At 40.4% G+C, this 72,089-nt stretch overlaps 1 protein-coding gene across 2 annotated transcripts; it reads right to left on the bottom strand.

Moving 5' to 3' along the window:
* Nucleotides 1-18,427: 18,427 nt before the first annotated feature.
* IRF8 (interferon regulatory factor 8) lies at nt 18,428-54,026 on the bottom strand. Of its 2 annotated transcripts, XM_036748376.1 has the most exons (9): nt 53,941-54,026; nt 42,875-43,049; nt 36,016-36,199; nt 32,057-32,145; nt 26,229-26,334; nt 25,147-25,194; nt 22,619-23,005; nt 19,867-19,982; nt 19,525-19,701 (listed from the first exon to the last, which is right to left on the bottom strand). In XM_036748376.1, exons 2-9 carry the CDS (start codon nt 43,046-43,048, stop codon nt 19,525-19,527), a joined length of 1,281 nt encoding a protein of 426 aa, XP_036604271.1. In that variant the 5' UTR covers nt 43,049; nt 53,941-54,026. The 2 variants fall into 2 exon arrangements, with proteins under 2 accessions (XP_036604272.1, XP_036604271.1); XM_036748377.1 differs by lacking the exon at nt 53,941-54,026 and having other exon boundaries at nt 18,428-19,701; nt 42,875-43,048.
* Nucleotides 54,027-72,089: the final 18,063 nt, after the last annotated feature.

The following is a 72,089-nucleotide window of genomic DNA, read 5'->3' as shown; positions in this document are numbered from 1 at the left end:
TTGTAAATGAAACTACTAAGTCCTACTGAGACTATGAGGCACCCACAACAGCTCAAAGGCCACAGGAACGTGAAGTTTGAAGATGTTACAACCACAAATGTGTGGGCCCCCTCCCCGCAAAGAGTCAGAGGTCTATACACACCGTTCATAGATCTGATCAAGGCCTTTGATAGTGTTAGTCATGAGGGCTCATGGAAAATTATGTCAAGATTTGGTTGCCCAGAGAAGTTCATCAGCACACTATGTCAATTTTATGACAACATGATTGCCTGGGTTCTAGATATGGACACTGCTCTCATGCTTCCCCAGTCACCAATGGAGTGAAGCAAGGCTGTGTGCATGCTCCCATGCTTTTTAGCATGATGTTTTCAGCCATGTTGTCAAATGCTTTCGATGAGGATGAACACGGCATCAAGGTCAGCTACAGCATTGATGGTAAATTCTTCAATTTGAAAAGGCTACAAACCAAGACCAAAGTGGAGAGCGTGCCGGTGGACGATTTTCTGTTTGCAGATGATTGTGCACTCAATGCAGCCTCTGAAGCTGAGATGCAATGAAATACGGATCAATTCTCTGCTGCTTGTGCTAATTTTGGCCTAACAATTAACACCAAGAAAACACATGTGCTCCATCAGCCACCACCACACTATCCATACGTGGAACCATTGGTTACAGCAAATGGAGAAGTTTTGAATGCTGTGGATAGGTTCACTTACCTTGGTAGTGTACTTTCCAGGGATGTACACATTGATAATGAGGTTGACACACGCATTGCTGGAGCTAGCGCAGGGTTTAGGAGGCTCCAAAGGAAAGTGTAGGAGAGAAGAGGTATTAGGCATTTCATGCCTAGCAAACTCAGGGTCTACAGAGCCATTGTGCTGACCTCATTGATGTATGCCTGTGGAACCCAGACAGTATACCAGCGCCACGCCAGGAAACTGAATTGATTCCATCTGAATTGTCTTAGGAAGATTCTGAAGATCACCTGGCAGGATTCTGAAGATCACCTGGCAGGATAAGGTACCAGACACTGCAGCCCTTTCTCAAGCGTTACAGTGATTTACTGCTTGCTCTGCCATCTTGGCTTGTAACAGCAACCACACTGGCATACCCAGGATGGCTGCTAGCACAGGTTCTTAGATCTGCTTTACTAGGAAAGATAGCTGTTTAAGGGGTCAACAATCTTTAATTACATTCACTAGTTCAGGGTAAAGTCAGCACCCTGAACTTCAGAGAAAATACAGAAAAAATATAAGCAGAGAAATAAAGACCAACAGATAGGGCTCTACTGCCTGAATTAATGCAATATTGCTATACACTTTATATATATCCCTGGATCAAGAGAACTTTTACCTATGAGCAGTTGGGGAGCTCTGAAAATACAGCTACTCAGAGTCTCAAGCAAGGAATCATAAGATCCTTCTCAGAAGCGAGTCCCCAAAGCAAAACCTCACCTCTCAGAATATATGCTCTTTTAGCTAATAGGCTCAAAGTCAGAAGACATCACAACCTTCATGACTCAGCGCCTAATTAGAAATTGGCAAAAGGTGTGAAAGCCTTCTTACAAGCAAGCTTCCCTTAATGGGCTACATGTGAGGCCCACTAATGGGCAGGGAAGATCTGATTCTCCATTAACCTTACATGGCTCCCAGAAGTCCATGGGTATGTTTTTATGCACACACACACACACACACACACACACACACACACACTTAGGGTAGAAACCAAACAGCTTCTTCTCATCTGGTTTGGAAGGGTTGCATTACATTACTACACTATGTATTTAAATCCATAAAGCCAAGGATTGTTTTTACTTGTTTATTTACTAAAACAGGGATCTAAGATAGATACTTGGGCAGGACACATTCCTTTGCCTAACACAAAGGACTGAGGACTGGGCCTATGTTCAGACTGGGTGGAGTTAGGAGTCAGAAAATCTCTGATCATACAACCTATCAGCTTTGCATGAAGTATGCACAGTCTTTCATTACAGAAATGCACTCTTTTGGAAGGCAGCCTTTACCACTCACATATTTCTTATGAAACTTGCTCTGTGAAAGCTACAATTGACCATTGTCCTCTGCAAGTTCAGAAGAGCCTTGGGAATTCTCTCCCAGGCCTATTTTCAGTGTCCTTTCCTTTTCCACCCTAAATTTATCTCCAGATTTTTAAAGAGGAAAACAATTAACATTAAAAAATATCACCATTCTCATTTCTCTATAGACATTCCAGGGACTTCACAAAATGATGCTGATAATGATGGTGATGATACATTATGATGCAGAGGTGACTTTGGCTTCCTAGGAGCTTTGCCAGGAGAGCTTAATTTATTTTTTGTTTGTTTGATGAATTAAATATTACACTTTCAAAAGACGTTCTGCCTTCTCTCCCTCCCAGCTCCTCTTCCCTCCCCCACTGACAAATCAATCTTGTAACAAACAAGCATAATCAATCAAAACAAATTCCTGTGTTGGTTATGTCTGACAAACATGTCTCATTCTGCATTCTGAGTCCTTCACCTCTCTATCAGAAGATGGTTATCGTGGTTCACCATGAGTCCTCCAGAATTGTGGTTGGTCATTATGCTAACCAGAGTTCTCAAGTCTTTCAAAGTTGCTGGTCTTTGCAATGTTGTCGTCATCATGTAAACTGCTCTCCCGGTGCTGCTCACCTCTGTATGGCTCTGCATCAGTTCATGGAAGTCTTCTAGGTTTCTGTGCCTGTTCCCTTTGTTATGTCTTACAGCACAACAGTATTCCATCACATTCATATGCTCTTCAGCCATATCTCAATTGCTGGGCATTCCCTTAATTTCTAATTCTTCACCACTGAAAACAGAGCTGCTATGAGTGTTTTTGTATATTTCTTTGATTACTTCAGGATATATACCTAGTAGTGGTATCACTGGGTAAAAGGGATGGAGAGTGTACTAGCTTACTGGGCACAGTCACATAGTCCCAAATGCTTTCCGGAATTGCTGGTTCACAGTTCCACCAACGGTATATTAATGTCCTTGTTTTCCCACATTCCCTTCAACATTTGTCATTTTCCTTTTGTTGTTGCTGTTGTTGCTAACTTTGCTTGATCTGATGGGTGTGAGGTGGAACCCCAGAGTTCCAAGGTTTGAACCTCAGAAAAGCATAATTTCTGCCAATGCCTACCAAGCTAGGAAGGCTTCCAATATGAACACAGCAAAATGCCTTTTTGCAAGGACATTAAAAGACAAATCTTGATGTATTTGGAGATGCTCTTCCCCAGGCTAGCCACACAGTGATGAAAACTCTTTTCAGTGACAAAAACTCTTGAAGACCACTCTCTAAGGAAGAGAGAAACCACACTCTCTGTCCTTGGATCAGTGAAGTGGTATAGAAGATACTGGACCTGACATAAGGAGTACCTAGATTCAAATACTAACCTCTGACACAATGGCTGTACAAGTCACTTAACCTCTGAGCCTCAGTTTCCTAATCTATAAAGTGGGAATTACGATACAAGGTTGTGAGTTTCAAGTGAAATAATCCATGCAAACCACTTTGCAAACCTTAAAGCACCATAGAAATGCCAGGTTGAAGCATATACTTTTTACATAAGCATCCTCTTTACAATGTTGTGTTATGTAATAAAATATAACACTATGATAATGGATGACATTGCCACGCCTCTTTATGGTTTCCAGTGCTCTTTATTAAGCTACCTTACTGGGGCAACTTTGTGATATTTCTAATAATACATGGATTTCATCTGAAAGCTCACACATTTCACACATGTAACACCACCTGCTCAAGCCTCTCTACTTTCTCTCTCTCCTCTCCTCCTCATACCCTTGCGGGGAGGGAAGGAAAGAAAAACAAATTTCTTGTATCAAATATGTACAGTCAAGCAAACCAAATTCCCTCCAAGGCAGTTTCTAATTATACATATACATTATGCCATATACGCGCATACACATATATATAATTTGTTTATACACATATATGTATATATTGTGTGTATGTGTGTATGTATGTACATATGTATCATTCCATACCCTAAACCCATCACCTCTCTCTTAAAAGGACAGCATGTATCAATCATCATCTGTCCTCTGGAATCTTGCAGGATCTTTGTACATTGATCAGCATTGTTACAGTTTTCAGAGTTGCACATCTTTGCCATGCCGTTGTTATAATATAAATTGTTCTTCTCAATTCATTCTTCATAAATTTATTAAAAATCCTCAAAATTGTTCATTTTTTGGAATAACATCAGCTGCTCGTGGTTAAGCCAAGTTAATATAATAAAAATGACAATTATACCTAAATTAATCTATCTATTCAGTGCCATCCCAATCGAACTACCAAAAAATTATTTTACAGAGCTGGATAAAATAATAAAAAAATTCATCTGGAAGAACAAAAAGTCCAGAATATCAAGGGAATTAATGAAAAGAAATGCTAGGGAAGGTGGCCTAGCCATACTAGATATCAAACTGTACTATAAAGCAGCAGTCATCCAAACTACCTGGTACTGGCTAAGAAATAGTGGTAGATCAGTGGAATAGGTTAGGTACACAAGAAACAGAAGTCAACAACTATAGCAATCTACTGTTTGATAAACCCAAAGAATCCAGCTTCTGGGCTAAGAATTCACTATTTCACAAAACTGCTGGGAAAACTGGGAAATGGTATGGCAGGAACTGGGCATAGACCAATATCTTACACCATATACCAAAATAAAGACAGAATGGGCTCATGATTTAGAAATAAAGGCTGATACTATAAGCAATTTGGGAGAGCAGGGAAGAGTTTACCTATCAGATCTATGGGAAAGGGAAGAATTCATGACCCAATAAGAGATAGAGAGCATTACAAAATGCAAAATGGATAATTTTGATTATGTTAAATTGAAAAGTTTTTGTATAAACAAAGCCAATGCAACAAAAACTAGGAGGGAAGCAGAAAATTGGGAGAAAATCTTTACAGTGTCTCTGATGAAGGCCTCATTTCTGAAATATACAGGGAACTGAGTCAAATTTATAGGAATAAAAGCCATTCCCCAATTGAGAAATGGTCAAAGGATATGAACAGACAGTTTTCAGAGGAAGAAATTAAAGATATCTATAGGCATATGAAAAATGCTCTAAATCACTATTGATTAGAGAAATGCAAATCAAAACAACTCTTAGGTACCACATCTCACCTATCAGATTGGCTAACATGACAAAACAGGAAAATGATAAATGCTGGAGAGGATATGGGAAAATTGGAACATTAATACATTGTTGGTGGAGTTGTAAACAGATCCATCCATTTTGGAGAGCAATTTGGAACTATGCCCAAAGGGCTATAAAAATATGCATACCCTTTGATCCAGCAATACCGCTTCTAGGGCTATATTCCAAAGAGATCACACAGGTGGGAAAGGGACCTGTATATACAAAAAATACTTATAGCAGCTCTTCTTGTGGTAACAAAGAATTGGAAATCAAGGGGATGCCCATCAACTGGGGAATGGTTGAACAAGTTGTGTTATATGAATGTAATGGAATACTATTGTGTTATAAGAAATGAGGAGCAGATGGACTTCATTATAACCTGGAAAGACCTGCATGATATGATGCTGAGTGAGAGGAGCAGGACCAGAAGAACATTGTACACAACCACAGACATATTGATTATTGATGACTAACTTTAATAGATTTGGCTCTCTTCAGCCAAGTCTCTCTTCAGCTCTCTTCAAGGCTCAAAGACAGCTCTAAAGGCCTCATGATGGAAAAAGCTAGATATATCCAGAGAAAAAACTATGGAGTATGAATGCAGATTGAGACAAACCACTTGCTCTCTTTTTTTATCCTCTTCTTTTTTGGTTTTGTTTCTTCTTTCTCATGATTAATTCCATTGGTCATAATTGTTTGCAACTTGACTATTGTGTAAATAAGTTTAATGCAAAGGTTTATATAGAATCTCTATCAGACTGCATGCTGTCTTGGGGGAGGGGGGAGGGGAAGGATGGGAAGACAATTTGAAACTCAAGAACATGTAAAACTAAGCATTGTAAACTAAAAATAAAAATCTAATTTAAAAAAATTTTTCATTTTTCTAATACCGAGGTCATCATAAATTGTTTTCTGCATCGGTTCATATAAGTCTTTCCACATTTTTTTTAAATCATCTATTTCCTCATTTCTTATAGCACAATAGCACTCTACTACATTCATATATACCACGACTTGTTCAGCTGTTCCTCAATTGATTGGCATTCTCTTAGTTTCTAGTTTTTGCCACCACAAAAAGAAGTGCTATAAATATTTTTGTACATAAAGACTTTTTCCTGTTTATTTGAGCTCTTCTGGGCATAGGTTTAGCAGTATTATAGCTAGTTCAAAGGGCATATCCTGTCTAGTAACTCTTTATGTGTAATTTCAAATTGCTTTCCAGAATAGTTACACCTATTCACAGGTCTTCCAAAAGTTCATCAATGTACCTGTTTTCCCACAGTCCTTCCAACATTTATCATTTTCATTTTTTATCATCTTTGCCCCTCTAAATGGTATCAGGTAGAATCTCAGAATTCCTTTAACTTTCAATTTTCAAATTAATAGTGGTATGAAGCATTTTTTTAACATGGCTATAAATAGCCTGGGTTTCTTACCTTGAGAATTGCTTGCTCATTAGATCATGTATCAATAGGGAAATGGCTTTGATTCTTGTATATTTTAACCTATTCTTTATTTATCTTAGAAATGATACTTTCATCAGAAAAACTTGTCACAAAGATTTTTTTTCATAATTGACTTTTGTTTCCCTTTTAATCTCAGTTTTATCAGACTTATTTTTGCAAAAACTTTTTAATGTTGTGTAATCAAAATTATCTTTTTTATCTTTTTTGACTTCTCCATTCTCCATGAGTTTGGCCATGAACTTTTCTCCTGTAAATCTGATAGATAATTTTTTCATATTTCTCTGATTTTTATGAGGTAACTTTTTTATATCTAGGTCACATATCCATTTAGAATTTATCTTTGTGTAAGGTGTGAGGTCTTCCATACAGATGTTCAATTATGCCAGTGGTTTTTGTCAAATAGTGACAAATAATTCTTATCCCACTTCTCATGTTTATCAAATACTAGGGCATTATATACATTTGTTTCTGTATGCTATGTATCTAATCTGTTCCACTAAGTGATCTATTATTTTAACCAATAATAAATTGTTTTAATAATTACTTCTTCAGAGTTTAGTTTGAGATATGGCACTGCTAGGTCTCCTTTATTCTTATTTCTTTTCCCTATTTTTCTTGAGATTCTTGACCTTTTTCTCTCCATGAGAATTTTATTATTTTCTCTAGTTTTATAAAGCAATCCTTTGATAGCTTGATTAATATGTCATCAAAATAAGTTAATTATTTTAGGTTGTATTTTTATTTTTATTCTATTGCAACTAATATATTTCCAATTATTTTTGGTCTGTATTTCAGTAAACAATTGTATCTCAGAAGGCAGATTGCCAAGTATTTTATACATTTTGTAGTCATTCTAAGTGGAATTTTTCTTAATTTGCAATTGGCCAAATCTCCTGATTTGTGCATATAAAATATAAAGTTAAATTGTGTGTGTGTGTGTGTGTGTGTGTGTGTGTGTGTGTGTATTATAGAAAGAGATAGTTCCAATTCCTAACAGCTTGAGCTAATACTGAGGATCAATCCCTCATCCTCAATCATGTGTGAATGGGCCAGTGAGTGTCAAGGCCTATAAAATATCCTCAGCCTCTAAACGGGAGTCATTAATGGGTGCATTGTTCCCCATCTATAGGGAATTCATAATCAAAGTTTCCTACCCCTCCAAAAAAAGGCTCAAATCCTAATAACTTCATCAAGTCGATCAGGCTGCCCTATGAATCAATGATTCCATCCCATAAATCCTGGTCTTCTGACTCTAAACTTAGTCCTGGCTCAGATGGCAGTAGCAGCTTCTTAGGACATTGGAGATAAATTCAGTAGAGTGTAAATTCCCTGAAGGCAGGCCCTGGTTTTCAATTCAGTCTTTGAATCTTCAGTGACTGGCGCAGTACCACTCATAGAATAATTTGTGGTGAATTAATTGAAAAGAATTAACTCTGTATCATTGGCCTGATTCATAGGATCATAGATTTAAAACTGGAAGGGACGTTGGTGGCCACCTCCTCATTTGTCATATGTGGAAACTGAAGCAGAGAGAGGTTAAGAATCATGCAGTTGGTAAGTATCTAAGGCAAGATTTGAACTAAGATTTTCCTGAGTTCAACTGAGTCCAGCAAACCATCACTGTGCCACCTAGCTACTTAAGCAGAATTCTCTTCCTTGGGCCTGTGACAGCTGTTTGAAACATTTGATGACAACAGCTTTGTGCCCCACCCTCCTCTCTAAGTCTTCTTTTCTCTGGGTTAAATACCCCAAGTTTCTTCAACATATTCTCGTAACGTGTGCTATTGAACCTCTTTATCAACTTGGTCATATTCCTCTGGGGCAGCTAGATGGGGCAAGTGGGTAGACCACTGGACCTGGAGTTAGAAGGCTCTGAGTTCAAATCTGACCCCAGACATTTGCTAGTTTGTGACCCTGGGCAAATCTCTTAAGCTCTGTCTGCCTCAGTTTCCTCAACTGCAAAATGGGGAATATAATAGCACCTACCTCCTAGGGTTGTTGTGAGGACCAAAGGAAATACTATTTGTGAGGCAATTAACACAGTGCCTGGTACCTAGAAGGTGCTTAATAAATGTTTGTTTGTTTCCTTTTTTTCTTCCATCTTTCCTTCCTTCCTTCCTTCTTTCCTTCCCTTTTTCCTTCCTTCCTTTCCTCTCTCCATCTTTCCTTCCTTCCTTCTTTCCTTCCTTCCTTCCTCTCCTCTCTCCATCTTTCTTTCCTTCCTTCTTTCCTTCCTTCCTTCCTTCCTTCCTTCCTTCCTTCCTTTCTTCTCTCCATCTTTCCTTCCTTCCTTCCTTCCTTCTTTCCTTCCTTCCTTCTTCCTTCCTTCCTTCCTTCTTTCCTTCCTTCCTTCCTTTCCTCTCTCCATCTTTCCTTCCTTCCTTCCTTCCTTCCTTCCTTCCTTCCTTCCTTCCTTCCTTCTTTCTTTCCTTCCTTCCTTCCTTCATCTAGAAATCCACATGATCACATCTTATCTCCCCTACCCTCCATGAGAGAAGGCATCAGGTTCCAGACTTCTTCATATTCCCCAGTGCCAAGTAGAGGAGACTGTATAGAGTAATTGCCTAAGGAACGCTTGTTAACGTAACCATTTGCATCGTTGGGTCATTTGTCTTATGAGCCTTCACGTTCTTTATTCTCTAGGATCCCTGGGGGAGGAAGCATTTTATCAGTTCCCAGGGTGTCTCTCTAGCTTGGGTATCCACCTGGTTAATGACATGAGACACAGTTTCCAGGCCCACTCTGAGGTTGCGGTGTTTGTCATCCAATTGCTTGCCAACACTTTTATTTTCCTGAGTTTCACTTGGCCCCATAGATGTCATCAAAGGGAAAAGAGACCAAAAATAAGGCTGAAGAGGTGTTTGCATGACAAATTCTTCATGCTAAAGAGCTATGTTTCATCAAGGGAAGTGCCGATTACTCAAAAACAGATGTTTCACTAGGTCCAAGCAGAAATACTTTTCCTTTAGGAAAATCTAATGCTTAAAGCCAAACATCTTTGTAGCTTCTTATAACATCTAATAAAATCAACATACAACTCCCCGTGGGGCCCTAAATCCAGGTCCTGAAGCCAGGGCAGTTCAGCCAAAAAAAATGTGCTTAGGGAATTGTAGCCTCCAAATTTGAAATTTACTACCTGTGTGACCTGGGACAAGTCACTTAACCCAAGCATCCATGGCTGCCACATTCCCTTCCAGGTCTAAATCTATTACGCTATGAATTGAGGCCGATGGTCTAGATTTACTTATTTTCAATTTAACAAAGATTGTTATATTCATGGCATTGTACCAGTCACTGAGGATTTCAAAACCAAAATAAAAACAAATGCCTGCCCTCAAGGAGTGATACTGTAAATGCTGAAAGATAAATAAAAAACCTAGGATTTTATGAATGAGATCCAATTCAAAATCTAGGCATTGTTTGGATTTGGCCATAGGCAAGACTTTTGCTATTACTCAGTTGTCTCAACTATAAAATGGAAATAATAGAACCATTTAATGATAGAGCTAAAAGACATCTTGAAGTTCATTAAAATCTTCATTTTCCAAATGGAGAAATTGAGGTCCAGTGAGGACAAGTGACTTACCTGAGCTCCCATAGTTAATAGGTGGCTGAGCTGGGTCTAGAACCTGTCCCCCTGACTCCTGGTCTAATCTCAGGTGTACAAGTAAATCATTCAGTATCTGCCCTAATTACATTCTGAGCAGGGCAAGAACAAATCAAATAGGGTGGATTGGTTAGAAGCTTCAAAGGGGTGATGCAGCCCTGAACAGCATGTGCCACATGGAGCTTCAGTATTTGGCACCAGTTAGCTGCTGATTGAATTATCCATAAACAGCATTGCTTGTGTCAGTGTCTGGGGCTTAACTTGGCTCACAGCAGCCACAGAAGCCTTTAGCCCCAACATACTCTGGGACAAAAACTGCCTCAACCTCTCTCCTCTCCAGCCTGGCAAATCTGGGCTTCACTTCCTCATAAGCCTCTCTGTCTCTCCAAATTCAGAAGAGAAAGGCCTATGTTATGAGTGGAACATTTTTGTAACTCAAAAAATTCTTGTTACTAGTAGTAAACTCTTATTGGTTTATCTCCCATACGGCCCATGATGGGAAATAAAATCTCACCCCTTTGAGACTGGTCTCCCTTCTCTCAATACTGCCCCAAGCATTCATAGTCAAAAAACAAGTGTTAGATGATCATCTGCATTTTCGTGTCACTCTCAAATAGCATAGAAACAAGGCAGTAGTTAAGTATATCATGAATTCAGCATGTAATTTTTGAAGCTATCATGCTTGTCAATGTTCCCTTCTGGCTTTTTTTTTCTTCTCTTGTGCACATTTTTTAAATGCCTCAATGATCTTTTTTTCTTTTAATTGCTTTTCTTTTTGACAACCCTACTATAAGGGCAGGGCAGCTAGGTGGCTCAGTGGGCTTGGAATCAGGAAGACTCATCTTCATGAGTTCAAATCCAGCCTCAGATCTTTACTCACCGTGTGACCTTGGGCAAGTCACTTCACCTGTTTACCCCATTTTCCTCATCTGTACAATAAGCTAGAGAAGGAAATGGTAAACCCCTCCAGTATCTTTGTCGAGAAAACCCTAAATGGGGTCACGAAGAATCAAATAGGTCTAATCCACCAAACCACAAGAATAATAACTCTACCATACAACAACACGATTCAAGACTCTTCTAAAAGCCAAACAGCTAACAAAGCAGCTCCCAGAAAAAAGCCACTGCAAAGTCCTCCTCTTCTCTCTACTTCTGTCGGCTTCCGTATTCTATCTTCTATACACAGATTTTCTTGGTGCCTTTCACGTCGTCTGTCTTTTCTTCCTCTTTTCTTTCTCTACTCTTCTTCTGCATCTATATAATGGTTCAAATCAAGGATTCATCATAATCGGTGACTCATCTCTAACACATGGGAAATGCAAAACAAAACACCTTTTCAGTCAAGTACATCCACAGAAGTCTTTATGTAATCTTTTCATAGTCCCCAAAGAGGTTTTTTAATTTATAATTGTAAATTATAACCTTCATTTAGTTATAATCTTTAAAATTCTGAAAACTGTCACATCGGATGAGCTGATGGACCATAATGCCCTGCAGGCATCATGACATCAGTCATGTCATGGTCCTCTCTTCAAATGGATTCCCTCAGGACCTTGATTTGAGGGACAGTTCTCTGGTCCTCAGGATAATCTGTGTCTCTCCCTAACATTTTATCTCTGTTTCTTCTTAAACTGGTTTTACCAGTTTTCCTTCTACAAATGCTCTTTTTCTGTCCCTTATAGCAGCAATTCATAGATGAAAGGGATAGTACCTTAAATACATACAGAAATTGGGACTGAGAGAGAAATGATTTGTTCATGAACCAATAAGTAGAAGAATCACGACCAGAACCTAGGTCTTCTGAGTCTTCTTTAACCTGCCTCTTCTTGAAGAAAAGGACGATCATTGTGGGTTGGTGGGATTGAGGAGAGCTTCAAGGAAAAAGTAGAAAAAGAAAAAGGTGGTGGAAATAACGTAAGACTTGCAGTCAGGAGACCTGGGTTTGAGGTCAGAATCTATCACTCAGAAGCTATGTGACCTTGAACAAATCACCTCCATTTTTGAGGCTTGGATTTCTCCAGTGATTTTCCCAAGTGAAAGGGATTGGACAAAATGGTCTCTAAAGTCTGCCTCTAATTTTGCATGATTATATGATCTGGGCCTTGAAGAATTGATAGGGACTATGTCATCTAAGAATAGCATTCTATGCAGGAGTAAACAATTTGTTATAGAGACCGTGAGGCTAGAATGAGTGTAGCCTTCACAGGGAGAGTGAGATCTCACTCTGGTAAGATTCCTGCTGATCTATCCTGTTTCTTTCAAGATGCTTCTCATAATGGCTATTGACCTGCCTATGTTGGTGATGGAGAGAGACGTTCAGGGGAGCAGGGGCCCACAAACAGAACAAAGCTACTCAGACCCCAGAGAAGGAGAATATGCGACCTTTAACTGTGCACCAATCCACTATCAACTGAGCTAAGCTAACAAGTAAGAGGCATCATTCAATGGAATTCTGAGGTGCTTAACTTGAGGTCTATGAACTTTTAAAAATGTATATTTTGAACTACCTCAATATAATTGGTTTCCTTTGTAATCATTTAATTTTATACATCTAAAAGAATTATTCTGAAAAGGGATCCATGGGCTTCGACAGACTCCCAAAGGGGCCAATAACACAAAAATAAGATAGAGAATCTCTAGAATAGAAGAATTATTCTGAAAAGCATGTGTCTCCAGCAGGAATGGGGCCTGCTGTTAGCCAGAAATACCACTTTGGCCACATCTAACTTTAACAAAACTAAGGAATGAGTCAAGCAATTGTCTAGATATTTCAAGCCCAGAGCTGTCCTTACAATGGGCCTTCCAATGGTATTAGTAGATTTTAAAAGAATAAATCCATCAGGCTGAGCTGGGATGAATCTATAATTCATTACATGTAAGTCAGCATTTGGTTCCAACCAGCTGTTTCTCCCTTTCTTTACTCTTGAGAAAATAAAAAGAGCCCCTTGGCCATTTGATTTTGAAGCCCAGACTTCAAAGAGGGTTGTGGTCACTGATTACTAGGTTATTCAAATGGTTTATACAAAACAACTGAGACTGCTTCAGAGGAAATTATTTTGACTGTCACTGCTATTTGTACCTGTGTGAGAATAGGTAAAGCAGAAAAAGGAAGTGTATTCACTCTCTTCTCTGGCCCCCCACCTTTGGAATATGGCCAGTTCTAATCATACCTTTTCTCCTCCCAATAGATTGTCAGCTACATGAGGGCGACTGTTTCTTGCCTTTCTCTGTATCTCCAGTGCTTAGCCCAATGCCTGGCACATAGTAGGTTGTTAATAAATTCTTGGTAATAAATGATTTGACTCCCTAGCTATGGAGTTTTACTCCCGTTCTGCAGAAAACAGTGTACAGGAAGGAAGAGAAGGCAGATCACATGTCCCCACAGCCCAGCATTTTCCCAGATACCAAAAGGTTAGTCTGACTCATTTCTAATGTAGGACAATGGAAGGAAAATCATGGATCTGGTTTTAGTCTACCTTTTGGGAAGTTCATCCAAAAAAATAAAATAAAATAACTAAGAAAGCAAGATTATAGTATTCTCTCTCTCTCTCTCTCTCTCTCTCTCTCTCTCTCTCTCTCTCTCTCTCTCTCTCTCTCTCTCTCTCTCATTTTGAATCAGCTCTCAGGCAGGAAAAAGCTTGGTACTTTTGGATCAGGACTCAAACTTCTGTCCTTTCTGTATCTCTGTTTACCAAAACCCAAACACTCTTCCTTCCTGCTGTAGCCACCTGTTCACAATTAAGGCAACACAGACATCTACAGCAATTCGATTAATGGGATTTATTTAGCAGGCAAAAGAAATTTAAATCATTTAAACTGAAATCATAAAAGTAGGTTTTCTAAGGAGGGCAAGGAAGGAAGAAGAGACCATACTTTATGGTCTAGTACCTGTTTTCCTAAATGGAAAGTCAGCAAACCCCTCCACCAAGATTTCTGCTGACCTCCCCAGTTCCCAAACACTTCCTCCCTATGTAAGCCCATTCTGACCTCTTAACTGAATGCAGAGACAGCTACCCCACCCAGGGCTCAGTCAGCTGACCCACAGGCTGCTGCACCTCAGCTCTCAGCTACACAGTCTCTATTCTCTGCCTCTGGCATTCCATGTCCTCACAAGAGCATATCACAACTGTGGCTGCTGCACCCAGCAATCCCTTCAGCCACCGCATGCTCCTACAGCTTCCACTCCCAATACTATACAAATATACAAATGACTATCAGACCTAATATAGCCAGCTCCAGGCTCTCCTCCGGGTTTCATTACTACATCATTGTCACCATCATCACCAAATTGACTATTGGACATTTCAACCTGAATGTCCTGAAGACATCTTAAACTCAAGAGGTCTAAAACTGGATTCATTATCTTTTGTCTCAGTCCTCCCCTCTTCCAAATTTCCTACTTGTTGAAGGTTGCTGTTGAAGGCACCAGCATCCTTCCAGTGGTCCAAGTTTATAACCCTGACATTAGACTCCACTCCTCACTCCAGGTTTCCAATCAGTTGCCACAGTTCACCATTCTAACCTTCAAAACATCTTTTGCATCCAACTCCTTCTCTCTATTCACACGGTAACCTCACTAATTCAGATCCTCCTCACCTTTCTCCTCCCCAAGATTATTGCAACAACCTCCTAATTTGTCTCCCTGCCCCAAGTCTCCCTCTAGTCCATACTCTATACTGGTGCCAAGATCATTTTCCTTAAACACGTAAGTGGCCATGGAACTCTCCTATTCAATAAACTCCAGTGGCTTCCTATTGCCTCTAGGATAAAATGTAAACTCTGGTGCTGAAACTTTAAAGCCCTACACAAGCTGACCTCAGCTGTCCTTCTAACCTCACTGAACAATGCTCTCCTTCCTGCCCTCCTAAATATAGCCAAGTGGCTTTCTCTCTGTACTTCATACCCAGCATCTCAGCCCCCAGCCCCAGCACTGTCTGTCCCACATGCTCACAATGCTTTCCCTCCTTACCCTTCTCTCAGAAAGGTCCCTCTCATCCTTTACCACACAGGTCAGGCACCACTGTCTTCCCCAATGCCCCACAACTACTAATGCCCTCCCTCCCAAGCTGGCTTATATTTAACTACTTTGTGTGTATTCATTTTACATTTTTTGTGGTGTCTATTTTTATGTTTTTTATCTTTTTATATTTTTACTTTATAATATAATATATAATATTATTTTATAATATTTTTGTATCTTTTCTCCCTCAATAGTGTATAAACTTCTTGCAGTTCAAGATTGTTTGATTCATTGTGCCTGAATCCCCCGTCCCTGGCTCCTAGTAGGTACTCCATAAATATTTAGCGATTTATTTATGGTAGTCCCAAAATTCCTGGCAGACAGATCTCTGTGCCACTGCCTGAGCCCCATTACCCTGATCAGCTCAGAGCTCAAGACACTTTCAGTCCCTCCCAAGGAGAAAAGTAAATGTCATGTGTCTGAGATAACATCTTCCAGAAAGCCCAATAGCCAGGATACAGAATGCTTCTCCCTGCCTGCAGAGATCTGCCTCAAAAGCTGGTTAAATGTAGCTATAGATGTATGTGAGTGTATATATGGAGGGAGAGGGACAGACAGACAGACAGACAGAGGGGGGAGAGAGAGAGAGAGAGAGAGAGAGAGAGAGACAGCGACAGAGAGAGAACAAAACAGAGGGAGAAAAGGAGAGAAACAAACAGAGGGAGAGAAAGGGAAACAGAGAAGGAAAAAGGAGGGACGAGGAGAGACAGGGAGAGAGAAGAGGAGAGAGAGAGAAGGGGAGGGAGAGAGAAAGGGAGAGAATTTAATCAACAACCCAGTGAGGTTGCAAATGCGAATATTATTATCCCAGTTCTATTCTACAAAGCTGGCTTTACTTCATTTCTGTTTCCTCCCCATTTTTGGTATGCAGAAGATAAATAAATGACTCAAACCCCATCCCCACAAAAAAAGAAAGTTCCACAGCTGGTAAGTAGAGGGGTTGGGGGCTTGAAGACAACTCTTCTAACTCCAGTCTTTCTCCTTTTACTCTCCCTCTGTGTGAGGAGGTGGATAGAAGGATTGTTTTTAACCCTTATTAATATGGGTTTAGAGATTGGCAGGTTTGGGGTTTTGTTTTTTAATTTAATCTACAGAGTCCCCAGAATGTGGTAGAAATTACATTTTTTTAAAATAATCAACAAAAAAAGATAAGAGACCAAACCAATACAAAACATAACATTTTATTTGCAAGGCCAGAGTGAGGGGAAGAGGGAACCAAGCTAACAAGCTACTTGTGAAATGGACATAAAAATAAATATTCATTTAGCACATTAAAGATGTACATTTTGACATTCATTTTTTTTAGCTGAAAAGAACACAGATTAGAACCTATTACTTTACATCAGACTTTTAAAATAGGCTTGATTTTTTTAATGTTAAAATCTAATTTTCAAGAGTTACAAAGCCTTTGCTAATGGTATATTCCTTTATATACATATACATACAGAAACATATGTCCTACCCTTGTTCCTTAAGCCACAGAATATTTTCCCATCACTCCCATAAAATATGCCAGTAGAAAAAAAGTGAATTATTTCTCTTTGGTTATTCAAATTGAAATCAAAGCCTCCCCACAATGCTTACCATGACCACCCAATAATAGCTTCAATTCACCTATCATCTGTGAATAACCTTGCTGATACAAGTGTGTGTTTTTATATCTATTATTTAAACACATACAAATGTTTATATACACATATGTATCCCATGGGATCTGTTCCTAGTTTTTAAAACCAGACAAGGCAATGAGAATAAAAAAGTGTTGAGAATGTCAGAGAAAGGCAGTGTGCACCTCACCAGCCCTGTCCTACCCCTTCACTCAGAACCGAAGTGAAGATGGTAGAGAAGGAGTCAGAATGAATCCCCTCTGCCCTGTTTCTAATGTAGTTAGGGCAAGGGGAGTGTGGATGATTTCGTATTGACAGAATGAAAGCACCAATCTCCCCAGTGCTGAACAATAGGATAGTAGGCCCTAGAATTACTTCTTAGAATTACAGAATTTAGAACTAGGAGGGACCCTAGAAATGAAGGAAAAGGGAAGTGATTTCTCTGAAATTACATGATAAGTACAAAGCAGGGCCAAGATTTAAACCAAGATTTCCTGACTCTAAATCTCATGTTCTTTCTGACTCATGTGTATATTTTTTTCCTTCTCTAATTAGATTATAACCTCTTCGATGAGAACTGGGATGTTGACTTCAAACTGGATTCATTAAGATGGGAGTGACCATCTTTGAATTAGGCCCCTATTTGCTACAGAATAGAATTTGTTATAAAGTGAATCTATCTTGGACTCTGGAACAAGAAGGTTTACTGACCCAGGCATACTGTGTGACCAGTGAATGCTGCTGACTGGCTGGGAAGGTCCAATCAATATGTTCTTAAAAACAGAATCCCAGGATATCAAGAGTTGAAGGGGACTTTGGAACATAGAATGTTAGGACTGGGAAGGCCTTAGACCAAAGAACAGCAGTGGAGGGTGGTGCAGGATTTGGAAGCAGAGGACAGACATCAATACTGTTGCTGCGTCATTTGATTTGTATCTGACTCTCTATGACCCCATTTGATGTGGCAGAGATACTAGAGTGGTTTGCCATTTCCTTCTCCGGCTCATTTAACAAATGAGGAAACTGAGGCAAATAAGGTTAAGTGACTTGCCCAGGGTCGCACAGCTAGTAAGTATCTGAGGCTGGATTTGAACTCAGATCTTCCTGACTTCAAGCCTGGCACTCTATCCACTATGGTGCCACCTTTACCCATGTGACCTCAGGCAAGTTATTTAACCTCCCTGGCCCTGAGTCTCTTCATCCGTGAGAAGGGAGGATTAGAACAGATGTCCAGAAAGATCCCTTTAAACTCTAAATCTATGAACAACAAGGTTAGAGAGAATCTTTTGGAGCTGGATGGGGTCCTTAGTGCACAGAATGGGAAAGTTCAAAGGATCCTTCAAATATCTTCTCACTCACCAGGGCTTTCATTTTAGAGACATAGAAATGAAGGGAAGGGTCAGCTAGGTGGTACAGTGAGTAGAGAACCGGCCCTGAAGTCAGGAGGACCTGAGTTCAGATCCAGCCTCAGACACTTGACACACTTACTGGCTGTGTGACCTTGGGCAAGTCACTTAACCCCAATTGCCCTGCCTTCCCTCTTAAAAAAAAATGAAGGGAAGTAAGTTGTCTAACGGCAGGCAGCTGGTTAAGAGCAAAGCCAAGAGCCGACATTAGAATCCATGTCACTTCATGCCGGGTCAGACCCACTTTCTACTGAAGTTCCAACAATCTTTTGTCATGGCAGGGCTAGTGTCTGAAAAATCTAAAATCCCTATAAAAATGCTTTAAAAATAATAAGGCACTTCAATCCAGAAAGCAGCGTGGGCAGCTGCGAGTCTATGGTTTTAACTAATGGAGAATGTAAACCCCTTGAAGGCAGGAGCTGTTTGGACTGTATATTAGAATGTTTTGGTATTCCCAGAGCCCAGTGCCAGTGCCTTACCCCTAAGAGGCACTTCATGAAGGCTTGTTTCTTGAATGAAACTGAAATAAAAGGATGAAGACGTGGCTGACATTCACCCAAGTGTCTTCCTCAGCTATTCACTGGTAATAATAAAGAGCTTAAACACAAGCGTCTACATAGCTCACAAACAACTTTCTACATTATCTCCTGCGAACCTCACAACACATGAGGTAGGTGCTATAGGAGCCCCATTTGACTAGGAAACAGGCTGAGGAAGGTCAAGTCCCCACCCAGGGTCACATAGTTAGTATCTGAGGCAGGGTTTTAATTCAGGTCTTCCTGACCAAGTGCTTTGCTCTGTTCATTGAACTATGTAGGCTACCGACCACGAATATTTGTACGTCAATGCCCAAACACTGGAAATACCAGTAATCTCAAGATGTGGACGGTAGAAAAAAAAATCAGTGCAAATGACAATCAAACCAAATGCAGAAAATAGTAGATTCACTTTACAATATCTATAAATCGGGACAGGCCTGTCCCAGTTACCAAAATACGTCAATGAATGGTTAGAGAGGTGACCCCACTTCTCTTTCAAACTTCACCTTTTCAAGACCCTTGGTTTATAAAGGACCTGATCAGAATAGTTCCCCCCAGATGAATTTCCCACAGAACCCTCCTGCCTCCAAAAAAGATCCCTAGAACAGTATTATTAATACTACAACAATGGAAAATGGAGTGAGAGGTTGGGCCCAGTGGGATGAGAGAAAGGCACAAGGGTTCTCTAGACAGTTATCTGCTGATTTTCCCTAAAAAAGGGCCTTTGATGGGGTCCACAGATATCCTGGAATCTGAAGACCTGATCAGGCTGGCCTATATCCTCTGGAGGCTGGAGCATGAGAGCATTGCTGCAGTTTTTTCTGGCCTCCTCCCTCAGCTGCCGTACATAGAGCTGCTCCACCTGGAGTTAGCAAGGAATTAGAGGTTAAGTTAAAAGTAACGGCCAGAATTTATGGAGCATTTTAAAGTTTGCGAAGTGCTTTACATACGTTAACTCATTTGGTCAGAACATACATTCATCATAGAAGTCCAAAGCACGCTTAGCTAAGGATGGACTGTTCCTCACCTGAACGAGGATGAGTTTGGAGCGCAATGGAGCCATGTCGGGGAACTCTTCTCCAAAGCATAGCATCACTTGGCTGTCAGGAAGCTGACTTTGGTTGTTGTAAAACTGCTGCAGTTCTGTCAAAAAAGCAAAAAGGGACATTTCAAGTCAAGGGCAAGCAGGGTGAGTCCTCCCTGCCTCCTGCCCCACCTCTGAGGTCAATACTGCGATTGATCCAAAATCTCATAAAATTCAGGTTCTTTATAAATCAAGGCCAGTCATATCGCTGGCATCCTCAGATCAGCAAGCATGAATTTAAGTCATCACTGTTGCTGCTCATGGGTCACAAAACAGGCTCTCCTTTTCAACTTCTAAGAAGGGGGAGCATAGAGTCTTAACTAGCATGGGGCACCTGGGGCGTGGCCCAGGGCACTAATATCTAAAGGGGAGGGAGACCACATCTTTCCCATGTAAGTGGTGACAGAAGATCAGGAGGTACAGATGACTTCCACAGCCACAGAAAGAAGCATATCCTCGCTCTCAATAGCCCCAGACCACAACTCCACTCTCCACAAATCTTGTTAATGGCACAATCATCACCTAGTCTCCCTCCCTCCACTTTAACTGCCACCTTGGTACAACAGCATCTGACCAGGGTAGATTCCCAGCATTTGGTCTATCCTGAGGATCTATACCATGAAGGGCACCAGAATTAGCTCTGGGACCAGCAGTGATGGTGGCACTAGCTCACCATGGGGTATCCTGGGAGGGTCTTTGTTTCCCCCTTTTCTCCCACAAACTAAATTTGTCCAGGGGCTAGAATTCCTAGTTATGGGTCTAACTGAGAAGAAAACAACAGTACAATGACCCTGAATGTTTCAAGTCATAGGGAAACCTATGGAAACCTTCCAGCCTTATCCCCAACTATTCCCCTAAAAAACTAAAAATAAAAAACCCTGTGCCTAGCATACGGTAGGCACTCAATAAATGCTTGTAGACTTGCTCCAGTAAAGCCCCCAAACAAGCCTTGAGCTCTCCCACTCAGTGATATTGAGCATTCCCTTCCCCTTCTACTCTGCCTATTTCAATCTTATCCATCCTTCAATGCCCAGCTCAAATCTCGCCTCTTCTATAGAAGCCTTCCTGAATGACCCACAGTACACATTGAATTCCTTATAATAATTCATACTTCTATGGCCCTTTATGCTTTAACAAAGCACCTTCCCCATGAACAGCCCTGTAAGGTAAGCAGTATAAGTTTCATTAGCACCATATTACAGATGGAGAGGGAGAAGAGCTAGAGACAGAGCCATGGAGTCAGAACAAGATGGGTTCAAGTGCACCTTTGACACACAGCCCCATGCCCACGGCTTCTCAGTGTCTCAGGCAGCTCTTTCATAACATAAGTTACCAAACAGTTGCAAATTTGCATTGGTAGGAAAAAGTGCTCTCAAAAGGAAGATGACCACACTGAAGAAATCACAGATCTGGAGCAGAAATATTACAGATGAGGAAACTGAGTCTAAGAGAAAAGAAGTGCTTATGACCTTACTCAAGGTTGTATAGCTGGTAAGGCTGGGAGTCAGAAAGTGAGCCCAGGGCACCTGATTCCAAGCCCAACATTCTTTCCATAACTCTCATCTGGCACTCAGCTATCTTATAGCATAGGCACTTTTTTTTCAAAGTTATGTGTATGGTCTAATATTCTCCCAAAAGACTGCAAGCTCCAAGAGGGCAAGAACCACTTTCTCATTAAATCTCTTGTATTTCTTGACATTCCTTACAGCATTCAGCATGTCAATTAAGGGCATGGTAGGTCAAAAAAGATTTACTTGGATGGAATCTTGGACACACAATGTGAAGTCTCAGCTTTCAGATCCAACCACAGGAAGGGTTCCTACTCAAAGGGCCATGATGAATGTCGCAGGAGAAAGGCATCATGTAGTGGAATGCATATCAAATTAGGAGTGGGAAAACCTAAGTGCTAGGTGGCACAGTGGATAGAGTGACAGGCCTGGAGTCAGAAGGACCAGAGTTCAAATCAGGCCTCAAACATTTACTAGCGGTATGATCTGGGCAAAGCCATTTAACCCTGTTTGCCTCAGTTTCTTCATCTGTACAATGAGCTAGAAAAGGAAATGGCAAACCACTCCACGTCTTTTCCAAAAACCCCAAATGGGGTCACAAAGAGTAGGACATGACTGAAAAGACTGAAAAACAGATCTAGGTTCAAGTCCCATCTCTGCCACTTGTGATCAGCAAGTCACTTCTCTCCTTTCTTGGCCTCCTTTTCCTCAGCCGTAAAATGGGGATTAAAAACATCTACCCCGTCTATCTCACGGGATCCTTGAGAAGGTCCAATAAGATAACAGATGTGAAAGACTGTGCGGAGCCTGGTAGTGGTTGTACCAAAAGAGAGTATAGTGTAATAGAAAGAACAGCTTACTTGTTATGTGACCCTGGGTTGGTCATATCTCCCTCTTTGAAACCCAAGCATTTAGCACAGTGGCACACAGTAGGTACTTAATAAATGCTTGTTAACTTGCTGAATGATACTTGCATTACTCACCTCATGGGGGAACTGGGAGGAAAGTGCTTTGTAAGCCCTAAGGAAATGTGTGCTGGAACCAGTTCTCCCATCTGTCTGTATCTCCCTATGACCCTACTCCATAGCTCTACACCACTCGGCACTTAAAGTTTAAACGGTACAAGATGGAGACACTATTTCAAGTTAAAGGAAGTTAAACTAAGTTAAACTAAGCCTTATACACACCCCTGAAAAACTGGTTTGTGTCAAAAATCTTGACCACTTCATCCCGTTCCAATTTGTTGGGCCTGTCCTTAAACATCATGGAGTTCCCACTGCAGAAGACTCTCCCTTGGCACAATCTCTTGATGAAGACACCATTTTTGTTGCTGTGTAAAAGGACTCCTCGCTCCAAGTGGCCAAACAGTTTCTTGGTGACCTGCTTCTGACGGTCATTTTGGATGATGTCTGCCGGTGGGAAGCGAATATGCTCCAAGCTTTCAGGGCCATACATCTTCTCTAGGTTCTGAGGCGGCAGGCTCAGGGAGATCCGGCAGCCCTCAGGGTAAGTGGTGGTGGTATGGCCCACTAGTTTGCCTCCATAATAAAAGCTTATCATCATCTGGGAGTAAGCTGTGGAAAAGGGAGAAACAAGGACCATAAGCCTATAGATAGCCTAGAGAGCTGGAGTTAGCAAGGACCGTAGAGACCCAAGGTGCTCAGCTTTATGATTAGAAGGGTCTTGAGAGGCTATCTAATCCAACCCACACCTGAACAGTACAAACTGCTAATTTGACAAATGAGGGAACTGAGGCCCAAAAAGATTGAGGAACTTGACCTAGATCAGAGAGAACAAGCATTTCAGTCTCAAGTTCTCTAATTCCAAATCCAGTTTGGGGGACTGGCTAGGGGAAGGAAGTGGTCTTTTCCCCTTATCATGCATCTCTGGAGCCCCGGCAAAATTGATAAATGGTTAAAATTTGCATGTTTGAAGATGAGTCTTCCTGATTCCAAGCCTAGTGCTCTATCCACTGCATGATCTAGCTGCCCTAGTTTGTTAATATCCTTCCTAACATAGGGAATCCAGAACTGAAAATGATATTCTAGAACTAGCACTCTGTGTATTAGGGTTCTTTTAGTGAAGCCTAGGATGACCTTAGCTCTTTTTATTGCCATGTCATACTGACTAATATTATTAATTTTACATTATTCTTAATTATTAATTAATTAATTTATTATTAATAGAATTTATGTTAATTATATTAATAATAATATAAACATTATTAATGTTCCACTCAAACCTCCAGATCTTTTTTCCACATAAATTGTCATCATTATTAATAGAATTAACAATTCTATTAATAATAATATAAACATTATTAATGTTCCACTCAAACCTCCAGATCTTTTTCCACACAAATTGTTATAATTACTAATAGAATTAATGATACTTCTATTAATAATGTAAACATTATTAATGTTCCACCCAAACCTCCAGATTTTTTTCCATACAAATTGTTGTCTAGCCATACCTCCCTAATCGTAGACATGTGTAACTGATTTTTTGAGTCCCTTTCTAGGACTATACACATACTATTTGGTTCATCTCTCTAGGCTGTGGGCAGCTTCTTAAAAAGCCACATGATACAAAGCAGTTTTCATGTCCCTGAAGAAGATAATGTCAGCTGACTGTAAGAAGGAAAATTGGGAGTCCATTAGCTTAGCTGGTTTGAACACGATGCTGATGACGTTGCACCTAATGGCACATAAACTGCCTAATAAAATGCTTTTTGACCAACTAACCATATAAATCAATTAGCTCTGCATTGATCCAACTTGATGCAACTCACAGATGGCCATCAATGATCATACAGAGGACTTGATAACAGTTTGTGCACAGTTCAATGCAAAACTACCTCCCCCCACCCCATTCCTTCAGTTTCCTCTCAAAGGAGAGAGTTGAACAAGATTGCCTTGGAAATGTCTCTGATTGGAGGGCGGAGCCATGAACTCCAAACTGGTCAAGTCACTCCACCCTTTTTGCCTCCATTTCCTCATCTATAAAATGAGCTGGAGAGGGAAATGTCAAACCACTTCAGTATCTTTGCCAAGAAAACCCCAAATGGAGTCATAAAAAGTCAGACCCAACTGAAAAGAATGAACAACTCATAGAGGCACCCAAAGCATGATCAAAGAAAACTGAGAGTAGAGAAATCAATATTAACTAGCCTCTAGTCCAGGACACCTTTTGGGTGTCATGGATCCCTTTGGAGAAGCCTCTGGACCCCTTCTCAAAAGAAGTTTTGTTGTTTGTTTTTCATCATAATTGAAGAAAATGCTCAATTTCAATTAGAGGTTATTGAAATAAAGATGTAATTTTTTGTCTATCTATATTCACAGACCCTCTTGCTCTAAGTCATTTTTCTCTAAGGAACTTAACCTGCTTTCCAGACTTTTTTTCAACATTGTTTTGTTAACTCATGGAGAGGCCCATAGGAATTAGGGACTTCCATACAACCATGTATGGGGAAAGAGGTATAAGGTTCTAGACTTTCTACTCATGGTTGATCATGGTCTAAGCAACAGTAGGCTCATACTGAAAGCCTTTTCCAGATTGAAAGGTCAAAAAAAAAAACACACACACACACATTCCTTGGGAACAGCCTTGGAGTATTTTCAGTCAATACTGGGCCAAGAAGAAGTATAAGAGAAGAGCTTTAATAGGGCACTCTGTGATATGTTAGCTAATACAATCAGCCCATCTTCTACTTTACCTGAATGTGGAGACTCATAAGCAGGGTACCCAGTCATCAAGGGTATGGCTATTAGAAGAAGAAAAAAATAAATTTAGAGCCATACAAGATAGGTTCAGGCAACACATTCTTCCCTCCCCCACAAAAAAAAACAGTTTTCTTTAAAATTTATACATAGCATGATCATTAGGCCACTGTACAGACTTCCGCTGAATTCTGAGTGTTCCTCCCAACCATGACATAGACTCATGGTTTCATAAGAGCAGAAAACCAAAGTCTCACCCAGACCAGAGTAGGGGTTTATACTTCCTCTGTCCAGTGGGGAGGGATTCTTTAGATATGCTCAAGTATCTTGGCAAATCCTTGAAGGACCTGATTGTTCAGCTGTTCTTAATCCCATCACCTGTCTATCCCCATGACCTCATCCCCTGCATTCAAGAATTCAGAAACTACCTTTTCCATTGTCCACATATTTTCCCCAATATGCAACTCAGTAGAAATTATTCTTTAAGACTGATGGAAGGATTTTCTTTATAGGTCATTATACTGAAGAGGTAGAGTGGTTCTCTACCCTTCCTCAGCCCACCCCAGACATCCACATGTCTACCTGACACCCTGTCAGCATCCTTTTGGGAATTGCATACCAAACTTTCAAACCTGGCTCTTGCCTAAAAAAATAGGGGAAGGGGGAGCTAAATATTCACTCTCACATTCAGGGGGGAAGGGCTGCCACCTGATAGCTCAAGCAGACCCATCAGCAGGGTATGAGCAGAATCTCCTTTAATGCTTTCTCCTAGTATAATAGCAAATGGTGGCAGGAAGTTAGAGAACATTCTCTGGAATGCTGTGGAGAGCAAAAGACCATCTCCTATAGCACCGGTTCCCATTTATTGGTTTATTCTGATGCTCTAAAGGATTTGCACTAAAAATTCTTCAATAGCACCTTAAGCAGTAATGATAAAGAATATTATAAGTAGTATAGTAAATTACCCTGGGGGGGTCACCAATTTTTTTTTCAATGGTTGTCGTTAAGAAGGTTTTGCAGAGCAAAAAAAGTTGAGGGCCACTATCTTGTAGCAAATACAACAAATATTATTTCTCACCTGTGCTAGATTGCTGTATCCACCAGTCTGGAATTGGTTGGCTCCTACAGGCCTCCTGGGGTGAAGGACTCCTTTTGATTATGCCAAGGTATTCATCTACCAAGGGCTGCCCAACATAGTAGAGTGGAAGTGGGGGAGAGAGGAAGGGAAGTACCACGATTTAGCTTTCAGTTTATAACTCAGTGAAGACTTTGATAATTAATGTCTTTATTCATGTTTAGCAGTTGGTTTTCGAGAGGAACATTTTTCTCCACTTCTGAGATATCAAGCAACAAGTATTTATTAAGCACCTACTATATACCAAGCACTATAACCAACACCAGAATACAAGTACAAATATGAAATAATCCCTGCTCACAAAGAACTTCAATTCTAATGGGGAAGACAACAAGTGTGCATAACAATATAGATAGCATAAAAATAAAAAGAATAAATACAAATGTATACAAAATAGTTAAAGGGTAAGGGGCAGCTAGGTGGCGCAGTGGATAGAGTGCTGGGCTTGGAATCAGGAAGACCCAAGTTCAAATCTGTCTTCAGACACTTACTAGCTGTGTGATTCCGGACAAATCACTTTACACTGTTTGCCTCAGTTTCTTCATCTGTAAAATGCGCTAGAGAAGGAAAAGGCAAACCACTCCCATATCTTTGCCAAGAAAACCCCAAAAGAGGTCACAAAGAGTCAGACACAATGGAGAATGACTGAACAATAAAAAGGCTAAAGGGTAAACAGTTGAAGGGATCAGGAAAGGCACCATACAGAAGATGGTAACTGATCTGAATCTTAAAAGAAGAGAAGAGCTCTATGAATTAGAGGTAAGGAGGGAGTATATTCCAGTGTTCCATATGGAACAGCCAGTGCAAAGGCTGAAGCATTGTATTTGAGGAACAGAAACAAGGCTGGTTTGGTTGGATCTCAGAGGGCAAGGGGATGTAATATCTAATGAGGCTGGAAAGGTAGGTTGGAGCCAGATGATGGAGGGCTTGCAAAGCTCAACAGAGTTTATATTACTTTCCTAGAGGCAATAGGAAGTCACAGAAGTTTACTGAGTAGGAGAGTCACATGGTCAAATCCATGTTTACTTTGGCAGCAGTGTGAAGGATGGACCGGAATGGAAAGGCTCTTGAGCGGGGAAAACTAATTAATAGGTTGTTGCAATAATCTAAGACAGGTAATGAAGCCTGAACCAGGGTAGTTTCTGTGCAACTGATACGAGAGCTCTTACGAAGACAGAAAAAGCCAGAACTGGCCACTGACTGTATGTGTGGGTTCAAAATCAAGGACAATGCTGAAACTACAAACCTGAGAGCCTACGATGATGGGGATGTCCTCAATAGAAATAAGTTAGTTTGGAAGAGGGCGGGGTCTGGGGGAAAAGATGAGCTCAGTTTGCAGCATGTTGAGTTTCAAATATCTCCAAGCAATTCTGTACCCTGATACAACAGATAACTCACTTTGGAAGAATTGATCAGTCGATACCATGAAACAATAGCAGATTTTCCCACGAAAGTCAATTTAATTCTACAAACATTTCATTTTAAGTACCTACTATATATACTCAAGGTGGCTCACTGGATAGAGCACTGGGGCTGGAGTCAGGAAGACCTGAGTTCAAATCCAGTCTCAGACACTTCCTAGCTGCATGACCCTGGGCAAGTGATTTAACCTCTGACTGCTTGACAAAATGGATCCATTAGATCCCCTGGAGAAGGAAACGGCAAAGCCCTCCAGTATCTTTGCCAAGAAAACCCCACATGGGCTCAAGAAGGGTCAAACACCACTGAAATGACCAAACAATACTCAAGGTGTCAAACCAGGCACTGGGGAGATAAGGACAAAAAAAATAATTTGGGGGGGGAGTTTCTGTTCCACTGGAAGATACAACATGTAAACAGATGATCAAATACACGATGGCTTGAGGATAGAGAGAACACCAAGGGGCATCAGGAGAGGTTCCATACAGTATGTGGCACCTGAATGGAGGAAGACTGAGATTCCAAGAGGTGAGGAGGGAGTGCATTCTGAGGGTGAATACAAAGGTGTGCCAGTAGGAGACAGAATGTTGAGTCATGTGGAAGAATGAACGAAGGGAACCTACCACCCTAACCTCTCCTCTTTACTGTGACTGCCCTCCCTTCCAAGCTACCTCATATTTAACTATTTTATGGATGTGTGTATACATATCCATTTACTTATAAACATTTATGTATGTATTTATTACCTTTATGCTATGTGTGTGTGTGTGTGTGTTTGTGTGTGTGCGTGTGTGTGTGTAAGTGTCATGGTTACTTGTTATCTTCCCCATCCCATCGTAAGCTCATTTCAAGTAAGTAATGCTTCCTTCTTTGTCTTTGAATCCCCAGGATCTAGCACAGTATCAGTTAATTAAAAAATTAACTGGTTACTTTGGTGTCTGTCCCACAGACGAAGCCCAAGGACCCAGAATCACAGGACCTCTGTGTTGGGAGGTCGTCCAGTCCAACAAGCACATCAGCAGGTACCATGTTCCCACCCACACAGCTTCTGACTGAAGACTAAATGATGAGGACCCCATCACTTTGGAGACAGCCCAGGCTACTTTGGGATAGCTCTAATTGTCAGGAAGTGTTTTTCTTATATATCTATATATAATATTATATTATGTTATATTATATTATATTATATTATATTATATTATATTATATTATATTATATTATATTATATTATATTATATTATATTATATTATATTATATTGTTTCATATCATATCACATTATATTATATTACATTAGTATATATTTGTATATATGTATATCATATATATAACATATATCTCATATATATTATATATTTCTTATATTGACCCATAAGCTATCTCTCTACCACTGCCACTTATTGGTCCTAGGTCTTTCATCTGAAGCTAAGGAATACCAACTTAATTAATTCCTCTTCCACATAACAAACCTTCAAACACTGCTTAGCTCATATTAAGTGCTTAATAAATACCACAGGGAGTATCGCCAGTTTATCCTGGATATATCTGATTGCACATAGTTGTTTGCATGTTATCTCCCCATTAGCCTGTGGGCTCCTTGGGAGTGGGGGCTATTTTGAGTCTGTCTGTGTATCCCCAGTGATTAGCACAGTGCCTGGCACATAGTAGGTGTTTAATAAGTGCTGACTGATTGATTTGAAGAAAACTATTACGTCATCCTTGTCTTCTCTTTTCCAGTCAAAACAACCATAGTTTTTTGTTTTGTTTTGTTTTCTCACTAGCCCTCATATGGCATGGTCTCCAATAAGTAGTAAATTGGAAGCAAAGTCCTCTATAACTTGCCAAAAAATAGATGAAAAAGCTTTATTGTGTCATATTTCTACTGGGAATACCTGCTCTAGATCTCTGCCCTGCTTCTGAAATTGAAGTCACAACTCTGATTACAAAACATTTGGTAATTTGATTTTCTTGTCTTCCCCTCTGAGATAATTCAGTGGGAAAACAGCACACACAGAAGAGGAAATTTAGGGAGAAATCTTCCACCTACGAAATAAGCAGTTAGGAATTAATACAATGGCCCTTCAAGAACTTTGAATAGCCCTTATCTACTAAAGGCTATGGTCTATTTGGACTGTTAAGATTAGTGTCATCCTGAGTGATGGTATTCATATAGATAGATAGATGATAGATGGATAGATCCAATAAAATTCATTTTATGAATAATAACTTTATGATTAAATTTTAAATAATGAAATAATTTTAGGTCTAAAAAAATTTGTGTTAGTAACTGGCAATTTCATTGACATTGGCAACTCATTTGACACAGGACTTGGTGTGTTATTTTCAGTGTACTAGTACAATGTTTATCTGAAGGACAAACTTCCAATAGCTTCAACTATGCGAAACACAGCCAAGAAGGTAGAAATCAATGAAAAGGAGCTCTGAGAAGTGAAAAGACCCAAGCATTAAAGACTATGCATGCACTTAACATGGAGGAGGATCCTACATGTGACTCTAAATCATAGCCTATTTACCTTCATTTTATACACAATTTTAATAAGCTTGGCTGTCTGGCTTCTCAGGCCACAAAAGACTAAATACAAATTAGAAGGCTTGTCACCAGAGGCAGCACACAGGCGGCCAGCTGTTATTTTTTTTATTGTTGTCTAGCAGAATGGGAAGAAAGCAGGAAAACTATAAAAAGCAGACATGAGACCTCAGAAAGAGAAGCCGTGAGGCATTCAGTGTGCAGGCAGCTAGTCTCATATACTTCAATTGCCCCTGAGGGCACAATAAGTGATATTCATAATAATAACCTTTTTGATGAGAAAAAAGATTCAATTGGGCTCAATGTCATAGATTCAAAAAGTTAAGAAAGGATATGCTCCATTTCTGAGAGAAGTCATGAGGTGGTGGAAAGCACCCTAGATTTGGGGTCAGAGAACTCAGGTTTGAATCCCAGCTCTGCCTGTTGCAACCTGTGTGACCTCAAGAAAAGCCACTTTTACATCTTGAGGCCTCCATTTCCAAATCTGGTAAAATGAGGTAATTATGATTGGACTAGGTAACCCCTTAAGGTTCCTTCCAGCTCAAAATCTCGTGAGTATTTTTATAATTTCTAAAGTTTCAGCATTTGAAAATGTGTTTATGTGAAACAGGTCCTTCCTCATAGCTGTCAAATGAAAGAGCTATTATTGTAATCTTAATGAGAAAGTCAGAGGACTAAGGGACCCGAGTATCCTAGGATTTAAAGCTAGATGGGTCCATAAACATCATCTCATTGAGACCCCTTATTTTACAGATAAAGAGCAACTCTTTCCCCGTCTCTGTCAAGTAAAGGAGCTGGGATAGCCTTTTCACGGCTCAGAGCTCCTTTTCATTGATTTCTAGTTTCTTGGTTGGACTTTGGATGGTTGAGAATACTGGAAATCTGTCCTTCAGGTAAACATTATGTTAGTACATTGAAAACAATGCACCAAGTCCCATAGCAAATGAGGTGCCAATGCCAATAAAATTGCCAGTTACCAATCAAATTAATTGGAGTCATAAAATTGGTTTATTATTTAAATTTTTTATAAAATTATTATTCACAAAATGAATTTTACTAGTGATATATAGTAAAAATATCACACAAGGACAATCTGATCCCAAAGTATATGAGAGTGGCACTAAGCCATAGGATTATAGGACCACAAGATCTTAGGATTTGGAACCAAAAGCAACCATAGATGTCATTGCGTCCAGTCCACTAATTTTATAGAAAAAGAATTGCATATGAAGTGCTTTGCAAATCTTAAAACATTACATAAATGTGGTCAAGTCTTACTGCCTGACCCAGCACAATCAACCAGCCAATGAGCTGAACAGAATAGACTTCAAGGCATCATCTTTGCAAAGGCACTACAGTTGAATACAGTTCCACATCTGGGGCTGGGGGAGGGGTGTTAGGGCCTGGCATCCCCAATCCCCCAAACCCCCCTCCACCCCACATAAAATTTTTAGTCCTCCCTTCCTGAATTATTATATTAAAAGTTAAAGTGTTGATATTATACAATTATGAAATTATATATATATATATTTGTATGTGTGTATATATATATGTATATTTTAATGAATTTCTAAGTTTCTAAACTTTTTCTTTGTTCTCTGCTAGCCTTCACATGTTGTCTGAGGCTTCCACGAAACTCCCAAAAAATTTCCATTTAATTTCTTATGCTGACCCCTGATATAGTGAAACCTCAATGGGGAAAGTTACGATGTGGAAGGGATAACTGTAGAAGCCAAACACCAGGGAGACCCCAAAGAGAAGGGACTTTCAGAGAATAAGAACTCAGGAGGCAGTTGCTACTTACCTCTTTCATCAGATCCTCTATTTCAGACCGACCGCAATTCATGTCAGGGACTTCATTCACCGTGCTGCTGTTCGCCATTCCTATTTTGCCTAAAGAAAACCAGACAAAACCATGAGAAAGAGCCCAGTCACCATAAACTTTGTCAAGATAACACCCAATGGGAAGACTTAGAAGAAGCAATGCAGACTGAAGGAAGAAGAGCCAGAAGGATCATTTTCTGGGTGACCACGGTGTAAATAAAGTCAGCATTTAAAGGCCAGACGACTCTCATCAAGCACAGTCATCAATGTTAGTACCTTCCTGACAAACTTAAAGCACACTCACAGCCCTCCCTTCTGTGAACAATCAATACATGAATTATCTCCTGCCAAAGTTATTTATGGGGGATGTGTTTGGGTTTTCATTAAGCAGTATCTGTTGTGTCGAGACGAGTTGTATCGATACTTTTTCAAAATAAATGCATTTTAAGACCCTTGATGTTAAACTTATTTGAGTTTTAAGAAGATATAATCTTAAATAAATGAACTAGCTTGTCTATTGGTTTGGGAAAGAAACATTGATTCAGCCATGATTCTGTAAGTTGACCAAAGGCAAAAAAAAATTGCATTCGGTAACAATAACCATTCACATTCATAGAGTGTTTTAACTTACAATGTGCTTTGCTTGAGGGGCGGGGTGGTGTAAATTTGGTACCATCAGATTTGTGTTCACATCCTAGCTCTGACACATGAACTACATGAAAAAAATCACTTCACTGGGCCCCAGGTTTCTCATCTGTAAAATTGGGGTAATATTTTCCCTACCTCTTTCATAGTGATGCTATGAAGTAAATATTTTACAAACCTTAGAGCATTATGGGAATGTGAGTTATTATTGGTAATGAGCCTCAGATGTAGGGCAATATAAGGATCAGGAGTTTTTTGGGGGGGGAAGGGATTTCATTGGTGCACGGAACTACCAATGGAGAAGCATCCTCCCCTTATGCATACCAGCACTCTATCTGAAACTTAGATGAGCCTTAGAAAATTGTCCAAGGTACTGAGAGGTTAAGAAAGCATCAATATCAGGTTACAGACGAGGAAACTCATCAGATAAAAACCCAGCACGTCACAAAACTAGGTGGCAGAGTCCAAACTAGAAGCCAGGTTTTCAGACAACTCCAAGGACTTTTTCTGTTCCACGTTGTCCTTTCTGTTCTCTTCAAATAACAAAGCTTTTTCACCTGGTCTTTATAAGGTCATTCTAGAAATTTCTTAAATATAATCACACAAGATTTAAGTTTATAAACTAAGCATCTTAAAGATACATAAAGATTTTCTGCCAACTGTATGTGACAATTTAAAAAATCAAATTAACAGGAAATCTCTTTTCAGTCTTTCTGGACATATGCAGGCACACACAATGCATAAAGGTTCATTCATGCAGAAAATTACACCTAATTTGCTAGAAAAGGGCCCAAATGAATGGAGATTTTTCTAGTCAAACCTATAGGACAATTCATTACATTTTCCCACCCCAGTCCCACTAATATTTCTCTCCCAGACAGTCTCAATCTCCCAGATTGTTAGGAGGCAAGGCACTATATCATAATAGAGTTGACTTGGGGTATCTTCCCTTCCAACCTGGCCAACTTACTCTTACTAACTATGTGACCATGGGATAGACTTTTAACCACTCTGAGCTCTGGGCAACTCTTTAAGATATATTTCCTAAGTGATAGTCTATTGGTGGAGGAATCTTGGATGAACTGACACACCAATACTAAGTGAGTGGTTAAATTCCAACTAACCAGGGTGATAGGAGTCCCAAAGGAAGGATCCAAAGTTATCATCTAGTCTAGTTTCTTCATTTTACAGACAAGAAAACCAAACCCCAGCAAATCAAAAGGATTCATTCATGATTAAACAGCTAGTTAGCGGCAAAGCCAAATTTGAACCCAGATCTTCTGACACTAATGCCCTTGTTCCTTCCACTACACTGTACTACCCCACCCCAAGTCATGTGTAGCAATGAGATTCTCTTATTTGTACAGAATATTTGTTAAAAATTAATTACTTATAAAAGACGATGGAAGAGTACAGAATATAGCCCGACACATATGACCAAGAAAGCCAGCCTGAATTTTGTTTAAATAACTTGTACTTTGGGTGGAATCAAAGAAATCCTCCCCACTAGATTCCATCCCCTCCCCCCACTTTCTTTCCTTGGGTATGAAATTCTGGGAAGTCTACACATGCAAGGGTAAGGCTTGCAAACTGCTTCAGGAGGGAAGAAAGTTTGGTTGTTTGGACAATATGCAAATGATTCATTTCCTTACCCCAGATAACCCAAATCTGCTTCTTTTTGTTTTTTTAAACAGAGCATTTTTTTTTTTTACATTTCCGGAGCCTGAATGTTTATACAGCCACTCCGTAGACATTTGCAAGCCCCAAAATAAAACATCAGAATAATGTTCCCCTCCTTATTAAAAATAGTTTGCATTCCTATAGCCTTTTACTGCTTACAGAGTGATTTCCTCATAACAACCCTATGAAATAGGAAGTTTAAGTCTACAGTATCCCTATTTGATGTACCAGGAAACTGGTGGTCAAGTGATTTGGCCAAAGTGACGCTGTTAATAAGCAATGAATTCAACAAACTCTAGGTTTCAATCCAGACTAGAGGTCCAGGTATTTTTTTGACTCTGCTGTCATGTCCTGTCAAAAATTTTAGAATTTGGAGCTGGAAGAGTCCTTAGAGATCATCTAACCCTGAATTTCTTAACCTTTTTTGAGTCCTAGACATCCTTGGCAACATTCTGGGAAAGCCTATAGACTCCCACTCAGAATCATGTTTTTAAATGCATAAAAAAGCAGGATTATAAAAGAAGTCAGTTATATTGAAATTAAGTTATCAAAATATTTTTTAAAATAAGTTAAAGGACACCAGGTTAAGAATCTTTCTCCTAGTCCAATCCTCCTCTTTTTTTTCTTTTTTTTTCTTTTTTTTTTTTTTTTACTGATCAGAGGAACTGAGATCCGGAGATGCTAAGTGATTTTCCCAAGATCCCACTGCTAGTAGCAGAGTCAGGATTCAAACCCAGGTCTTTTGACTCCCAAACCAGTGCTCATCCTGCTACATACTTCTAGTTAAAAAGGCAGCTTCCCAAAGTTATTCAGAAGTCCTTGCAAGTGGATACATTTAGGACTGCTCCCTCCTTCTTAGAGTCTAGACGCAGAAGAGCCTGTAAAGCCAGGAGAGATCAATAGTATTGTCCCTCCTCAATCCAGTCACCATGGATTCCTGCACTTGAGTAAAAAGACCAAGTCTAAATCCAGAGCTGACATGCTGTTCTAAATGTACTTTTAAAGGATCTATTTCCCCATAGGCAGGCATGGTGATGAGCCTCTGGGGGAATGCTGATAAGCTCTGGGACAAAATTCCAGTCTGTTGCACCAGGATTCTAATTGACATACTGATTTGTCCTGAAAAGTAAACTTCCTTTTGTTAAAAGTTTTAATCTATTCTCAAATATTTTAATGGAATTTTAGAGCTGGCAAGCACCTGAGGTCATCTGTCTGGTCCGGTTATCCCCAAGAATCTACCAAAAGATTGGAAAGTCTTATTCCAAAGATGGCCAAACTTGTCGCGATGGCCACACATCTTTCAACCACATTCCATTCTTTGCAATTTTCAAGATTCCCCAAGGGAATGAGGAACAGCCTTTTCTAATTCATATCCAACCTCTGACACTTACTAGCTGTGTGATCCTGGGCACCTCAGGGTGCCTCAGCTTCTTCATCTATAAAATAGGGTTAACACCCCATTGGGGTTAGCACCTACCTCCCAGGGTTGTTGTGAGAATGAAATGAGATGATTTATGTAAACTTTAGAACAAACCTTAAACGGGCTACATAAATGTTAAGTATTGTCATCATTATTAGTCAGAGCAATAAATCAATGGGGCTTTGGATAGTTACATTTTTGCTCCTCTTCAGGAACTATGCGGTAAACTTTGTACGGCTCAGAAATGTCCAGTTGGGATCGATCTGTCACCTCCTCAAAATCTGGACTCTTGTTCAATGCACAGCGTAACCTAGTCTTCCAAGTGGCTGGTTCAGCTTTGTCCCCTTCTTTAAACTTTCCTTTAAAAACTGCCCAGGCCTAAAAGAAGAAGGAGGAGGAAAAAAAAAAGGAGAAGGAGACATTCAGTACAATTGCCAATTGTGAGATCATCCAAACGCCAACCCAACAGGCTGGTAGGAACCCTAGAGAGTCTCTCCTGCCACAACACATAACTTCTCCCATTTTAAACATGTGAAAACTAAAGCCTAGGAAGGGGAAGACACTTGCCCAGAGCCCCTGAGACCCATCAATGACAGCTGTAGCACTAGGACCTGGGTTTCCTGACTCCCAGACAAAGGTTCTTTCTGTTACAAGAAGGTTTTCCTCCACAGTGGAGCTAGAAAGAGGCTTTAAGAGGATCTAGTCACAGGATGATCATGCATTTAAGCTGGAAGGACTCTCAGAGGCCATCTAGTCTGATCCTCTCATTTTACATAAGAAAGAAACTGAGGCCCAGAAGACTTAGAATCATTGACTTAAAGCTGGAAGAGACCTTAAAGGTCATCACATCCAGCCCCTTCGTCTTACAGATGGAGAAACTGAGGCCCAGAGAGGTGAAGAGACTAGCCCAGAGTCACACAGCTAACAAGTGTCTGAGGCAGGATTCTGACCAAGGTCTTCCTGACTCCAAGCCTAGCTCTCTATCCGCTACTCCTAGGCTAACTCGCCTAAGGTCACCCAGGGTAGGACTTGAACCCAGATCCTCTGCAGGAGCCAATGAACTCTTCACTACATCAAAGCTGGCTTCATTTAACAGTTCTGAAGGCTGAAAGGGGTCATGAAAACCACAGCCTGTGTTAACAAAAGAGCCAGGATTCAAAAGCTCGGCTCCTGCCTCCCAATTCAGGGCCCTTTCCGTAGCATCCTGTTACCTTTTAGTAAAGATTCTCCCTGCACTGAAGTGCCTAATCCCCTTGAGGTTAAAAAGCAGAAAGAGGAAGTTACTCGAGTTCATGAGAGTTTTTCACACATTGAACCTCTATCAATTTTTTTTAAAAACCAGACCCTGGCTACAATTTAGCCTGTAAGGGACATTATGCAAATAGTCTTAATTTAGTCATCTATCCCCCTGTTATTTTTAACAAAAAAGTATTTTGCATTTACATAGCACCCCCTCTAACCTTACTTCCAGCCCCTATTTTTAAAAGACAATGAATTACTGCATCCCTTTTCTTGTTTTGGGGGACAGCCTCTATTTCTGACCTCTCCAAACCTCACGATCAGGATGAACAGGAACCCAAAAATCCCACTGTAGAGAGATAGAAGACAGCTTAAGTGTGAATGGAAAATTTTGTTTCAAACACACAGTTTAATTGGCTGTTCTGTGGCCTCCTAATCACGATGTAAACATACTTAGGAGGAGAGCTTGTGAGAAAGAGAAGTCAGCTTTTATTCGGAGGATTGTGCTTACCCGCTGCTGGTCCATCTCAAAATCTTAGGGGCACACGCTTATCACTTTGTAGGGACCCAACTTCCAGATGTTTAACTGAATGTTTTACTTTTCTTCTAGAGAATTGGGTGGTGTGGCCACCATATCTAAAAGTGATCCTAGAGCTGAAGGAACTCTTGAGACCAAAACACTGAGACCCAGAGAATTAGAGTAAGGTACCCGAGGCCACACTGACAGGACAGTCCAAGCAGCCCAGGGCTCCAGATCCTGACAGGCCAGAGCTGTTTCTCATTCTCTCTGTACCACAGCAGCCCTTATGACATACAGCTGTAACACTGGCATTGTTTAATAAACAGATACAAAGAAATATAAGGTTAAAGGCCAGCATTCTCTAGTCTGATTACCCTCTGAGTTCTGGCTTTAAAGGCAGCACTGTCTATGGAAAAAGCAACAGATTTAGCACCAAGGGACCTGGATTCTAGTCTTGGTTCCGTGACTAACCAAAAACAGCAGCAGCATTTATGTAGTACTTGAAGGCTTCCAAAGAACTTCATAAATGGTATCTTCACAGCAATCCTAGGAGGTATTATCATTCCCATTTCAAAATGAGGAAACTGAGGCAAACAGACTCCCCCCTCACGGTCACACAGCTAGTGTCTGAGGCCAGATTTAAATTCAGGTCTTCCTGACTCTGAGTCTGTAGTCACTAGCTATCAGGCAGCTATGCGAGACTGGTTCCCCCTCTTGAGGTCTGTTTCCTCTCTGGGTCTGTTTCCTCTCCTGTAAGAGGCAAGCAACTAGGTGATGCAGTGGATGGAGCCCCAGCCCTCAGGAGGACTCGAATTCAAATTTGGCCTCAGACACTAGCTGTGTGACCCTGTGCGACTCACATGATCCTGATCTCCTCAAAATAATAGTAAGAAGAAGACCAGGGAAGGACCAGATCATAGATTTAGAGCTGGAAGGGTTTTCCTATTTTACAGATGAGAAAACAAAGGCTTGGGGAGGTTCCCTGACTGCCCCCAGATCACATTGTTGGTGAGGATTTAGAGAAGACTGTAGACCCCAGGTCTTCTTTCCTCAGTACCCTAACAATGTCTACACATTTAGAAAGGGAAGGGAATTAATGGAGAGATCACCCAGTTCAATCGCTCATTTTACAGATGAGGAAACCAATGCCCAGAGAGAGGAAGGATTGTAGGACTTGGAGCTAGAAGACCCCCATGTTCATTTGCCTCTCTGGGCTTCAGTTTGCCCATCTGAGAACAATAACACTCAAACTGCCCCCCTCCCAGAATTACCCTGAAGGTCCGAGGAAGTGACATCTGAGATGTACTTTCTAAATTTCATTAGATTCAAGCCACACTAATTGATCATCTACAGATGCTCAGGGCCAGGAGTGATTAAAAAGTCTAAGTAGGATGGGTTCACCACCTTCATAGAGATTGAGATCGAGTAGGGCTGTGAGTTATTACTAACATTCATCTTAGGCGATCTCAATGCTGAGGTGTCTGGTCAAGTCTACCAGAAGTTTTGTCTACATGGTGCCAAGCATTTGACAGAGTGAAGGCGAGATGTACTGAGGGGAATGGTAAGAGCCCTGAATTTGGAGTCAGAGGCCCTGGGTTCTAATCTTAGCTCTTCTGTTTACTCCCTATTTAAACATAAGTATATCCTCTCTCTGGGTCTTGGTTTCTTCATCTGTAAAATAGGGCATTTGGACCAATTGCTCTCTAAAGTCCCTTCCCAGCTCTAAAACCAATGATTCTTGATTGGTTGAAGATTTGACTGACATAAGCTAACTCAGTACTTAGACCTCAGCTCAGCCCCATAAAGGAATACAACCCAGTTCCACTGGCAGAACATGCTACCATTGAGAACAAGGAAATGGCTACTGGCATTTGAATGGACTATAAACTCCTTGAGAGCAGGGAACAATGTCTCATATAAAGTCTGTACAGCTTCCAGTGCCTAACATAGGAACCTACCCACAACAGACTTAACAAATGTTTATTGCGATATTCTTGTTGTAAAGCAGAGATTCTTAACCTGGGGTCTATGGCCCTATATGAAATGGAATACTATTTGTATGATATGAGATGATATTTAAATTATGTATTTTGTATTGTATAATAAATATTTGTATAATATGAGATAATATTTGTACTTATATAATAAATTGTACAATATATTGCATTATATATTTTGTATTGCATAATACAATATTCATATTTATGTTATATATTTTGTATTGCATAATAAATATTTTTATTTGTAGAATATGAGATAATGTTTTTATAACACATTGTGCAATACATTACATTATATGTTTTGTATTATATAATACAATATTTTTATTTGTATAATATGAGATATTTGTATTACACATTTGGTATTGCATAATAAATCCAGGTATTCCTCAAGCCTGGACACATAGGGAAAAATGCATATTTTCAAGAAGTGAAATGAATGAAATTTTCAACAACATTTTATTTAATTGGAATATTAACAAATAACATCTTCAATATGATTTCCATCATTTGCAACGCAAAGGTTGATGCGTTTTGCAAGATTGACATGAACTCGATACGATAACTCCACATTGCCATCAATTTTCCTATGTGTCCAGACTTTAGGAACACCCTGTATTTTTATTTGTATATGAGAATATTTGTATAATATATTGTGCAGTACATTGCATTATATATTTTACATTGCACAATACAATATTTACATCTGTATAATATGAGATATTTGTATAACATATTTGGTATTGTATAATAAATATTTTATTTGTATATGAGAATGTGTGTATAACATGTGCAATACATTGCATTGTATATTTTGTATTGCATAATAAAATATTTATATTTGTATTACACATTTTGTAATTACATTTTTGTAATCCCCTGTGTTTTTTTATACATTTAAAAGCATTCTTCTAAGGGGTCCATAGGTTTTACCAATCTGTTGCCAAAGGGGTCCAGGACGCACAAAAAGGGCTAAGATTCCTTGTTATGGAGGGAGCTGATTAGGAAATATGTGGTAATAATATAAGCAGAGAGGTGAGAATTAGAAGACCCAGATGGATTCTGTGCCGACTTCACTTCCAATTTGTCATGTGCTCTGAAAACAAGTAATTGTCATTCTCTGCTCTCCATTTCCTCCATCTGGCTTAAAGATGCTACATTATATTCTCATTCTTGGTCCTTTATCCTGTGGCTCCACAATCTCTGGAACACTGGCCAAAAGGGCCTGTGCCCTGATTCTTAATCTGAGTGTTGGGGTACAGTTCACATAAGGACAATAGCAGAACTCAAAGGGACCTTAGAAGTCATCCAGTCTGACTGAGTCCAAGTTACAAAAGGGATGATGCAGTTGGGGGGAGCACAAGAGAGTCAGAGGGCCTGGGTTCCTCTGTCCCTTGCTACCTATGTTATCTTGGGCAAAGTAAATGGGGATTAAAATACTATCACTTGCTACCTCCCAAGCTAGCAGGGAGAGAAGCAATTTAGAAACTGAAACCATTATGTGAAAGTTACATAAACATTATAGAAAACACTATAATTAATATCCATTTAAGTGATCTTAAAATTGATTATTAAGCCAACAAAATGGTTAAAGCACACAGATCCATCCTACGTGTTTCTATTAATCATTATGTGGAGTAATAGCAGTCAAATGACCTGTGGCTTCACATTCCAGCTCTATCATCTATAATGTCTGTGCAGCCTTAAGCATATGGCTTAACCTCCATGAGCCTCCATTTCCCCATCTGTATGATGGGAACAATATTATTTGCAGTAACTATTTCACAGAGCAGTTGTGAGATGCGAATAAGGTCACAGATGAAAATCGTTTAACAAATGGTAAAGCACTAAAGAAATAGAAGTTGGAATTGTTGTTATAAAAACAGTCAAAGAAATCTTAGCTAAGGACTTACATCCCATGATCTTATGAATTAGAGACTGCTTCCTGGCTCAAGGGCCTTAGATAATCAATTCCTGCAGGACAAAGACCCATGTCTCCTTCATTTTCTGTCTGAGACAGAGCCTAACACAAGACTTTACCCTTTTTTCCCCCACAGATATGATTTTATTGACGTAGGAAACTCCCAGGTTGGAAACTCTCTCTATCACTACAGAGCTAAACCCATTCAGCAAATTAATAATCATAGGTTATTTGGAAGCACTGAGAGATTTAGTGAGTTGTTTGCCATTTCCTTTTCCAGCTCATTTTACAGAGGAGGAGACTGAGGCAAATACAGTGAAGTGACTTGCCTAGGGTCACTCAGACAGAATATGTCAGAGGCCAAACAGGAGACGAAGTCTTCCTGACTCTTAACACTGGTCCTCTAACACTAAGCCAGGCAGCTAGGTGGCTCAGTAGATTGAGTGCCAGGCCTGGACTCAGAAAGACTTGAGTTCCAATCCAGTCTTAGACACTTACTAGGTTTGTGACCCTGGATAAGTCACTTGACCTCCATTTTTATCAGTTTCCTTAACAGTAAAATGGTGATAACAGCACCTAACTCCCACGGTTGTTGTGAAGATTAAATGAGTAATGTTTATAAAGCACTTTATATGTCTTAGGCTCCCCATAAATGAGAGACATTATTACCGAATCATTTTTTCTTATACTTAGTAGATACATATATATATATACATACATATACACACACATATATACATATGTACACACACATTTCATATACAAAATCTGTTGTAGGACTGACTCAATGAAGAAACCAAAGACTTAGAACTCATCTGGCGTTTGGAGTTAGCAGTGAAATAATTCAAACGTACAGCATCGGGTTTTAGGTTAGGAACCAAGAAATATTTCTCAGCGATTTTTTGCTAACCTGTCAGCAAGGGCACGAATAACTGGGAAAGCAATAGACTATTCGTAGAACAGAAGCAAAAGATAACAGATGAATGTATGAAATATGAACAGAATCAAAGGAAGGCTTGAAGCGTAGTAGATGGGTCCTCCATGAAGGATTTGGGGAAACACACAAACAAGCGTCGCATAAGATAAGAAAACAAGCATTGTTTCTGGGTCACAATCTCTCCTTGTGGAAGGAATACCAACATATCCATGAAATGATAGATCTTCGGTGTCAAAATATATGCCACAGATACAATAGGGAAGGTGAAGGAGATAAGAGAAAATGTTATTTCTGAATTTCTGGACTCTGTTTAAAATAATTGGATGACTCAAGAATTTAAAGAAAATTAATCATTAAACATTTCAGCCTGTGCACTAAATTGAGAAATGGTTCCAGTTCAGGCAGATTTCCTTAGGAAAGAAATGCCTCTCCATACCTTGAAAATGGAAGCATCCACCTCCTGATTATAATCCTGCTTGCCGGCATGTTTCCAAGGAATCCGAAACATGCTTTTCTCCTCATTTTCCCAGATGAGCCCAGGATACATATTACTGTCAATTTGTTCAATCAGCCACTGCCGGAGCCTTCTTCCACTATTTCTGTCACACATCCTGAAGGAAAGAAATCAAAAGTCAACTGTTGTCAGCCAGTTCCCTCCTTCCCAGGCATTCTATCTAACAGCCCAAGAAATGTCATAACAGAAAATGGGAGCTAGAAGCATATGAGTGTCCTTCATCAGAGAATAGGGAGAATCCAGAAACCTGAGAAGTCACTGGAGGGAGGAGACAGTTGCTGGCTCTATGATATCAAATGCTTCAACAAAAACAAGAAATCTCATTTTTAATTGCCAATATTAGAAATTTCATAATTCCAAGCATCCAAATGTGAGGAAATTCTCTTGATATTTTTAAGGAAAAAAATTTAATATTTCGGGTTTTTTATTAGCTTTGTAGTAAAATATAGACAAAGGCAAAGGTCTAAATATTCCTTTCCACTTTATTATTATTATTGTTGTTGCTGTTAACCCTTCAATTTCAAAGAGGACAAGGGACGTCCTGGGTGATGTCTTGACTTATGGGTGAATTGGATTTAGGTGAGGCGCAATTGTGCAAAGTCGTCAGCTTCATACTCTCTTCCTGAGTCATCGAAATCCAGTGGCAGCACAAAAGTCAGGACAACTGGTGGTGGCCCGGGATGCAGTGGATGACCTTGGCATCTTTGATGCCTGACCAAACTCTAAGCACTCCACAGTACCTGCTTTAGCGGCCCTCATGGCCATTGGAACAGACTGCTGTCATCAGCCCACTCTATGGGGAGTGGGGGAGGTCTTCACTTGGAATAGAAACCCCCCCAACTCACTAATGGGTTTGAGGTCTGTCAGTTATCCTCAGCCTGCTTTAGCCTGTCTGCCACCTAGAGAGTTTTATCTGGGTGTCCACCATGCATAACACAGCTTCTTGGAGTCGCAGATGAGAGGTGGGTGAAGGTGGACACCAAAGGTGAATGAGCAGCCCTGAAAAGGGCTCACATCAGAGGTGCTCATCCTCCCTGGACACCCCATACACCCCTTTGGTCCACTCTGACCATGGAATGGAAAAGCTAATTTCATACTTACAGAGAAAAACCCCGAAGTATGCCAAGCAACACTAATCCCTCCTTCCTGCCTATATGACTTTGGACAAGTCACCCAACATCTCTAGGGCTTAGTTTCCTCAGCCTCCAGGTCCCTTTCAGCTCTAAATCTGAGGTCCAATAATCTTGTTTTTAATGCATCCACTCCTTACTCTATCTAGCAGAATCCTGAGCATCTTTCAGGTGCTTCCTCCTATAGAAGAGCTTTCCTGAACCCTGCTCACTCCACCCAGTTGTTAGTGATTTATCCTTCTTGAAATTACTTTGTTTATGTTACATTTACTGACTTACTTGTGTACCTGTAACATCCCCACCCCACCCCTACCAGAGAATGTAACCTCCTTGAAGATAGGAATAATTTCATTTTTGTCTTCCTATTCTGGCACAGTGTTTTGAACATAGTAGTGACTTAATGTTTGCTGAATAGAATTACTGGATGAATAAATTGATTATAATTCAAAAATAGGATGAAATACTGTCCCTGACTTACCAAAATGATACCATTGACCTCATAGGTAAAACATGAGATTTTGAGTTTGTTTTTTTTTCTCTCCCGATAATGTCACATCCTACCTAATATCTTTAATTCTTCCCAAAATGAAGCAACGTATTAGGTGAAACATTATTACAAGGGGTAGTCAATTCCATTAGAACAACAGCAATAGTAATGCTGATCCATGTTCACATAACACTAAGATATTCGCAAAACGCTATTCTAACAGCAATCCTATGAGGTAGGTGCTCTGAGGATTATTATTCCTATTTTATAACTGAGGAAACTGAGGCTCAGAGAGATGGTATGACTGGCCTAGGGATACAAAGTCAACAAGCACTGGAGTCACAATTTATGGGATCATTGAATTCAGAGCAGCAAGAGACCCTGAAACTCACTCATCCCAAGCCCATCATTTCATATAAAAGGAAACTGAGTCCCAGAGAAGTGAAGTGTGTTGCCCAAGATCGCATAGCTAAATACAGAGCGGAGCTAAGATTCAGACCCAGAACTTTGTCATTCCTGTGGAGTGATCATACAGCAGGATTTGGTTATAATGTCTTAATCATGTTTGTTAAAAACACAACACTGGCCAGGGTGACTTGGATCCAATCAATTCACATGGTTCCAAATTACCCCATACCACCCGATTGTTAGTTTTCTCTCCTTCTTGAAATTGCTTCATTTACTTTACATTTCTTTACTTAATTGTACACATATAATAATGCCTCTGCCTCCCCTATGGAATATAAGCTCCTTGAGGGCAGGAATTATTTCATTTTTGTCTTTGTATTCTCAAGGTCCGCCATACTGTTTTTGCACATAGTAGTGGCTTATTAAATGTTTGCTGAATAGAACTGTTGGATGAATAAGTTGATAATAATTCAAAAATACCTGTCTCTTCTATGTCTTTATAACACTAGTCATATGCACCTGGAAGGTGGTTGCTAGCTAGGACTAAGGGGCATAACCATAGTACAAGAATAGATCAAACTTATTAATCTCTTTAGCACTATTTTCTAAGCAATTTGGGCTACAAACCAGGCATAAAAAAAAACAGGAATCACTCTCTCCAGCCTCTCAGATCTATCTTTTGTAAGAACAGTCTTTGGAATCTAAGCACCATGCCAGAGCATGTCTATTTTCTCAAGAACCATATGGGTGACAATCATGCTTTATTATCTTACAGTCATCATTTACAAGAACAACAGCTGGAAATCCCCTAAACAGTTGGCCAGACGCCCACCCAAAAATAACATTTGTGTTCTGGGGAGTAAAATATAACCTCTTCCTGACGGGCAACAATCAATAGTTACAAAGCACAACAAGCAGCATGATTCAATCCGATCCGATCTAGGAGTAAACTAATCCTTGAGTCAGCACTCCCCATATCCTCAGGGAACAGTTCCACTCTTCTGTAACTTGGAGACCCATGAGGACATCTTACATTGGATGAGGAGACAGAGTTTCTAGTCAAATTTCTGCCAAAACTGCTTTTGCCCAACTCAGCCAAAAGCCTCAGTTTGTCCAATCTGTTGCTTCGTGAATATAAAGAACGATGAAATGAGGGGGAAATGCACTCTCAGCTGTGCCACCAATTAGCCTCCCACTGAAGCCTTCCCTGTCTCTCCTGGTCAGTAGTGATTGCCCCTCCCCGTCCCGCTTGAACTTCAGAGGATATTTCACTTAACACCTTTCTGGTGTCCTTATTATAAATCCCATATGTCAGTTTTCTCTCTTTATGTCTTTTTCTTTACCAGACTACAAACTTCCTAAGGATAGGGACAAAGACTTCAATTCTCTGTTTCTCCTGGAGATAGCCGTGTTCTACCCACAATAATGACTAACTGATACAATCTCACTGACTCCCAAGTTCCATATCAGTAAAATGAAGGGTTTGAGAGCTCTCTACTCTTCCAGCTCTACGCTCCTAAAAATCATCCACTGTGATCCTTTCCCCATGATGGGAGTCAGTGTGGGAGAAAAGAAAGACCACTCAACTTCCAGACTCAACACTTACCAGCTGTATGACCTTGGCTAACTCACTTCACTTCTCTGAAACTCAAATTCCTCACCTATAAAATGAAAATACTACATGCACTAGTGGGGTTGTTTGCAAGCCCTTTGATAAATTTTAAAGCATTATGGAAGTGCAAGATAACAGTGTAATTTTATTATATGCAGACTTACTCCAGATAGAATTACATTCTTCAGCACATTATACCTTGTAACTATAGACTTTCAAATCAGGCTTGACCACAGAGTCAAACAACTGAACAGCCAAGAAAAAAAAAAGTGGCTTTATCACTGATGACAGCATCATGGAGGGGAGTTATGTTAGCACAATAAAAAAAATTAAACAACCTCCTGGAACAGAATAACATAATGTATACAATAAGGAAAGGTCTCATAAGGGAAAGAAGGATTTCATTAACATTAGAAATTGTTGCTATTTGGAAGACTCAATGATCAGGGCGAGAGAAAGACAAGCAATATACAATTGAGGGTTCTTGCTTCCCCCTTTTTACTAAATTAGCCATCAAAAGTCATTAGCATTTTATATTTACTACAGCTATCCTTCTGCAGGGTTTTCAGAAGGAAATTTAGATGGCCTGAAGACTAAGCTTTTTTTTTATTTTTTAGGCAATCAGGTTAAGTGATCTGCCCAGGGTCACACAGCTAGTAAGTGTCTGAGGCCACATTTGAACTCAGGTTTTCCCAGTTCCGGGGCCTGTGTTCTAGCCACTGCACCACCCTTAGCTGCTCCTAAGACAGGTTCTTAACCTGTTGTCCAAAGAATGGATTTCAGAGAGCTTGTGATCCTGCATGGGAAAAAATATTTTCATAACTGTATTTCAATATAATTAGTTTCCTTTGGAATCCTGTGTAGTTTATTTTATACATTTAAAAGTATTCTGAGAAGAGATCCACCAGACTTCCAAGAAGAGGCATGATATCAAAAAAAAAGATTAAGGAAACCCCTAAGCTAGATGAAGCTCCACCACTCCATCCCACCCAACCCAACCCCACCTAGCACTTTATAGATACAGGAGCTGGAAAGGAAGGTGACTTGCCCAAAGTGATCCAACAGTTGGTTGGACCCAAGCTGGGTCTCCCGCCTCCCAGTCCAGTGAGTGTCCTCTACACTACACCAAACTAATAAAAGGCAGAAGCAAGCTCCAAGTTTTCAACATATATACAGATTTATCTTAATTTTCACTGGAGTGTGGTCCAAAAGAAGAAGGTCTGGATTCAGTCAGAGGAAAACTGGGTTGAAATTCTAGCTCCAGCACCAGAGAGCATGTCACTTCTCCTCTTGGGGCCTCACTTTCCTTACCTGTAAAATGGAAGACTAACTATGCTTGTTGAGAGGAATGCTCTTTGGAAGCCCCAGAGTGCGAGAGAAATGGGAGCAGTTATTATGGTAGTTTAAAATGATAACATCTCATATATAGGGAGTTGTGTTGTGAAGTTCTTTAGATAACATTGGTCCCTCATTTTATCCTCACAACCTCCCTTTTACAGAAGAAAAAGGAGCCTCAAGTAGTAAAGTGAGTTGCCCACATCCACATAGCTATTAAGGGGTAGGATTCAGACGCAAATCTTCCAATTCCAAATTGAGAGTTTCTCCCAGTACTTCCTGCAATGAAATTCTATGATTTTATTGTCATTATTAACTGTCAGGATCAAAATTCTATCTGGAGTACCCATAAATTTACCTATGTGCCAGTACCAATCCAGTGCATTGGCAGGAACAATTCAGAAACGGGGTCATGCGCTTACAACCAGCTTCCTCTTCCTTAATTTCAAGATAATAATTTTTCCTATCTGCCAAGTCCTACCTAGAAATAATCTACACCCCTACAAATCTGTCAGGTAGTAAAGCTCCCCAGATCTAGGATCAAAACAGCTCTATCCAATTCGGAAATCCATGTACTAGACAGCAGAGGTGGGTCTGACGCATATTGTACTTAGCCTATCAGGTACCCTTTGGACTGAGTGGATAATTTCACTTATTACCCTCTCCCATTCTACCAGAAAAGCTTAGAAACTGCTTCAGCTTCTTCCCCTCTTCTTGGCCCTCAACATTCTTGAACTGACAAGACATTTCCAGTTTTATTTCAGAAAACCCTCTGCCAAACCAAAAGTGACCAATCCATAATCACAGACCACCAAGCACCCTCTCCTTGGGAAAAACAACCAAGGCTCAACTAAGTTAATCATGGCTATAAAGTGCTGTCAGTCAGGCAACAGGCAACAAGCCTTTATTAAGTGCTTACCACTTTCTCGCCAGGCGCCGTGCTAAGAGCTGGGTATACAAAAAAGGGCAAAAACAGTTCTTGCCCTTGGGGAGTTTGTAGTCTAATGGGTAATGTATATATGAGAGAGAATAAAGTAGACAAACTTTTATTTAAAAGAATCATACAAATTTACTATTTCACCACCAAGAGAGTACATTACCCTGCTATTAAATATGTAAAATAGCTTATGAAATGAAGCCCAGAAAAGGAAATCATTTTCACATTGTTGTGAGGAGGAGGGGGTCCAGCACATACATCAAAGGAGCTAAAATCAGGTTGATAAATGTGAATCTTGGCAGGGTATCTAATACTATTGTATTTACTATGAAAAAGGAGAAAAGGTCTGGTGCAGAGGTGGGGAACCTGCGACTGAAATTTGGATTCAGTCAAAGGGCCACACCTGAGAACCTAGAGGGTCATACATGTCCTCGAGGCCGAAGGTACCCCTCCCCCCATGGAACAACCTCTATAATAATTCAGGTAACTGAAATACTAGGAAGATTGGGAAGCACAATATTAGAAATAGATCTAAATTGCAAAGAAGTTGTTTAGTCAGTTAGTGGTAGCCAACTCTTCACTACCCCCATTTGGGGTATCTTGGCAAAGATGCTAGAGTAGCTTGCCATTTCCTTCTCCAGCTCATTTAAAATGAGGAAACTGAGGCAAACAGGATTAAGTGACTTGCCCAAGGACACACAGTTAGTAAGCATCTGAGTCTGGAATTGAATTCAGGTCTTCCTGACTCAAAAGCCAGCACTGTGTCCAATATACCACCGAGCTGCCCCAGATTGGGAAGAGGGCCTAGATTCAAATCCTGATTCTACTACTGAACTACCTTCATGACCCTAGACAAGGGTGGAAGGAAAGGGAAGGGGGAAAAAATATACATTTATCAAACACCCATTATGTGCCAGGCACCGTGTTAAACTAGTGTAAGTCACTTAATTTGAGTCATGATTTAATCATCTGTAAAACAGATTAGCAGATAGAATGCCAGGCCAGAAGTCAGGAAGACTGAGTTCAAATGTGTCCTCAGATATTAACTAGCTGTGTGACCTTGGGCAAGTCACTTTACCCTGTTTGCCTCAGTTTCCTCACTCATCAAACGAGCTGGAGAAGGAAATAGCAGACCACTTCATTGTTTTAGAAAACCCCAAATGAGGTCACAAAGGGTAGGATGTGACTGAAACAACTGAATAACAACAACAAAATGGCTTCCATCTCCAAATCTTATAATTCTCACACAACACAGTTATATATATGATAAGTGGGGGCTGGGATTAAGTAATTTTCTTCTATTTTCCCCATTATTTTTTGATCCCGTTACAGAAGCCTTTTATCCATGATAAATGTTGACTTCTTTGAAAACTTTTTAGAAAAATTGGGAACATATCTGATATCTCTAAATAGGAATCAGAGACTTCCCCAAATCCCATTGGAATGAATTTAAAAAGCCTGCTGCATGGTCTTCAATGTTGTCTACATTGATTGCCCCATCTGTGGACTTAACATCGATTCCACTACTGGAGAAAAGTCCTGGAGTCTAGTGACAGTCAGATCCTAACAAACGGACCTCTATCCAAGGTTCAGAAAGCCATGTGGAAAGATGAGAAGATGGAGAGAGAAGAGCTTCCCTGGGCCAGATAAGTATGTTCATCTTCATAGAATAACCTTAAATTTGGTTTTGGATACTAGATGAAAGAAAGGTCAGCACATTAAATAAAGGAAGATGTGTAGTAATGTAAATGCCGCATCTGGAATTCAAGGACCTGGAACCCAATTCCTCGCTCTTCCACTTCCCGGATAAAAGATCCTAGGAAGTCACTCTCAGCCCTCTCTGGACCTGTTTCCTCATCTGTGTTGGACTAGATCTTAGACTTCTAAAATTCTTCCCAGTTCTAAATTCCATCATGAGGGAGACAGTCTAGCCACAATTCTTTTGGCATCCAAAAACTCCCTAAAAGAATTATTATTTAGGCATTACAGAAGATACATGATTTCATCTGTGGGGGTACCCCCTCCACCAATGAAACACAATCCCTCCACACATTAATAGACGATCTTCATGAGTTGCTCTGGGGGGAAAAATTCATCACCTGGTGGCCCACCTTAGGGGGAGGGGGGCTCTCTGAGTTTAACTAAACTATTCTTCAGTCAACAGGTGCATAATAAATATACTGCTCAAACGTGAAGCCCCTCCACTTGAGTGGGACTGGCCAAAATCTGAGCTTCACAGACACAGCCTTTGAAATCCCATATCAACTCCACAGAGTGATGAGAAATTGGAGAGTATGAATGGAGGATTACTTAGACAATGAAAATCATTTCAACGAGACTTAAGTTTTGGGGACAGTACGAAAAGGAGGAAGTTTATAGAGAAAACTGAACTTTTTTCAAAGCAGACATATGCTTAGGCATAGGGGGAAACAGAGTGATTATTTCTCTAAGTCTTTCTTTTCTCTCCCAGTCCCCTAATCTCTATAGTAGGGCAATCCATTTCCCCTTCAAAGATAGATAAGGATCTGGGACACAATTTCCTGCTCCTTGTAAGTTTGTCACACTTGAGGGAGGAAAGAGAGTAGTACCATATTTCATTTTTATCTCCAACACAAATTGCCATGTCTTAGCTATGGACAAGGGTGCCAAAGACACGTGAGGGTTGTGGTGATTTCCTTGTGGAAAGTACTTTTTCTAAATCAGAGGCTCTCATGGAGCGTACATTGGGTCAGCCAAGTCAGCCAGATTTATACAAGATCAGGTACAAATTCCACTAATACAAGCCGGAAAAATATGGTTCTTGATTCCATGTTGTCAAACTAGGAAGATTTCTACAAAATAGACTTACCGGCCTCATTTTTTAAAAGTATTTTGATTCTGTACACACACACACACACACACACCACTTGACAGCTTCAAGTGAATCTTCTCAAGAAAACAGTCAATATTCAGGATGGCTTTTTGATCCCCAGCTTTCTGACTAGGTCTAAGGCATCCCTGAGTGGCAACTTCTCATCTCATCAGTACAGTATGGACACATGGAGGCCCAGAAATCATTCTATGCCCCCAAATTAATTAATTAATTAGCTGATTAGTTAATGAAAGCCTTTCTCCCAAGGGCCAGCCCAACGACACATGAAACTGTGATTTTACCACCTACCAGGGAAGATACATTAAACCAGTTGTAAGATACCAGCATAACTTCTGGGAATTAATTGATCAGAAGCCTTCACCCACTGACCTAGAGTTAAGAGTAAGGAGAAAGCATGAAGGTCTATCAGAGTCTCCCTGAGGGATATAGAGAAGAGAATGGTATTCAAAGGCAGTATGCTAATAGAGGGATAATCCCTAGACAGAGTCAAGAAACCAGAGCTCAGATTTCTCTTACCACATTTAACTTGCTATGCGGTTTTGGGCAAGTAATTTGGCCTGGCCTTTTTGGATCTCAGTTTCCTCATCTGTAATATGAAGGGGTTAGACTAAGTAGTCTCTTTTATCTCTACTGACTCATATGACCTGTGACTCTCTGAAAGAAGGGTCCAGGAGCATAAAAGAAAGACAAGCAGTTTATTTCCTCTGGCTCTGTAGTTAGAAAAGACAGAAAACATAAGACTAGTTCCTCCACTATGCTACCCTGAGCAGAGTTCAAATCCCACTTCCAAAAGGGAAGTTAAAGCATTAATTTTTTTTAATAGTTGCACAAGCAAGAAAAAAAAAAACCAAAGAACAAACTTCCCAGAGCTGGGTGCTAAAGAATGCTTACAAAGATAGGCTGAAAAGATGAGCATGCTTCAACAGCTTAAACATTTGTATTTTCAAAGTTCTGTAGCACTGAGAAAGATAGAGTTTAGATTAGTCCTTGCCTTCGAGGGGCATACCTTGTTAGGAATCAATAAGTAAGGTACTTCCAAATCCTTGAACTAAGTGACCATTTATAGAGGCAGAGAGGAATGGGGAAATACAGTATCTAGGCACTGATAGATATTTCAGTCATGGGATTTAGAATTAGAAAGGACCTGAAAGATTTAGTCATATCCTTCATCTTAAAAGACGAGGAAAATGAGGTCCCAAGATGTCAAATGACTTATAGACTCGAGCAAGAGTGGCAGAGCTAGAAGAGACATAGAACACAGAATGTCAGAGCCAAAAAGAGGCTTAAAACAAAGATTATCCACCTGGCAGGGACTTCAAAACATAGATTCCCAGAATCTCAGAGCTAAGAGATCCCAGAGGTCAGTCACTAGTCTAATCCCTACCCGAATGAGAATCTCCACTACAATAACCCAACAAATGGTCATCCAGTCTTAGTTTGAAGATGCCCAAGTGAGGAAGAAGCCCCTACTTCTCAAGGCAGCCCATTCCACTCTTGATTAGTTGTTAGAAACCCTTTTCCCCCTGATAGGAAGCCTAAATTAGCCTCTTTGCAATTTTCCAGTCTTTGCTCCTTTCTGCCTTCCCCACCACCACCAACCCTCACCAAGCAAAACAAGTCTAAACCCTCTTTCTCAGGAAGTCTTTTAAATAAGGGAAGATAAACTATCATGTACACTATCCCCAAGTTCTCTCTTCTCCTGGCTAAATATTTCCAATCTTTTCCTCACCTACCCTGAGGATCGTCAATATACTATGGCTGCCCTCCTCTGGAGGGCCCCAACTTGTCAATGTCCCTCCTAAAATGTGACATCTAGATGGAACACAGTTATTTTCTACATCTAACCAGGCCAAGGGGCAGTAGGACTATACCCTTCCTCTTTCTGGACGTTTGGCCTCTCTCAGTGGAGCCTCATCATAGGCTAATTTACGGTAATAAAGCTGGTAAGAACATTTAAAAAGAGCCTTTAGACCAATCCCCTGATTCTACACATGAGAAATAAGTTGCAATAGCAGAAGGGCTAAGATTGGTACCCGGGTCCTCTGTCTCCAAATGTAATGCCACTACATATAAATATAAATGTATATAGTCATTTATTCTGCCCATTATATTGGTGTGCACTAGACCCAGTTGTGCTGGAAAAGGACCCATTGTCAATTCTTTTCCTTGGAAAGCCTTAGAAGAATGGAGGAGGGGAGAGGCCCTACCTGTTAGCCAGAAGTCAGGAAAAAGGTCCTAGGCAGGAGTAGCTTTCCCCGCCGCTGCGGTTGTCAGGAGCTAGAGAGTAATTGGGTAGTCCAAGGGCCGGGAGGGTGACAGTAGCCCCGGGCGGGGCTGTATATGAGCTCGGGGAGTGCCCTGACCATCCCGCCCCCTGACCGGACTGACAGCGGCTCGGACCAATGGCTGGCAACGGAAGGGGAGGACTGGACCAATGGGTGCCCGCCATGCGGAGACCCTTCTTCTAAGAGCAGCTTTTCCGAGAAACCGGTTCAGTCCAAGAGGCGGCAGTGGCCGTGACTGTGACCGTGGAGGTGGTTGCGGGGGCATCCCCCTCCTAACGAGGGCCCCCAGTTCCCTATCCAGGACTCCGGGGGCCCGAGCCGCGTGAGGACTGAGGGGCAGCAGCCCGTGGGCGGCTCCGGAGACTCGGACAAGCCGGGGCTGCGGGGGTCCCGGGCAGCCGGGACGGGCTTAGAGGGGCGGGATGCTACGGCCGAAAGTATTCGAGTCAGCTGGGCCCGAGCGGAGGCGGAGGCGGGAATTTCCCGGAGGTCAGAGCCCGGAGACCCTAAACTGACAGCCGGGAGGAAAACTAGAATTCGAGCGGGTCACGGAACCTCCCTCACCGGCGACCCTGACATTAGTCGGGCGACTGGAAATAAGCCGTCACCTGAGCCTTTCTGGGGGCTGCTTTATTTAAGTGTTCCCGGAAAGAGAGGCAGGGGGGAGGGGGAGTAGGAAAAGGGTATTTATTTTTATAAATTTAAAAATGTAAACGTTATTTACATATAATAAAAGATATCAATTAAAAGGGGTGTATGTGTTTTTTTTTTTAACCTGAGCAGCCCCGACTACCTGAGGACCTTGGAAAAGCCAGTTCCCCTCTCTGATCCTCAGTTTCCTCTTTTTGTAAAATGAGGAGGTAGGACTAAATGAGCTCTGAGTCCCAAAGAGTCCTTGGGGGAAAGCCCAGCTCACAGGGTAAAGAAGTGAGCCCAGATTCCAAAGCTACTCAAAATAATTAGGGGCAAGAGAAAATACAGGGAACCTTTTAGGGGGAGCTAGTAAACCCTCTTCCACCCCTGTTCCTGTGAGTCCTTAAAAGGTCTTATAATTCACCCTAATGCATCTCTCATGGGGGGAGCAGAGGAGGAGCCCATAGGATATGAAATCTGATTTTTAAATAATCTGGGCACACACTAATTGTGTGACCTCGGAAAAGTCATTTCAGCCTCCCTGAGACTCCCCTCTGTAAAAATGAGGGAGTTGGTGATCTCTGAGCCCCAAAGTCTTTCAGCCTCTCCAGATAAAAGCTACTTTTCAAAGCACTGAAGGTGGCGAATAAGTTCTCGGAAGCATAAATACACACTAAAAACTTCAATTTAAAATAAGCTGTATCATCTCCCTCCCCACTACCTGTGTGACCTCAGACAATTGTCTTCCCTTAGCATCTCTGGAATTCAGATTTGTCCCTTCTATAAAATGTACTCCTTGAGCTTCCAGATCCAAATCCATAGATAGATAGATAGATTGATAGATAGATAGATAGACGGATGGATAGATTATATACATTGTACATAATTATACATATAAACATATATTTCCACACACTCATATATGCATTTATACATACGTACATGTGTATATGTGTATATATGTGTGTATACATATATACATGCATGCATGCATACATATGTGTGTATACAGTGACCCTCAAAGCACTGACTAGCTTATTGGGGCTGGGAGATACCCCAACCAATGATACCTCAGGAATTCATTAAGTAGAGATTCCGTGTCAGGCTTGACCAAGGAAATTTAGACTGTTTACTCCCCTCTTTAACTGAAGAGTCTGACAGCTAAAAGAGGCAGCCAGAAATAAACCTCCCTAACCTGGATTATGACCTATGCAAAGTGGTCTCACCACCTTATCCCTTAACCAAGCTCAGCTAAGGACTCTTAAACATTGGCTTTGAACTTGAAGTGGACTGGATGACCTCATAGAGCTTCTCCACTTCAGGCTCTTGGGACACTCATTAAAGGAAAGTATTTCTGAGATCTAATGTGATTGATACCAGTTTACAGTAAATTGTCAATTGGATTGATTTCCTGCCACTCCCAACTCCAAAAAAGGAATCACTAGTTTAAAATACGTTGCTTTCTGTGTCCAGGGATAATGTATCTAACAGCAGCAGGATGTGGTGATAAGAGGATTGGCCTTGGAGTCAGGTGACCTCAATAGGACTGTCACATATTGGTTCTGTGACTTTCTGCACATAATTTGAATCTAAGCTTCAGTTTTCTCATCTGTAAAATGAGGGGATTAATACTAGTCTAGTATTGCTCGCAACGTTGTTGAAAGGAGGAAGCGCTAAGGAAAGCTTCACCAAATGTAAAGCATATGTAAGTGTGAGCTGTCATTTTTTCTACTCCAGTCCCCCATGCCCCCTCCAATTCCTTTGAGCTGCTTTGGAATCTGGACTCACTTCTTAATTCTGTAAGCAGGCCTTTTACCCAAGGACTCTGAGACTCAGAGCTCATTTAGCCCTCCCTCCTCATTTTACAAAGGAGGCTCGGAGAGAGGAACTGACTTTTCTGAAGCATCCCAGGGAGTGGGGGCTACACAGCTTTCTTAAAGGATTGTTGTGAAGAAGGTGCTTTGAAAAGATTAAAGGGCCATAGAAATGGGTGTTGTAGTAGTAGTAGTAGCAGTAGTAGTAGTAGTAGTAGTAGTAGCAGTAGCAGTGGCAGTGGTAGTAGTAGTAGTAGTAGTAGTAGTAGTAGTAGTAGTAGTAGTAGTAGTAGTAGTAGTAGAAAACAAGTGCTCCAGACCTTATTGAGTGACTCAACAGCTGTGTAACCTTTGGCAAATCATGTAACTGTTCCAGGCCTCAGTTTTCTTATTTGTAAAAAGGGGAGGCGAACACTTGCCCCCATTACCCAACACCTCATAGGTTGGTTGTAAGAAGCAAATTGAGCTTCTCTATGGAAAGAATTTTGTATTTCCCTTTACAAGATACCTTGCCCCTCCCAAAGGGGATCATTTGAATAAGTCTTTATAGGGAAGTGTCAGTAAAAATATTCCCAACTAAAGAGATCAGAGTCACCGCCAAATAGACAATAGCAAACTAAGATGAGTATTTCTAAAAGGGTATTACAGTTAGACTTGGCCATAATTTAATCTAGAAATCTTTTATTGTGCTATAAGAGAAAGGGTGCTGGATTTAGAGGCAAAGGAGACAGACCAGTGTGCGTGTGTGTATGTGTGTGTGCACGCGTGTGTGTGTGTGTGTATGTGTATGTGTGTAGGTATATGTGTGTGTCTGTGTGTTTGTGTGTGTATGTGTGTATATGTCTGTGTGTTTGTATGTGTGTATGTGTGTGTGTCTGTATGTTAGTATGTGTGTATGTGTATATCCGTGCGTTTGTATGTGTGTGTTTGTGTATATGTGTGTGTATGTGTGTATATGTTTGTATTATATATGTGTGTCTATGTGTTTGTGTGTGTGCATGTGTGTATGTGTATGTGTGTAGGTATAGGTGTGTGTATGTCTGTATGTTTGTGTGTGTATGTGTGTGTATGTCTGTGTGTTTGTATGTGTGTATGTGTATGTGTGTATGCATGTGTGTATGTGTGTGTTGCATGTGTGTGTATATGTGAGTGTGTGTGAAATCCCCCTTCTACACCTACTAGGGATGTTTGAGCAAGTCACTGAATTTCTCTGAATCTTCATTTCCTTATCTATAAAAGCAAGAAGAAGATGAATTGCGCCTGCTTCACAGGGCTGTCGTACGGATCGGGTGAGATAATAACCCTAGAATATAAAGTACAACTATTCATAGAAATTACTAATATGCTATTTTATGCCTTGCTTGGTTCACAAGATTATTGTGGATCAGAGGAGGGAAGTGGGGGAGGGGAAGAAGGGGAAGAGAAGAAGACAAAGGGAAAGGAAGGGAAGAGAAGGGGAGAAGAGGAAAGGAAAGGAAGAGCTGGTGGAGGGGAGGGGAAGGGAAGGGAAGGAGAAGAAAGGAAAGGAAGGAAAGAGGAAGGGAAAGGAGGAAAGTGAAGGAAGAGTTAGTGGAGGGAAGTGGGGAGGGAAAGGAAGAGAAGGAAAGGGAAAGGAAAGAAAAGGGAGAGGGGGAGGAGGGTTGATGCTGAATGACAAATCAGTCAATCCGTAGCATTGCTTGAAAGAATAAGAGAGGAAATAGTCTCTTCTGACTATGCTTATACGGGCTACATTGTGGTTATTGCTGGTGACGGGGTTGGGAGGGAGGAGAACTGGACAAAAGACCAGCAATGTGTATTTCTATTGCCCCGATAGATAGATCTACACCTACAGAGAGGTGGGCTTACTATAAAAGAGTTCGTTGGTCACCTTAGAATAGTTCTTCAAGATTTTTTCCACTCCATAGATCACTACAACAAGTTCAAAGCCCCATGAGCTATTTCAATTAATGGCCATTTTTGCTTGTCATCTTTGAACACACACACACACACACAAGAACCTCATGAAAATTAGTGGTAAGAACAGAGCCGCTTTTAATTATTCCCCAAACGAATGCCATATACCCTTTTAACAATTAGTCATTATGCCAGAACCTGGGGGATCCTAAAAGACAAATGTCAAGTAGGTGATGTTTGTCTTAAAGCCCCTTTCTCCCCTTTTGGCACCTACCCAGGACCTGGTTTTCTAGCCGAGCACTAAACTGGCCCTCTGCGACCAAGGGCGTACCCCTGCCGCGTATTTCACCAACACCACCCAATGCCGCCGCTGAAACTTATCTGCTCTCTATTTCACTTCCTCAGATTCTTCACTCAAAGTCAGTATCCAGGATTGACGACCTCAAATCGGCAGCTCTGTGCCGATGCACAACTGGAAAAAGACTTAAATGGAAGCCTTCCTCCATACCTGTCCACCAAGACTCTCCTTTCCTTCTTCTGCTCTAGGACACATTTTTAAATTACGTCTTTCTGGGGACATTTTTCACATTATATTTCCACCCAAACGCTTCCCTCTTTTAAATTGCCCTATTACTGTCTGGACCACCACAATTATTCCAGCCCCAGGCATACAAACTGGTTGTCATCCTTTATTCTTCATCCTCTCTCACCTCCCATTTCCAAACTGTTGCCAGGGTCTGTCAATTTAGTCGCTCTTGCGTAAGCTCCCTTCTCTCTTCAGATACTGCTGCCAACCTGCTGTTGGTCCCAACCACCTCATGCCCAGACTGTTTCAATTGCCTCTTGGTTGGTCTGCCTGTCATAAGTTTCTCCTCTCTACGATTCAACCTCCACTCAGCTGTCAGAGTGATCTCCCTAAAGTGCAGGTCTGACTATGTTATACCTCAATAAATTCAGTGCTAGTGGTAGCAGTAGTAGTAGTAGTAATAGTAGCAGTAGTAGTAAAACTCAACAAATTCCAGTGACTCCCTATCACCTATAGGATCAAATATAGCATCCTCTGTTGGGTTATCCAAGACATTAATAAATTTCTCCCCTCCTCCCAATCTTATACCTTATAGACCCTACACGCATGCTCTCCAAAATGTACTCCTGTATTTGGTGACCCTGACCTCACTCTTTCTTAACAGGTCACTCCATCTTCCAACTGGGCTGTCCCTCATTTGTAAAATGTTCTCCCTCTTCATCTTCACCCCTGGCTTCTCTGGCTTACTCTAAGTTCAGACTGCAATCTCACCTTCTACAAATGTAACCTGGGTTTCTCTTGGCATGCCCAGTTCTAACATTAAGATGTCCTTGAGAGGTCTTTTGAGCATGCCCAGCTTGCTTAACGTGAAGCCTGCTATGGCCCCTAGCGCATGGGTGGGAGTGGCCTCCTTTGATCGGCTGCCTGTGTTTTTAAAACTGGCAAGATTGAGCCGTTCAATCTCTTCTCTGTGCAGTCTTTTCCACAACTCTTACCTGATGTGTCCAAAGGATGAAGACCCCAGGTCACTCAAAGGAAGGATGCCATGAATGGAACTGGTGAGAGAATGGCAATGCTCCTCTTTTGCTCCTGCTCCTAGACAGGTTGGGGGTGTTTATTTCTTTTCTGTTGTTTGTTTTCAGTTTGAGGTGTTGGAGGTGATTCCCGCAGACCAGGAGTTTGAGCCATGGTGACCTCAAAACCAGGATTCCAGGAAAGATGCTGCATCCAGCCAATCTGGCATGGAAGCCCAGAGAAACTAGGGTGCCTGGTTGATTGACAGCTGCTATACTTATTATTTAGTTCTAACTTCCCTGACTGGAGCCGCTACCATATGAGTCTGGTTGGTGAGAGTTTATGGGAGTTGAGCAAGCCAGTCTCCAACAGCTTTTGACAACAGTACGCTGTGTTTCTGTTGGAAGTGGAATTTGTGAATAGTTGCACAGCTCAACAGTATTTCTTAATTCTGTCTGCGTAACAGCCCATCATGTCAAAGAAGACCAAGAGGATGCTAAAGGAAGAAAACAGATTTTTTAATGAGGATTGAGAATTGCAATATTATCTTACTTCTGCTAACGATAATTCTATAGCTAAATACTAATAATAGCTAACATTTATATAGCCCACTAAGGTTTGTGAAGCACTTCACATATATTGTCTCGTCTGATCCTCACAAAGTGCCCTGCTCACAAACTGTTATCAAGTACTTAAAGAATAGGTAAAGTTTATTTTAATTATCACATTTGTTGTGTGAAAGTGGGTGGCACCCTAAATCACATGTAAGTCTTACAATATTTTTTATGCCATTAGAGAGACAGGATGATGGGCTGGAAAATAAGCATTGGCTCTGGAGTCAAGAGATCCAGGTTCAAATCCAACTTCTAACTATATACATGACCTCAACATATCACTTAAAAACCTCAGGCCTCAGTTTTCCCATACATAAAATGAAGTTATCCACTGAGGGCCCCTCCAGCTCTGGAACAGTAATCCTATGAATTTGCTCATGCAACCTTCCTCATAAAGTGAAAAGATAAACTTGATTCCAGGTGATGTTGACTTCTCATAAATTTCAAATTAGTGTCATCGAAATTGATCAAGTTTTATGATAGCGTCAAAAAAATCAAACTATAAAACATTTTACCAATCCTCATAATTATAAATATTATAACAACAGTTCTGTTGTAACAATGAACACTAGCAACCTGAAGAAATTTAGCTCTCAGCGTATTTGTTATTATTCAGTCACTTCACAGTTATGTCTGGCTCTTCATGACCCCATTTGGGGTTTTCTTGGCAGAGACACCGGAGTGGCTTGCCATTTCCTTCTCCAGCTCATTTTACAGATGAGGAAACTGAGGCAATAATATTTAAGTGACTTGCCCAGGGTCACCCAGCTTGAAAGTTTCTTTGGCCAGATTTCAATTTAGGGAGATGAGTCTTCTCTGGCTCCACCCTAGCCTGGGCTCTGTGCACTATGACACCACCTAGCTGCCCCATAGTAATATCCCATTACTTTCACATACCTGGTTAGTCACCCATTGCACCACCCACCCACCCGCCTCATGTATATAGGCATGTCAAAACTTCAAAAGGGTCAGGATTTCTTTTTTTTTTTAGCTGACATAACACTTTTATTTTTCCCAATATATTAATATATATTTTATTTTTTGCAATTCCATGTTGAAACAATTTTAACATTTTAAAAAATGTTTTGAGTTCCACATTCTTTTCTTCCCTCCCTCCTTCTTCTCCCCTCTCCCCCAAGACAGGAAGCAATCTAATATACTTTATACATATGCAATCATGTAAAACATTTCTGTATTAGTCATTTGTGCAAGAAGACTTTAATTTTTTAAAAATGAATGAAAGAAAGTGAAAAATAGCCTGCTTCAGTCTGTATTTAGCCAGTATTGGTTCTTTCTCTGGAGGACTGTCTTGGAACATTGTATTGCTGAGAATACCTAAGTCATTCACAATTCTTTATCATACAATAATGCTGTTACTGTGTACAACATTCTTCTGGTTCTGCTCACTTCACTTTGCTTCAGTTTGTGTAAGTCTTCCCAGGTTTTTCTGAAATCATCCTGCTTGTCATTTCTTATAGCTCAATAATATTCCACTACAATCATGTACCACAGTCTATTTAGCCATTCCCCAGAGTCATGATTTCTTAAGTGTGGACACTCCCTCCACTTAAAAAAAATACTTTATGAGTTTTCACGGCCAAAAATAAGCTATCACCTAGTAGTCAAACTTCCTAGTAGCATTGCCTGGTAACATTGCCTCATAGAAATGAAGACCTCAAACTTGGCAAGGAGGCTGGTGGTGGGACAGGAGACCCATGGAGTCACTGGTGCCCAGCCCTCTGCCAGGATAGTACTTGAAGCCACTCTGTATCAGTAGAACTTTTCAGAGCTTAGATTCCATTGATGTTGCCTTCAAGAATCCAGGAATTTCTCCACACCATTATGAGGCATTGAAGAAGGACTTAAGTGCCTACTACTAGCCTGGCATAGAGGCAGCCTAATTCCAAAGTCTTTGACCCATCAACTTATGATTGCTTTTGATACCTATTATGTGTTATGCCTCCTTTTCTCCTTTATCTATCCAAATCCTAATTCCTCAAGGTCTAGATCAAGTTGTTCAAAGTTATAAGGAGGCTACCTTCTTGCATGAATGACTATTTGGTATGTAATCTTGTTTCCAGAAGTTTACTTATCCTGTCCATCCCACTCCTTCCCCAATGACACTGCTGAGGTTATCATCACTATCACATTTCTAACAGAGGTCACAGAATAGCAGAATCTCAAAGACCTTAGAAGGGATCTGGGCTCAGAGTCAGGGAGATGTGTTCAAATCCTGGCCCAGGCAATGACTAGCTGTTGTTGTTCATCTTTTGTTCTTGAAGAGGACCAGTGACATCAGGAGAGTGATGCCTTGACTTTCTAGTGAATTGGATTTAAGTGAGGCTAAGCTGGGAAAAGTCATCAGCCTCTCTTTATCTTCCAGAGTCATCAGAGTCCAGTGGTAATACAAGTCAGGAGGAATGATGATGGCCCAGGATGCATATGTTACCCTTGGCAAGTCACTTAATCTCTCAACATCAATTTCCTTATCAGTAAAATGGAGATCCCTGAGGTCCTATCCAACTCTGAATTTAGGATTCTATGACCTCAGTAACTGAAGAATACTTCACCAGATATACAGTCTAGAGGCCATCCAGCCTTTCCTTGAGGAACTATAGTAAATGACAATCAAAATTTTAATAGACTTTCTTTCAACAAGCAGATATGATTAGTGGTAATTAATTGTTTTCTCCAAAGAAGTTGGTAGAAGAATTGCTTTTAATGAGAATTTTCTTAGAACTCTCTCCTGAACTAGAAGTCAGAAACACCCTAATGTTGGCAGTAGGTGTCACTCTATACATTATGAGAATTTTTCTCAATGGACTGCCTAATATAATTAAAATAAGTTCTGAAATGTTGTCCACTAAGTCTTTACTGCCTGTTTATGAGTCAATTGGGACACAATTTACCCCAATCCTAACTTATCTAAAACTGCAACTTTGGTGATTCCCCCTTTACCCGCTAGCCTCAGCACTTCCTTTTCTTGATTTAATGCTTGGTGAATGTATCCTATAATGTCATGCTATGGTTTCACTCATTTTCCAACTTCCTAAGGGACCCAAATTGCTCATTTTCAGTCTTTCTCTCCACTAGTTCCTTTCTTTCTGCTTTCAAAAGTAAATGTAGAACATCTCCTAACTTGGGGTGGGGGGCCCAACTCACACCTCTTCATCCTGTACTTCTTCTAGCTATTGTACTGTTCCTTTCCTTTCTGGCAGTGTCAGACTTCTCGAAACTATAATCTCTACCTACCATTTCCTTTTCCTCACTATTCATTCCTTCTACCAATCTTGCTTCTGTTCTCACCATTCTATTAAAATGGCTCCAAAGAAACTGCCATTGGTGACTTCTTTATTGCCAAATTCAGTGCCCTATTCTGTGTCCCTATCCATGCTGATTTCTGTACATCTTTTTATATCATTGACCTATGCCAGGGCTTGTCCATAATGCGGCCAGCAGGCAGCATGCAGCCCACAGTGCGATTTATGTGGCCTGCCTACAAGCATAGAAATTTACATAAATGCTTTAGTAAATGAAGCTGAGCTCTCCCTAAAATGGCAAATCAAAATATATTGTCTATTGTTTCAATAGAAACCTAAGGTTGGACAGGCCTGACCTAAGCCATTAAACTCTTTTCTCTTTTGGTATCCATGAAAGTACAGTATCTTAGTTCATCTGCAACTTCAAATATTTTTTGTCTTCTCTAGCTCATCCTCCAGTAATAATAATAATAATATTTATTTATTTAACTTATACAGCTCCTATGTGCCAGAAACTGTGTTAAGTGCTTTACAAATACTATTTCACTTGATCCTTACAACAACCCTGGGAGGGTACTAACTAAGAGGAATTAGGATCAACCTTCTCTCCTTTCTTCTCTTTCTCCAAACAGTCTTTCCTTAAAATAGTTCATTAATTCTTGCAGTTTTAATAATCACTTATATGCTAATGATGCTAGAAATCAACATTTCTGATAACACCTCCAGTCCTAGTCTCCAGGTGCCTCCTAAACATCTCTAACTATTCTGCTTCAACTCCAAACACAAATATTCAAAACCAAGCTCATGATGTGCCCCCCCAAACTCATGTTCCTTCTCTAAGCCTCTTCTTTGTCTGCCAGTAGTACTATCATTCTCCCAACATTCATGTTTATAGGATCATAAGATCACAATTTTTGACTTGGAAGAGACCTTTGAAGCACATTTCAACAACTATAAAATGGGGGTTTGAGCTTCAATCCCTTCATTTTATAAATGAGGAAACTTTAGTAACATAATTCAATTTAATAATTTAAATCAATAATATTAATAAATTGGTATAAAATAAACATTTTATTTAATAATAAAATTTAATAACCACATTACTACATAATTGGCCAAGTTGACATAACTAATTGGCAGAGTGGGGATCCAAACTCAGGTCCTTTAATGCCAAATCCAGGCCTCTTTCTGCTTTCGTGATGGCAGCAACCACATCTTGTTTATTTCATATTCAAATCTTATTCATTTCCATGCCTGGTATAGAGGATACATATAGTAGACATCTAATAAATGATTGTATGGTTTTAACTTAATAGCTTTTAAGGAAGTGAGCATACCAACCATGCTTACTTCTTTTTTAAAAAATATATTTTTCCCAAATTTCATGTTAAAACCATTTTTAACATTTTTTAATGTTTTGCATTCCAAATTCTGTCCCTTCCTCCCTTCCCTTCCTGTCTCTTAGATGGTAAGCAGTCAGATATAGGTTATACAGGGGCAATCGTATCAAAACATTGCCATACTAGTCATTTTATATAAGAAAACTCAAATAAAAGAAAAAGAATGAAAAAAGAAAGTAAAAAATAGCATGCTTCAATCTACATTAAAACAATATCAGTCCTTTGGGATCATCTTGGATCATTGTATTTCTGAGAAGAGCTAAGTCATTCACAGTTCTTTATCAAACAATATTGCTGTTACCGTGTACAACGTTCTCCTGGTTCTTCTCACTTCACTTTGCATCAGTTCGTCTAAACAGGCTTAACTGCAGTTCCCCAGATGACTTTTCCACCTCCACCTTAAACCCTCTGGTACTGGCAATACTTCCTTGCTTGGAGCCTCCTCCTCCAATTAATGAGTTCCTCCTCAGAACCTCCATTTGAGGAAATACCCATACTACCATGCTCACTCTTAACCAAGCTCAGCCTGGGATTCTCCAGATTATCTTCATCCCAAACCTGCTTTCCAGCTGCCTGTTGCTTGTCTTTCTCCAATAGAATAAAAACTCCTTGAGGGCAGGGAGTATTATCTCTCTTACTTGTAGTTGAATTTTCAGCACTTAGCACAGTCACTGGCACTTGATAAGTGCTTAACAAATGTTTTACATGGTGGGGGGCGGAGCCAAGATGGCAGCTGGAAAGCAGGAACTTGCTTAAGCTCCCCCCACCCCAGGTCCCTCCAAACACCTATAAAAAATGACTGAACAAATTCTAGAGCTGCAGAACCCACGAAATAACAAAGGGAAGCAGGGCTGCAGCCCAGGACAGCCTGGATGGTCGCTGGAAAGTGTCTATCGCACGGAGCTGGGAGCAGAGCAGAGCAGACCCCAGCGTGGGCCACACCAGGACCAATCACACTGGGAGACAGGAGGGAAAGGTGCAGTACCCTGAATCACTGAGCTGTGGCAGTTACCAGACTTCTCAACCCACAAACACCAAAGACAACAGAGAAGGTTAGTGGGAAAAGTTTCTGAGACACAGTGAAAGGAGTGCACAGTGGGCCACTGCCCAGGGGGCTGCAGAGGTGGTGCAGCTCTGAGGCTGCTCCCAGAGCTACAGCTGCAGTTGCCTCTGGCCCTGGGCCCACCTGGTGGGAGGAATTAAGTGGCAGGTTAGAGCTGGAGTGCAAAGGCTGCTTTGCCCTATCTGGATCTGGGCCACAATCCTGGTTGGTGGTTCTTGGGGGAGAAGGAGAGCTGGTGTGGCAGAGCTTGCTGTGTAGAAGTAGCTCTGAAAACAACAGAACAGCCCCTCAAGCTTGGAACAAAGTACTCTATACTCTACAAGCAGTCATACCCTAACGAAAAACTCAAGGGTCAAGTAGTTGGCTGGGAACATGAGCAGGCAACGAAAACAGTATCAGATTCAGACTCAGATTTTGGAATCTTTTTTTTGGTGACAAAGAAGACCAAAACATGCAGCCAGAAGAAGTCAACAAAGTCAAAAAGCCTACAACAAAAGCCTCCAAGAAAAATATGAATTGGTCTCAGGCCATGGAAGAGCTCAAAAAGGATTTGGAAAAGCAAGTATGAGAAGTAGAGGAAAAATTGGGAAGAGAAATGAGATTGATGCAAGAAAATCATGAAAAACAAGTCAATGACTTGCTAAAGGAGACCCAAAAAAATACTGAAGAAAATAACACCTTAAAAAATAGACTAACTCAAATGGCAAAAGAGCTCCAAAAAGCCAATGAGGAGAAGAATGCCTTGAAAGGCAGAATTAGCCAGATGGAAAAGGAACTCCAAAAGACCACTGAAGAAAATACTACCTTAAAAATTAGATTGGAGCAAGTGGAAGCTAGACACTTTATGAGCAATCAAGACATTATAAAACAGAACCAAAGGAATGAAAAAATGGAAGACAATGTGAAATATCTCATTGGAAAAACCACTGACCTAGAAAATAGATCCAGGAGAGATCATTTAAAAATTATTGGACTACCTGAAAGCCATGACCAAAAAAATAGCCTAGATACCATCTTTCAAGACATTATCAAGGAGAACTACCCTGATATTCTAGAGCCAGAGGGTAAAATAGAAATTGAAAGGAATCCATCAGATTCACCTCCTCAAAAAGATCTCAGAAAGAGAAATCCTAGGATATTGTTGCCAAATTCCAGAGCTCTTAGATCAAGGAGAAAATTCTGCAAGCAGCCAGAAAGAAAATTTGAGTATTGTGGAAATACAATCAGGATAACACAAGATCTAGCAACTTCTACATTAAGGGATCGAAGGGCTTGGAATATGATATTCTGGAGGTCAATGGAGCTAGGACTAAAACCAAGAATCACCTACCCAGCAAAACTGAGTATCATTGTCCAAGGCAAAATCTGCATTTTTAATAAAATAGAGGAGTTTCAAGCTTTCTCAGTGAAAGGACCAGAGTTGAATAGAAAATTTGATTTTCCAACACAAGAATCAAGAGAAGAATGAAAAGGTAAACAAGAAGGAAAAATCATAAGGGACTTACTAAAGTGGGACTGTTTTGTTTACATTCCTACATAGAAAGATGATGTGTATAATTCATGAGACCTCAGTATTAGGGGAGCTGAAGGGAATATATATATATATATATATATATATATATATATATATATATATATATATATATATATATATATATGTATATATATACACACACACACACACACACACACACACACACACACACACAGAGGGCACAGGGTGAGTTGAATATGAAGGGATGATATCTAAAAAAATCAAATTAAGGAATGAGAGAGGAATATATTGAGAGAGGGAGAAAGGGAGAGATAGAATGGGAGAGAAGCAGTTCTGTAGGAAGGGAAGAGGGGGCAGCTGAGGGGGAATGAGTGAATCTTGCTCTCATCGGATTTGACTTGAGGAGGGAATAACATACACACTCAATTGAGTATCTTACCCCACAGGAAAGAAGGAGTAAGGGGATTAAAAAGGGGGGATGATAGAAGGGAGGGAAGATAGGAGGAGGAGGTAATCAAAAGCAAACACTTCCAAAAAGGGACATTGTCAAGGGAAAAAATTGAATAAAGGGGGACAGGATAGGAGGGAGCAAAATATAGTTAGTCTTTCACAACATGAGTGTTGTGGAAGGGTTTTACATAATGATACACATGTGGTCTATGTTGAATTGCTTGCCTTCTTAGGGAGGGTGGGTGGGGAGGGAAGAGGGGAGAATATTTGGAACTCAAAGTTTTAAAAGCAGATGTTCAAAAAAAATTTTGTTTTTGCATGCAACCGGGAAATAAGATATACAGGCTATGGGGCATAGAAATCTATCTTGCCCTTCAAGAAAGTAAGGGAAAAGGAGATGGGGGGAGTGGGGTGACTGAAGGGAGGGCTGACTGGGAAATGGGGCAATCAGAATATATACCATTGGGGGGTGGGGGGAGGGTAGAAATGGGGAGAAAATTTATAATTCAAAATCTTGTGGAAATCAATGCTGAAAACTAAAAATATTAAATAAATAATAAAAAATCAATAAATGTTTTACATAATCTAATCTAATCATAATCATTGTTAATACTAGCATGAAAGGTGAGATGTCAAAGTAATGGTTTATTGTGGTTTAATATTAGGAAAACAATTAACATAATCCCATTTATAACAAAAATACCCCAAACCACATAATTATATCAATAGATATAGAGAAAGTCTTTGACAAAATATAACACTCAGTGGATACAGTGGATAGAATTCTGGGCCTAGAGTCATCTGCCTTAGATCAAATCTGGCCTCAGATACTTCCTAGCTATGTGACCCTGGGCAAGTCACTTAACCCTGTTTGCCTCAGTTCCTCATCTATAAAATGAGATGGAGAAGTAAATGGTAAACCAATCCAGTGTCCCTGCCAAGAAAACCCCAAATGGGGTCATGAAGAGTCAGACATGACTCTGAACAACAGCAGTAACATTCATTTTGCTTTTAAAAATGCCCAGAATAGGCAAAGAAAGCAAATTTTTGATATCATGAAAAGTATATATCTAAAAAATGAAAGTTAGAATTATTTGCAATGGTTAGTCTAGAAATGTATGGTGCTTTCCTGCTCTAAGTCCTAGGACTCTGACAATGACTGGAAATGTTCATAGGTTGGATTTGCACCTGCCACGTGTTATAAAAGAGATGACTTCATTTGGTGATAAGCTAGACTATCTGACATTGAAGGTTCCTTCGTAGTCAATTATACTATAATTTCCTGATTGTACCTGTAACCTAAGTTCCAAAGGCTTTGCACTACCACTACCGGCCTTCAAATATTTGTAGCATATAGAGTTAATAAAATTATGATAATTTTTCATTTTCCTTTTATTCAAATGAATTATGTAATTCCTCCTGAAATATGTGGCTAACTGAAGACTGTTTCCTGTTAATGTTGACCTCATCTAGCTAAAATCTGCCTCACAGGATGATAATATTAGAGGAAGATTTTTGACATTTCTGAGATAAGAAACCAAAGAAAAGAAAGACGGGAAGAAAGGAAGAAGCATCTTTAAAACCTCTTAAAAGATTTCATTTGTGGAATAATTTCCCTGTTGGCAAATCTTTGGTTATCTTAGTGACCTATAAATCTCTGCCCCTCAATTAATTCATTGTCACTTCTTTAAAATGTAGCCTTGAAGTTTTTTTAGCATAGGACTTTGCAAACTCAATATTTAAATCCATAATTTAGCCTTTTTACCAATTAGTTCTTAGTTTGTTCAACCTTAATTGAAGGAAGCATGAGATAATGAATCTCTTTGACTAGGCCTGTGTGACCCTTACAACCCAAGAAGCCATAAAGATTATTATGGGTTCAAAAAAAATATTTCTCGGTCTCTCTGACATAATTTTCTCTATAAAGACTTTGTCAGAAACTCCAATATTTGTTCAGGGTTCTTTTTTACCTCCTGAACCTGTACTTAAGCATAATAAAACCTAAGCTTTTAACCTCTATCATTTCTGCACTGTGATAGGTTTATTTGGCAGCAGTGACCTACCACATGAACTCAGCAGGAGATATTTCTCCCCTAACAATGCAAAGCTTCTTTTCAAATTTATACTGCCTTACAGGCTTGTAATTTGCAAAATACACTTCTATGTTCATTTCTACATAGGCATTTCTATTCTTCTCAAAGTGATGAAGACTTTTTATGAAAGACTATATCCACATGGTTCAAGTAATTAAAATTTCTCCTTTAGGAAATTAGTATCCTTCATATAATAAAATATTAAGAGTAATGGAGGGCCTGGCATGGTGGTGCATACTTGGTAATCCCTGCTACTGGGGAGCCTGAGGCTAGTGAATAGCTTGAGTTCTGGAGATCTGGGCCACAGAAGAGCTAAAATATTGAATGCATACATTAAGTGCAATACTGATACGGCGAGTTGCCCAGAGACAGTGTGAAGGATGGTTTACAATGTACATGAAACCTAGAGAAAATAATGAGCATTAAAACAAGAAGAGTGTGGTTCTGTTAGAATTATGTCAGGAATGCCAAAGCCTTGAACAAGCTAAGGGTAATTATTACTGCTAAGGGGAACCCAAGGAGCAAGTATTACAGAATCCCAAATGGAAAGGGAACAGAGCCTTTCACTAGCTATCTTTGAACCGAGAGGAGAGTTCTGAAATGGATTCCTGTTTAGGTACATGATGAACTAGAAGGCCTAAGGAAGTCCCTGCCCACCCTATGATTCCGTGATTCTATAACCTCAAAGGTCAACTAGTCTATCAACGGTCAGCAACTAACTATAGCTTTTTTGCACGGCTCACAAGCAACGGATCATATTTATATTTTTAGATAAAGTTTTATTGTATTTAAAAATGTGAAAACCATTCTTAGCTCTGGGACCATTCAAATAGGCAGCAAGTGCCCTCCAGCCTTACTTTGCAGAGGTTAAAGGGAACAAGAATCTTCTCCATAGCCCTGAAAAGGACGCATCTGACCTCCTCTTGAAGACAAAATCTGCTACCTCAAAGGCATCCAGTTCTGCCTTTAGTTAACTACTTGTTGGGACACCATCTCCAGTCATCCTGAGCTATATCTTGCCACTGGACTCAGATGGCTCCAGAGGAGAAAGTGAGGCTGGTGACTTTGCACAGCCCTGCCTCACTTAAATCCAATTCACTTGCAAGTCATGACATCATCTTCCTGGTGTCACGGCCCTCTTTGAGAATGAAGGCCAAACAACTACTAATTGTTGGAAATATTTTTCCTTATGCTGAGCCTAAACTGCTTCTCTGTAGCATACCTTGGATTTCAACCCAAATATTCTGACTCCTCCATATATCAGTCAGCCAATAAGCTTTTATTAGGCATCTCATTAGCATTTGATCAAGTTCAGTCATATCTGACTCTTCTTGGCATCATTTGGGGTTTTCTTGGCAAAGATACTGGAGTGGTTTGCCATTTCCTTCTCCAGCTCATTTTACAGGTGAGCAACTGAGGCAAACAGGGTTAAGACTTGCCCAGGATCACACAGCACTATCTGGTGTCACATCTGAACCCAGGTCTTTCTGTAGGGTGGCACAGTGGATAGAATTAACCAAACAGGCAGAATGGTGCTTTGTAAATCAAATTTCACAGATCAAACAGCAAATTTGATGTGTGATATGTTCAATTTGCTGGAATGAAGGCTTAAAACTTTGATCAGCTGGAAAGGGGAAGGTATATCATTTACACTACCCCAGATACCGCTCCCCTGAAATTTAAATCTAATCCCAGAGGCAGCTAGGTGACACATTGGATAGAGTGCTAGCTCTGTATTCAGGAAGACATGAGTTCAAATTCACGCTCAGACACTGAACTAGCTGAGTCATCCTGGACAAGTCATTTAACATAT

Source organism: Trichosurus vulpecula, chromosome 3 (genome assembly GCF_011100635.1).
Source record: "Trichosurus vulpecula isolate mTriVul1 chromosome 3, mTriVul1.pri, whole genome shotgun sequence".
NCBI classification, from domain to species: domain Eukaryota; kingdom Metazoa; phylum Chordata; class Mammalia; order Diprotodontia; family Phalangeridae; genus Trichosurus; species Trichosurus vulpecula.
The sequence above is the reverse complement of the archived record's forward strand: the minus strand, read 5'-3'. Positions and strand labels throughout refer to the sequence as shown.

Coding starts and splice junctions, on each gene's coding strand:
- IRF8 (XM_036748376.1), bottom strand. CDS start 43,048: ATGTGTGACAGAAATAGTGGAAGAAGGCTCCGGCAGTGGCTGATTGAA. Junction 26,335..32,056: donor TAGAGGATCTGATGAAAGAG/GTAAGTAGCAAC, acceptor TATGTTGGGCAG/CCCTTGGTAGATGAATACCT. Junction 19,702..19,866: donor CCAAACTCATCCTCGTTCAG/GTGAGGAACAGT, acceptor TGCTAACTCCAG/GTGGAGCAGCTCTATGTACG.